This window comes from Pyrus communis, unplaced genomic scaffold (genome assembly GCF_963583255.1).
Source record: "Pyrus communis unplaced genomic scaffold, drPyrComm1.1 SCAFFOLD_24, whole genome shotgun sequence".
NCBI lineage: Eukaryota > Viridiplantae > Streptophyta > Magnoliopsida > Rosales > Rosaceae > Pyrus > Pyrus communis.
Window position 1 is genome coordinate 51,344 of NW_026908891.1, and position 64,657 is coordinate 116,000.

Genomic DNA, 64,657 nt, shown 5'->3' on the forward strand with positions numbered 1-64,657 from the left:
TAAGTGATAAGTGTATGGTTATGATAAGTGTATGATATGATAAGTGAATGATATGATAAGTGAATGATATGATAAATGAATGATATGATAAGTGAATGATAAGATAAGTGAATGATATGATAAGTGAATGATAAGTGGTGAATGATATGTAATGATATGTGGGAGTGTGGTTGAAATGAAGGAGTGGAATGTTGGAATGTTATGCACGGCTAAGGATATAGGAAAGGTTTAAATGTCCTAAAACTAAAGGGAACAAGGTTCCAACACTTTGGTCTTCAATTAGGTCTTCAATTTCGTCCAACACTTTGGCTCCAAGCATAAGCTATCCATCCTTAGCCCAAAAGTGCTCCAAAAGTCTCCAAAATGCATCTTTTTTCTCCTTTAGCCCTTTGGACCTACAAACACACGAAAATAGCTTAAAGTACTAAAATAACTAAAGAAACATAACGTAAATGCACGAGAACAAGCCATTTAAGTCGCATGAATATGCTCCTATCAACCATTCGACTTAGGTGGTCAGCCACCACGTTCTCCACACCCTTCTTATCCCGAATCTCAATGTCAAACTCTTGTAGAAGCAACATCCATCAAATTAGTCTAGGCTTGGCCTCCTTTTTTGTGAGCAAATACTTGAGAGCTGCATGATCAGTAAAAATAATAACTTTAGTACCAAGTAAGTAGGATCGGAACTTATCTAATGCAAATACCACATCAAGTAATTCTTTTTCAGTGGTTGAGTAATAATTGAGCATCATTTAGTGTCCTAGATGCATAATAAATAACATGAGGTTGTTTGTTCTTTCGCTGTCCCAAAACAGCACCAATTGCATAGTCCGAAGCATCGCACATCAACTCGAATGGAAGGCTCCAATCCGGAGGTGTGATAATGGGAGCCGAAGTGAGAGCCTCCTTGAGGTGGTTGAATGCTTTCTCACACGCCTCGTTGAACTCGAAAACCACCTCCGTTTGAAGCAATCGGCATAGTGGCTGCGCAATCTTGGAGAAATCCTTTATGAAGCGCCTATAAAAGCCTGCATGACCAAGAAACGAACAAACCTCTCTAACCGAAGTTGGAGAGGGTAAGTGACGAACAAGGTCTACCTTAGATTTATCTACTTCAATGCCTTTTTCAGATATGATATGACCTAAAACAATACCTTGTTTAACCATAAAGTGGCATTTCTCCCAATTTAACACAAGGTTAGTTTCAATGCATCGTTTTAAAATCAAACTAAGATTATTCAAACAACCATCAAATGAATTACCAAAAACGCTGAAATCATCCATAAAAACCTCAATAATTTTCTCAACATAATCTGAAAATATGCTCATCATGCATCTTTGAAATGTGGCAGGTGCATTACATAAACCAAATGGCATGCGACGATAAGCAAATGTACCAAAGGGGCATGTAAAAGTGGTCTTTTCTTGATCATTCGGGGCAATAACAATTTGATTATAACCAGAATATCCATCAAGAAAACAATAAAATGAATGACCCGCTAACCTCTGAAGCATTTGATCTAGGAACGGCAATGGAAAGTGGTCCTTCCTCGTGGTGGCGTTTATCTTCCTATAATCAATGCATACGCGCCAACCGGTTTGGATTCGAGTGGGCACAAGCTCATTCTCCGCATTCTCCACAACTGTCACTCTAGATTTCTTGGGAACACATTGGATAGGTGAGACCCAACGGCTATCGGAGATAGGGTAAATCACTCCACAATCAAGGAGTTTGATTATCTCCTTCTTCACTACTTCCATCATCGGAGGGTTGAGACGGCGTTGAGCCTCTCTAGTTGGTTTGGCCCCATCCTCAAGAAATATGTGATGCATACATATGACGGGACTAATACATTTGATATCAGCCAAAGTCCAACCTAGGGCAGATTTGAACTCCTTCAAAACACGCACTAGTTTCTCTTCTTCTTGTGCCGTGAGTGATGAAGAAATAATGGCCGGTAAGGTCTCCTCTTCCCCCAAGAAAATGTACTTCAAATGGCTTGGTAATGGCTTGAGATCAAGGAGAGGTGCCTGAACTATGGATGGAAGCAACTTATTAGTTGAAATGGGAATTGACTCAAAGTTAGAAAACTTACCCTCGTGCCTAGGCAGTGACTCCAGGGCGGCAACCAACTCAAGGCATTCCACATTAGGAGGCACGTCATGCAATGGAGTGTGTGTGTCGTGGGTTATCAAAAGCTCCCTTCCCTTGGTTTTGACTTCCATGCTTCGTGTAATGACATTTTCTAGTGCATCGGCGTTCAAATCTTCAAAGTATCCCTGCACCAATGAGTGATAGGAGCATATTCATGCGACTTAAATGGCTTGTTCTCGTGCATTTACGTTATGTTTCTTTAGTTATTTTAGTCCTTTATGCTTCTTTTGTGTGTTTTCAGGTTCTAAGGGCAAAGTATGCAAAAGGATGCCTTTTGGAGCAAATTAGAGATTGGAATGGATATCATATGCTTAAAGCCAAGTAGATGGACGAAATTGAAGACCAAACCATTCACTTATCACTTATCATAACCATTCACTTATCACTTATCTTAACCATTCACTTATCACTTATCATAACCATTCACTTATCACTTATCATAACCATACACTTATCATTTCAATCCTTAGCCGTGCATTTCCCCTTTGCATTTACATGCATTCACTTCATTATTGCAGCCATCTCCCATTCTTTAATCCATTGCAGCCACATGCACTTTGCCTTTCATCATTGTACCAATTTCAGCCACATGCACACAAACAAAGTTCCTTGCCGTGCACATGCATTCCCACATGCATTTTCACCCTCATGCACATTCACCCTAATCACCATTCCAACACAACCTGCCATCATTCCAGAAAATCACCATCATTGCCGTGCATCCCATTCCACTTTCCAGCCATTCCACATGCCATTGTCATTCCACTTCATTTCACCTTGCATTTCCAGATTATTCCTTCATCATTGCACCACAAATCAGCCACACATTCACCCACATGCACCCTTTAATCATTCAACCATAAAAGCACATGCTTTCACATTCATTTCAGCCACCAAACATCCACATGCATTCATCCTAGCTGTTTTGCACATGCATTCACTTAACCTAGCTGTCATGTTCCCTTTCCCATCCAAACCTAGCTGTCATGTTCCCTCTCCCATCCATTCATCTCCCTATAAAAACCATACACACTTCACACAACATTCATTCACACTCTTCTATACACATTTCAGTCACAAACACCAACCATTCCCTTGTGCCGTGCCTTCCCTTCCAATCCAAACACCATCCACAAACCCCTAAAGCCCTAAACATCTCCTTAGACCTTGTGCTACAACAACGAGGAAGAGAAGAGTGCCTAAACGTTCATATAATTCAAGTTTGAGTTGTTGGAATGTTTGGGTGTTTCTTTGATTTCAATGTTTAAATTCAATTCTCTTTGTTTTGTACGTATGAGGAATGGAAGAGAAAAGTGCCTAAACGTTCATACAATTCAAGTTTGAGTTGTTGGAATGTTTAGGTGTTTCTTTGATTTCAAAGTCATGAGGAACTAAACCCCCCTTTGGCTAGGGGGATTCGAAATATATGTTTATGCTTTCATTATAATTTGATTACTTCTAATTGCGTTTCATAAGTTGTGAATTCAATTTGTTTAACTATTTGATAGATAACTTATTTATGTATGTTTATTGAGAATGCGCGCTTAATTTTCATGCATGAATATGACGCTAGAATATAAGTGAGTTTCACCTAATCGTTACAAACTTATATTCACAAGTAGTGGAGGTTGCTTATAAACAATCGCGTTAAATGAATTCTTGGCAAGAGTTTCATGCAGTTCATAGTAACGAATGCTTCTTCAATGCTTATGGTTTTCAAAGAACGTAATGATTCTTGCTTTTATCTCTATTATGCAGTTCATATAGGGAACTTGTGGGGAATGTTTTGGGTTGTCGTATGCAATCATCCAATTCAATAACGTTAGGAAAATCTGAGGGTTAAGTGCAATTCACGGTTAACTTGGGGTGTTGAGAATTAATGGTTTATTGAAATGCAATTGGAAATCGTTTTATTATGCAAGTGTAACATATGTGGAGATGAACCCCTTAGCTAGCCTTCATTCCATTCAATTCTATCACACATTCACATTTACATTTGCCTTTAATTTACAATCTGTACATTTAGTTTAAATTCGTCAAAACCTAAATCCCCCTGTACATTTCTAAGTGTTTTGATTCAATTTATTTCCCAAATTCGTCCAAATTCACCAAAGTGCTCAAAACTGCCCAGAAAGTGTTTTTAAGGCAGTTTTGAGTGTTTTGGGTGATGTTTGAGTCTTTTGGTTTGTTTTAGTGTTTTAAAGTTTAGTTTTGCATTCTTTGAGTATAGTATAGAGTTTTATATTGTGTTTTTACGTTTTTAAGTCAAATCCAAGTGATTAACAATCCCTCCTAATCCCCGGTCCAGAACGATCCCTACTTATACTTATACTACAATTGTCAAAAAGAGGGTTTAATTTGTGTGCGTTTAATTCTCGCATCAAATTTTGGCGCCATTGCCGGGGGTTAGCAAATTTGCTAATCTCTTGGATTGTTCGTTTCTATTATGTATTTTAGTTTTAGTTTTTTATTTGTGTTTTGTTTGTTGATTTTAAGTACTAGAGAAGCACAACATGGCACTTGATAATGCTTCTCTATTGTCGCAGCTCATGGAAAGGTCCCAAATGCGAAGCGTTGATATATTTAATCTTCAATCAAGAAATAACGCGTTGATATATTTAATCTTCAATTAGGTCCCAAATGCATGCGACTTAAATGGCTTGTTCTCGTGCATTTACGTTATGTTTCTTTAGTTATTTTAGTACTTTAAGCTATTTTCGTGTGTTTGTAGGTCCAAAGGGCTAAAGGAGCAAAAAGATGCATTTTGGAGACTTTTGGAGCACTTTTGGGCTAAGGATGGATAGCTTATGCTTGGAGCCAAAGTGTTGGACGAAATTGAAGACCTAATTGAAGACCAAAGTGTTGGAACCTTGTTCCCTTTAGTTTTAGGACATTTAAACCTTTCCTTTATCCTTAGCCGTGCATAACATTCCAACATTCCACTCCTTCATTTCAGCCACACTCCCATTTATCATCACCACATATCATCACCACATATCACTTATCACATATCACTCCCATTTATCATCACCACATATAATCACCACATATCACTTATCACATATCATTCACCACTTATCATTCAACCAACTTTGCACATGCATTCATCATAACCATGCCGTGCATCCCCTTTACATTTCAGCCATTCCACATGCACTCATTGTCATTCCAACCTTTAATCCACATGCATTCCCATCCATTTCATCATTGCATTTGCAGAAAATCCACTTCCTTTGCACATGCATTCATCATCATCACTCTAGTTTTAATTCACATGCAAAACCACCAACACATGCACCCATCACCAAACACTTACCTTTGCCGTGACTCTTCACTCCCATTTCCAGCTTTTCCTTTGCATTCCCCCTTTAATCAACACATGCATCCACTCACTAAGAAATCATTCATTCCACATGCACCCAGAAATCACTCAATGCCGTGAGTTCCCATTGCATTTCCAAGCTTTGCACATGCATTCACTCACCACAAACAAGTCACATGCATTCATCAACATATCTAGCTGTCATTCACATGCATTTCATTCATCATTTCCACCCCCACATGTCCCTTTAATCATTCAAACATACACTCCCATCCACCACTCATGCCGTGCACATTCATACACTTTCACATACATCTTGGCAGCTTTCACATGCACACACATGCATTTCCAGCTCATCCACACTCAATGCCGGGCACAACCCATACCATTCCAGCACCAACAACACTCAAAACCGTGCACATTCACTCACCATACCATTCCAGCATTTGCACATGCAACCTAGCTGTCATGTTCCCCCTATTTCACCTATAAATACTCATTCACACACTCTACCAATTCATTCATTCACAACAGAAATTGGTCCCTTGGGGCCGTGTCCTTCACAAAGTCCATCCATTCCATTCATAAAATCATCCATTTGCAGAAATGTAGACCATAAACCACCCTTGCCGTGACTTTCCCTTACAATCCAAACACCATCCTTCCATCTCCACAACTCCTCTTCCATTCCTCCACCACTCCCGAAACCATTCACACCATCAAACTATCCCTAGACCTTGTGCTACAACGAAGAGGAAGATAAGAGGGCCTAAACGTTCATACAATTCAAGTTTGAGTTGTTGGAATGTTTAGGTGTTTCTTTGATTTCAATGTTTAATTTCAATACTCTTTGTTTTGTACGAATGAGGAATGGAAGAGAAGAGTGCCTAAACGTTCATACAATTCAAGTTTGAGTTGTTGGAATGTTTAGGTGTTTCTTTGATTCTCTTTATTTTGTACATATGAGGTACTAAACCCCCCTTGGCTTAGGGGGGATTTGAAATAAATGTTTATGCTTGCATTTTGATTTGATTACTTCTAATTACGTTTCATAATTTGTGGATTCAATTTGTTTAACCGTTTGATTGATAACTTATTTATGTATGTTTATTGAGAGTGCACGCTTAATTTTCATGCATGAATATGACGCTAGAATATAAGTGAGTTTCACCTAATCGTTATGAACTTATATTCACAAGTAGTGGAGGTTGCTTATAAACAATCGCGTTAAACGAATTCTTGGCATAAGTTTCATGCGTATTCCATAGTAACGAATGCCTCGTCAACACTTATAGTTTTCATAATGCTTAATGATCTTTGATTGTATCTTTATTGTGCTGTTCACGTAAAGGACTTTTGGAGAATGTTGTGAATTGCGTTGCGCTAACCCATCCAATTCATTAACTTAAGGAAAACTTGACGGTTAATTTAAGCGGACCTAATTAACCCGGGGTGATGAGTTTCATAATTTATTGAAATGCAATTGGAAATCTTTTTATTATGTAAGTGTAACATGTGTGGAGAAGAACCCCTTAGCTATTCTATCATCCATTCATTCCATTTCGTCAATTTCGTTTTTATAATCTGTTTTAATTAGAATCTATCCATTTAGTTTATTTTCGTCCAAACCTCAATCCCCATTTATTTTAAAGTGTTAGATTAGTTAGAAATACTTTTAATTTGTGTTTATAAGTGTTTTGATTCAATTTGTTAAACAAATTCGTCCAATTTTGTGTTTGTGCTCAAATCTGCCCAGAAAGTGGTTTTTAGGCGGATTTGAGTGTTTTGGGTGATGTTTGAGTCTTTTGGTTTGTTTTAGTGTTTTAAAGTTTAGTTTTGCATTCTTTGAGTCTAGTTTAGTGTTTTATATTGTGTTTTTACGTTTTTAAGTCAAATCCAAGTGATTAACAATCCCTCCTAATCCCCGGTCCAGAACGATCCCTACTTATACATATACTACAATTTGACGAAAAGAGGGTTTAATTTGTGTGCTATTATATATCACATCACCTGCTTAAGACTTTCCACCTCTGCCATCAACGATTCAACCTGACGGGAGCGAGCAAGTAGGCGTTGGCCCATGTTGGACACAGAGCCTGCACACTGAACACTGAGAGCGAGGGACTCTTGAACGGCCAACTCATCGGACCGTCCTGAAAGCAACCTACTATCCTTAGGAGTGAGGAGGTTCCTAGCTACTATCGTAGCTGTTGTTGCATCCGTCATCATGGAGTCTTCACCTGAAAGAGGACCATTAGAAGATAAAAAAGAAGGGCGCCATACATTACCTTGACGGGGCGCAACCGGATCGCTGCTGAGACTCAAATCTAAGCAAAGGTTCGATGGGTTAGTCATTTTTCAAAGGTGTTCAAAGAGAAGGGGTGGATGGAGTTAAATTTCAAAGGGCCGGAGACGATTTTCAAGAATGGGCAATCTTCAGAGTGTGTATGTTGGTGGTGATCGATACCTCTATAAAAAGCCAAGGCGCCACGACCACCGATTCAAAGAGCCGGATTTTCCTGCGTAAGTTAGGCGACGATTTCTCGGCTTTTCAGAAGACGCGTTCAACTTTGTCAAAAGATTTCTTCTTTTCAGAAAACACGTGGAGGCCATCATCGCAACTACACATCTTTAGCCAACAAGCGCAAAGTTCGGCGACGCTTTCTCTGCTTTTCAGAAAACGCATGCAGCTTTGTCAAAAGGAGCCGCATCCGCACTACTACGTGTCGTTCAGAAAGCGAAGGGGCGCCTGCTCAGAAATCGAAGAGGCGCCTGCTCAGAAATCAAAGAGGCGTCGTTCAGATATCGAAGAGACGTTTGTCGACAAGGGTAAAAGAACAGTACCACTACTTGCTTTTGAGAAATCCCTAAATATGTCGACCTTCATCTTTTGTGGCAAGGCAGATGATGCGGGATTTATACGCACACAAATTAAACCTTCTTTTTGTCAAATTGTAGTATATTTATAAGTAGGGATCGTTCTGGACCGGGGATTAGGAGGGATTGTTAATCACTTGGATTTGACTAAAAAAACGTAAAAACACAATATAAAACACTATACTAGACTCAAAGAATGCAAAACTAAACTTTAAAACACTAAAACAAACCAAAAGATTCAAAACAAGTTCAAAAGACCCAAAACTGCCTAAAAACACTAACTAGGCAGTTTCTGACCTTAAACCCAATTTTGGACGAAATTAAGTTGTAACTTGACTCAAAACACTTTAAAACATAAACTAAAATGATTTCTAACTAAATTGAACAATAAAGTAAAGGGGGATTGGTTTTGAAAACTTGAAATAAAAATAGAAACTTGGAAACAAAACAGATTGTAAAGATGAATGTGATGATATTGAATGGATTGAAGCTAGCTAGAGGGTTCATCTCCATACATGTTACACTTACATAATAAAAAGATTTCCAATTGCATTTCAATAAATTATGAAACTCATCACCCCGGGTTAATTAGGTCCGCTTAAATTAATCGTCAAGTTTTCCTTAAGTTAATGAATTGGATGGGTTAGCGCAACGCAATTCACTACATTCTCCAAAAGTCCTTTACGTGAACAGCACAATAAAGATACAATCAAAGATCATTAAGCATTATGAAAACTATAAGTGTTGACGAGGCATTCGTTACTATGATGAGCATGAAACTCGTGCCAAGAATTCATTTAACGCGATTGTTTATAAGCAACCTCCACTACTTGTGAATATAAGTTCATAACGATTAGGTGAAACTCACTTATATTCTAGCGTCATATTCATGCATGAAAATTAAGCGTGCACTCTCAATAAACATACATAAATAAGTTATCAATCAAACGGTTAAACAAATTGAATCCACAACTTATGAAACGCAATTAGAAGTAATCAAATCAAAATGCAAGCATAAACATTTATTTCAAATCCCCCCCTAGCCAAGGGGGGTTTAGTTCCTCATGGTACAAAACAAAGAGAATCAAAGAAACACCTAAACATTCCAACAACTCAAACTTGAATTGTATGAACGTTTAGGCCCTCTTCTCTTCCATTCCTCATTCGTACAAAACAAAGAGTATTGAAATTAAACATTGAAATCAAAGAAACACCTAAACATTCCAACAACTCAAACTTGAATTGTATGAACGTTTAGGCACTCTTCTCTTCCTCTTCGTTGTAGCACAAGGTCTAAGGATAGTTTGATGGTGTGAATGGTTTAGGGAGTGGTGGAGGAATGGAAGAGGAGTGGTGGAAATGGAAGGATGGTGTTTGGATTGTAAGGGAGGGCACGGCACAAAGGAGTTTGATGTCTACATTCTGAAATGGAAGAAGTTTGTGACTGAAATGTGTATGAATGAGTGTGAATGAGAATGAATGCAATGGATGCTTATTTATAGGTGAAATGGGGGGAACATGACAGCTAGGAACTTGGTGGAAATCTGAAATGGTGATGGGAGATGCATGTGGCTGTTTTATGCATGTGATTAAAGGGTGGGAGTGCATGTGCTTTGACAGCTAGGATGAATTAATTAAAGGGAGTGCATGTGGCTTGTCTGCAAGGTGTGAAGGATTATAATTGCATGTGCAATGTTTTGGGAGAAAATGGGAGTGCATGTCAATGATGGTGTTTGGTGCTGAAAATGAATGTGTTTGCATGTGAATTAAAGCTAGGGTGAATGATGATGAATGCATGTGGATTAAAGAGTGAATGGTGGCTGCAAAGTGAATGAATAATGAAATGGGAAAGCATGTGCAAGGTTTTGGTGTGAATGATTGAATGTGCATGTGGCTGCAATGGATTAGGAATCCTTCAATTTCGTCCATTCCTTTTGCTCCAAACATAAGCTATCCATTCCAAGTCCAATTTTGCTCCAAAATGCTCCAAAATGCATCTTTTTGCTTCCTTAGCCATATGAACCTAAAAACACACGAAAATGGCTTAAACTACTAAAACAACTATGAATTACAATATAAATGCACGAAAACAAGCTAAGTAAGTCGCCTAAATATACTCCTATCAGCAGACCTGAAGAAAATGCCCAACTCTCCCTCACCTCTGAGGGCGCACTCCCAGCAAAGCCTTTCGAAATACTCAATTTTTTCTTCTTCCCCAAAGATGATACCAGATGCCTGGAGTACAGATGACCCAGGAGGAAACAGTAGATTGAAGCATGTGGAGACAAGCACAACAAATACATGTGCTGATTCTTTCACCGCTTCTTCAAAGGCAAAGGTATCTCATATCATCAAGGTCAAAAGCAAAAGTATCTCATATCATGCTCTTTCCCTGTCTTTTTCTTTGTCCTTGTTCTTACTCGCATGGCAAAGTGAAAGAAGCAATCAGCCGGCACTTGGAGTCAGTCTTTGGATCTGGAGCCGACTACCTGGAATCTATTCCTGGATCTGGAGCCGACTGCCTGGAATCTTCAACGGTTGATACACTTCCAGAGAAGGGACCACTTCTGCAAAGATTGAACAAAGAAACAGATAAAAGGGGTAAGCTCAGACCTTCGGGGGAGACCAAAAGAATTCCTGCTGCCCAGTTCAAGAGTAGCACAAAGGAAAATCAACGAGTGGAGGAGACCAAAAGAATCCTCCAACCCAGTTCAAGAGTAGCCTATGGAAAATCAACGATGGGAGGAAACCAGTTCAAGATTAAGCCTGTGGAATCACCAAGATCAACCCATGCATTCAACCAAGGAGAAGATGGAATTTACACTCCATAACCAGATTTGCGTCCCTAAACTCTTCTCTTTGTTAGTTACATTCTGCCATGTTTAGTATGTTTAAATGCTTTTTGTGTGTTTACTTATGTTTTGTGTGAATCTATGCTTAAAACATTGAGGACAATGTTTGATTTAAGTGTGGGGCGGTAACTAAGTATATTTGATGCAAATTCGTGGGATTTTATCACCCATAACTTAAAATGTTGTTCCTTGCTGTTTTAAGGTGTTTTTAAGTTGTTTTAGAGTGTTTTAGTATGTTTTGTTTTTATAACTCCGAAAATCACATAAAAATTTGAAAAACATGTTTTGAAAAGCCTAAAAAGAGTGTTTTGAGTCGTTTTTGTGTGTTTGTGTCTTAGGGTACCTTCCAACACAATGATAAGGATTTGGTTTGTAATTGCATTACTGTTAAAAAGAGTTATAAACATATAGAAAAGTTTGATTTACTCTTGGTATATGCTTGGTTATGGTTATAATGTATGACTTCGCATGCAATCATAAAAGAAAAATTCGTTTTTGTAACATGCTTGAAGGAAGGAACTCAAACAAACGCTACAACCCTGTGAGACTCGAGCCATTACCTTCTTTGGAGAGTTATATTCTGTGATTCTTTGTTTTCTAAAGTTGTTGCATGATCTCATTATTCCTTGCTTGGTTGCTACTTAGAATGCAATTGTATCATGATAGAACTAAATGCTAGAACTTATATCCGTTTCATTCAAAGCATGACATTGAATTGCACAACATATATCAAGATGAAGTTGTGTAGTTGCCACCATAGCCAAATAGCCTTACTTCCCATATTTCGTATTTGTTGTAAGTTTTAACCCCGTTGAGCCTTGTTTAGCCTTTATTCTTTGTTAACCCACATTATCCTCACCTAGCCTAGTGTAGGACAGTCCACACCCTTGTTCTTAAAAGATAGTGAGCATGACTTAAATGAATTCCTTTTGAGTTACATTATGCAAGAAAATGGGTGTGGGGGAAGGAATGTTTGTTCTTAAGTTTATATGTATGTTTTGAGATTCAAAAGAAAAAAAAAAGGAAAAACATATGAAAAAGAAAAACAGAAAAGAAAGGAAAAAGAGCTTGTTCCCCCTTGTTGTTCAAAAGTTGAGTTTTCATTCAAAAGTGAATTCTAAGTTAATTCAAATGCTTTGCTCGCTATTTCTTTAAGAACCTTTGTTTTCCATATCCCTTCTTTGTTAGCCAAACACCTTTAGCCCCGTTTCAACCCTTATGCTTCTATCTTGATCGTTATGTGTTCAATAATGTGGAGTTTGGAATTGATATGAGCCTATGGAATCACTGGTTCTCATTCTAAGTAGTAGCATTCCATTCATGAGATCATATTCATGTCATTATCGTAAATCCAGAAAATGCTTTCCTTGTTATAACATATGCGAGTGTTCGTCTACATGTTTACATCAATCTTCTCACATATACCTAGTGTAGGGAGTGTAGTCAGAAAATCTGTGTGAAAAACGAGAGTACATCTAGTAAGGAATTGAGGGAATTCTCTAAGGCATGTTACTACATTCAAATCATGGTTTTAAATGCTTAATTGTGAACTAGTATGTGGTGACTATGAGTAAGAATGTACTTAAGTGTAAAGATGGCTAAAATCTGTGGGAATAATGATTTTTAACATGTCATGTGCATTGGAAATCCCTAAGACGATTGTTGGAAGGTGTAGGTTGTGTTTTGTTCGTTTTGTTTTGTTTTTGGTTTCTTTTGTTTTGTTTTGCTCGAGGACTAGCAAAAGCTAAGTGTGGGGGAATTTGATAGGAGCATATTCATGCGACTTAAATGGCTTGTTCTCGTGCATTTACGTTATGTTTCTTTAGTTCTTTTAGTCCTTTATGCTTCTTTTGTGTGTTTTCAGGTTCTAAGGGAAAAGTATGCAAAAGGATGCCTTTTGGAGCCTTTTGGAGCAAATTAGAGATTGGAATGGATATCATATGCTTAAAGCCAAGTAGATGGACGAAATTGAAGACCAAACCATTCACTTATCACTTATCATAACCATTCACTTATCACTTATCTTAACCATTCACTTATCACTTATCATAACCATTCACTTATCACTTATCATTTCAATCCTTAGCTGTGCATTTCCCCTTTGCATTTACATGCATTCACTTCATTATTGCAGCCATCTCCCATTCTTTAATCCATTGCAGCCACATGCACTTTGCCTTTCATCATTGTACCAATTTCAGCCACATGCACACAAACAAAGTTCCTTGCCGTGCACATGCATTCCCACATGCATTTTCACCCTCATGCACATTCACCCTAATCACCATTCCAACACAACCTGCCATCATTCCAGAAAATCACCATCATTGTTGTGCATCCCATTCCACTTTCCAGCCATTGTCATTCCACTTCATTTCACCTTGCATTTCCAGATTATTCCTTCATCATTGCACCACAAATCAGCCACACATTCACCCACATGCACCCTTTAATCATTCAACCATAAAAGCACATGCTTTCACATTCATTTCAGCCACCAAACATCCACATGCATTCATCCTAGCTGTTTTGCACATGCATTCACTTAACCTAGCTGTCATGTTCCCTTTCCCATCCAAACCTAGCTGTCATGTTCCCTCTCCCATCCATTCATCTCCCTATAAAAACCATACACACTTCACACAACATTCATTCACACTCTTCCATACACATTTCAGTCACAAACACCAACCATTCCCTTGTGCCGTGCCTTCCCTTCCAATCCAAACACCATCCACAAACCCCTAAAGCCCTAAACATCTCTTTAGACCTTGTGCTACAACAACGAGGAAGAGAAGAGTGCCTAAACGTTCATATAATTCAAGTTTGAGTTGTTGGAATGTTTGGGTGTTTCTTTGATTTCAATGTTTAAATTCAATTCTCTTTGTTTTGTACGTATGAGGAATGGAAGAGAAGAGTGCCTAAACGTTCATACAATTCAAGTTTGAGTTGTTGGAATGTTTAGGTGTTTCTTTGATTTCAAAGTCATGAGGAACTAAACCCCCCTTTGGCTAGGGGGGATTCGAAATATATGTTTATGCTTTCATTATAATTTGATTACTTCTAATTGCGTTTCATAAGTTGTTGATAGGAGCATATTTAGGCGACTTACTTAGCTTGTTTTCGTGCATTTATATTGTTAATTCATAGTTGTTTTAGTAGTTTAAGCCATTTTCGTGTGTTTTTAGGTTCATATGGCTAAGGAAGCAAAAAGATGCATTTTGGAGCATTTTGGAGCAAAATTGGACTTGGAATGGATAGCTTATGTTTGGAGCAAAAGGAATGGACGAAATTGAAGGATTCCTAATCCATTGCAGCCACATGCACTCCCATTCTTTAATCCATTGCAGCCACATGCACCCATAATCATTCACACCTAGCAGCCACATGCATTCGCTCTTCATAAATCAGCCACATGCACATTCAATCATTCACACCAAAACCTTGCACATGCTTTCCCATTTCATTATTCATTCACTTTGCAACCCACATGCACCCTAGATTCTAATCAGCCACTCCACATTGATGCGAGATTTATACGCACACAAATTAACCCTCTTTTCGTCAAATTGTAGTATATGTATAAGTAGGGATCGTTCTAGACCGGGGATTAGGAGGGATTGTTAACCACTTGGATTTGACTCAAAAACGTAAAAACAAAGTTAAAAACGTTCACAAAGACTCAAAGGACTCAAAACAAGTTCAAAAGACTCAAAACTGCCTAAAAACACTAACTAGGCAGTTTCTGACCTTAAATCCAATGTTGGACGAATTTAAGATTATGGCTTGATTCAAACGTAAAATAACAATATAAAACACTATACTAGACTCAAAGAATGCAAAACTAAACTTTAAAACACTAAAACAAACCAAAAGATTCAAAACAACACAAACACACTCAAATCTGCCTAAAAACCACTTTCTGGGCAGATTTGAGCACAAACACAAATTTGGACGAATTTGTGTAACAAAATGACTCAAAACTCTTATAAACACAAACTAAGACACTTTCTAACTAAATTAGACAATAAAGTAAAGGGGGATTTTAATTTGACGAAAATTGAAATAACGAAACAAGTTTAATAAACTAGACATAATGTAAATATGAATGCGATGAAAATGAATGGATGAATGCTAGCTAGAAGGTTCTTCTCCACACATGTTACACTTGCATAATAAAATGATTTCCAATTGCATTTCAATAAACCATTAATTCTCAACACCCCAAGTTAACCGTGATGCACTAATTAACCTTCAAATCTTCCTAACGTTATTGAATTGGATGGGTTAGCGCATACAACAATTCAAAACATTCCCCACAAGTCCTCAACATGAATGCATAGAAGAGGTACAAGCAAGAATCATTACGCTCTATGAAAATTATAAGTGTTGACGAGGCATTCGTTACTATGATTGCATGAAACTTATGCCAAGAATTCGTTTAACGCGATTGTTTATAAGCAACCTCCACTACTTGTGAATATAAGTTCGTAACTATTAGGTGAAACTCACTTATATTCTAGCGTCATATTCATGCATGAAAATTAAGCGTGCACTCTCAATAAACATACATAAATAAGTTATCAATCAAACGGTTAAACAAATTGAATCACAACTTATGAAACGCAATTAGAAGTAATCAAATCAAAATGTAAGCATAAACATATATTTCGAATTTCCTCATAACTTTGAAATCAAAGAAACACCTAAACATTCCAACAACTCAAACTTGAATTGTATGAACGTTTAGGCACTCTTCTCTTCCATTCCTCATACGTACAAAACAAAGAGTATTGAAATTAAACATTGAAATCAAAGAAACACCTAAACATTCCAACAACTCAAACTTGAATTGTATGAACGTTTAGGCACTCTTCTCTTCCTCTTCGTTGTAGCACAAGGTCTAAGGATAGTTTGATGGTGTGAATGGTTTGGGTAGTGGTGGAGGAATGGAAGGATGGTGTTTGGATTTGTAGGGGAGACTCACGGCACAAAGGGGGTGGTTTGATGGTCTACATTTCTGCAATGGATGAGTTTATGGAAGAGTGTTTGGAATGGGTGAATTTCTGGCACAAAGGCCTTATTTCTGTGGTGAATGGATCCCCCCTTTGTGGCTGTAATGGATGCATATTTATAGGTGGAAATGCATGTGGGATGATAGGTTTGAATGATTATTGGTGCATGTGACTGAAATAGCATGTGAAAAGGCTGGAAATGCATGTGTTTTGGACGGCACAAGGATGGGTTGAGTGTGTGGCTGCATGGTTAAATGATTAAGAGTGAATGCATGTGCAAATGCATGTGGAATGTGGCTGCAATGAAGGAGTTTTTCTGGGTGCATGTGGGTTGGAAATGATGAAAGAATAAAGGGTGCATGTGCTAGGGAATGTGCTGAAAATGCATGTGATGAAATAATTAGAGAGTGAGGGGATGCACGGCATGGGTTGTTGATTTTCTGGAATTGTATTAAAGGATGCATGTGTTGATTAAAGGGGGAATGACAATCTGAAATGGGATAGGAAATGCATGTGGATTAAAAGGGACATGTGGGGGTGGAAATGATGAATGAAATGCATGTGAATGACAGCTAGATATGTTGATGAATGCATGTGACTTGTTTGTGGTGAGTGAATGCATGTGCAAAGCTGGAAATGCAATGGGAACTCACGGCAATGGGTGTTTGGGGTTGGAAATGCATGTGTTTGCATGTGATTTCTGCTTGTGTGAAGTGTGTGTGAATGCATGTGGATTAAAGATTGAATGGTGGCTGCAATGATGAAGACATGTGGCTGAAATGAAAGGTGGAAATGGGAAGGAATGTGCACGGCAATGATGGTGAATATGAATGCATGTGGCTGATTTAAAGAATAGGTATGCATGTGAATTAAAGGTGTTGTGTTAGGTGATGGGTGCATGTTAAGTGATAAGTGATAAGTGATGATGATAAGTGATAAGTGATAAGTGATGATGATAAGTGATAAGTGATAAGTGATATGATATGTGGTGATGATAAGTGATAAGTGGTTATGATAAGTGAGATGATATGTGGTTATGATAAGTGATAAGTGGTGATGATAAGTAATGGGAGCATGTGAGGGAATGAATAATGAATGCATGTGTATGGTTTTGGGAGAAAGGTGGAGATGCACGGCATAAGGGAATTGGAAAGGTTTAAATGTCCTAAAACTAAAGGGAACAAGGTTCCAACACTTTGGTCTTCAATTAGGTCTTCAATTTCGTCCAACACTTTGGCGCCAAGCATAAGCTATCCATCCTTAGCCCAAAAGTGCTCCAAAAGTCTCCAAAATGCATCTTTTTGCTCCTTTAGCCCTTTGGACCTACAAACACACGAAAATAGCTTAAAGGACTAAAATAACTAAAGAAACATAACGTAAATGCACGAGAACAAGCCATTTAAGTCGATGAATATGCTCCTATCAAATACCCCCACACTTATCTTTTGCTAGTCCTCGAGCAAAACAAAACAACAAAAGAACACGAAACTAGACAAAACGAACAAAACACAACCTACACCTTCCAACAATCGTCTCACAGATTTCCAATGCACATGACAAGTTAAAAATCATTATTCCCACATATTTTAGCCATCTTTACACTTAAGTACATTCTTAATCATAGTCACCACATACTAGTTCACAATTAAGCATTCAAAACACATTTCGAATGTAGTAACATGCCTTAGAGAATTTCCTCAATTCCTTACTAGAATGCACTCTATTTTCACACAGATTTTCTGACTACACACCCTACACTAGTTATATGTGAGAGATTGATGTAAACATGAAAGACTAGCATCTCACATATGTTATAACAAAGAAAGCATTTTCTGGATTTACGATAATGACAAGAATATGATCTCATGAATGGAATGCTACTACTTAGAATGAGAACCAGTGATTCCATAAGCTCATATCAATTCCAAACTCCACATATTGAATACATAACATCAAGATAGAAGTTGAGGGTTGTAACGGGGCTAAGGGTAATGTTTTAACAAAGAAAGGTAAAGTAAAACAAAGGTTCTTAAATTAATAGGAAGCGGAGTAATGAAATTGACACTTAAACTCACTTTTAATGGCAGAAATCAACTTTTTAAACACAAGGGAAGATTCATGCAACAACTAGGGTCAAATTCACTCTTTTGGACCCTTCCTTCAATAACCAATGCTTGTGAGATCATTCTCACTTATGTTTCAACTCTTTTTGTTTTTTTTTTTTTTTCTTTCTTTTCAACAATTTTTTTCTTTATTTCATTCTTTGGCCGTGCCCTATTATCTTCCCCCACACTTATTTTCTGCAGTATATTGATCAAAAGGAGTTCATTCTAAGTCATGCTTCACTATCCTTTAAGAACAAGGGGTTAACAAAGAAAATAAGCTTGAAAAGGCTAAAAACGGGTAATCCTACAATACATGTGAAAAGGGATAGGCTTTTTGGCTTTGGCTTGACTAACAACTTCATCTTATTGTATGTTATGCAATCAATATCATGCTTTGAATGAAACGGATATAAGTTCTAGCATTTAGTTCTATCATGATACAATTGCATTCTAAGTAGTAACCAAGCAAGGAATAATGAGATCATGCAACAACTTTAGAAAACAAAGAATCACAGAAAATAACTCTCCAAAGAAAGTAATGGCTCGAATCTCACAGGGATGTAGCGTTTGTTTGAGTTCCTTCCTTCAAGCATGTTACAAAAACGAATTTTTCTTTTATGATTGCATGTGAAGTCATACATTATAACCATAACCAAGCATATACCAAGAGTAAATCAAACTTTTCTCTATGTTTATAACTCTTTTTAACCGTCATGCAATTACAAACCAAATCCTTATCATTGTGTTGGAAGGTACCCTAAGACACAAACACACAAAAACGATTCAAAACACTCTTTTTAGGCTTTTTAAAACATGTTTTTCAAAATTTTATGTGATTTTCGGAGTTATAAAAACAAAACATACTGAAACACTCTAAAACAACTTAAAAACACCTTAAAACAGCAAGGAACAACATTTGAAGTAATGGGTGATAAAATCCCACGAATTTGCATTAAATATACTTAGTTACCCCCCCACACTTAAATCAAACATTGTCCTCAATGTTTTAAGCATAGATTCACACAAAACATAAGTAAACACACAAAAAGCAACTAAACATACTAAACATGGCAGAATGTAATTAACAAAGAGAAGAGTTTAGGAACGTAAATCTGGTTATGGAGTGTAAATTCCCTCTTCTCCTTGGTGATTGCATTGAGGCTTTGATCTTTGTGATTCCACAGGGGTTCTCTTGAACTGGGCTGCATGATTCTTTTGGTCTCCTCCACTTGTTGATTTGCCTTTGTGCTACTGGGCTGGAGGATTCTTTTGGTCTTCCCCGAAGGTCTGAGCTTACCCCTTTGGTCTGTTTCTTTGTTCAATCTTTCCAATTCGTATTGAAAAGGGTTGGAGGAAAACTCAGCCTATGTTTGTCTCCACATGCTTCAATGTATCATTTTCACTTGCCTTACTCGCTCCCCTTTGCAGAAGTGGTCCCTTCTCCGGAAGTGTATCAACCGTTGAAGATGACTACTCGAGAGCAACGCTAGGTAAGCAATCAGGAATAGATTCCAGGCAGTTGGCTCCAGATCGGAAGACTGACTCCAAGTGCCGGCTGATTGCTTCTTTTACTTTGCCATGCGAGTAAGAAAAAGGACAAAGAAAAAGACAGGGAAAGAGCATGATATGAGATACTTTTGCTTTTGACCTTGATGATATGAGATACCTTTGCTTTTGAAGAAGCGGTGAATGAATCAGCACGCTTCAATCTGCCGTTTCCTCCTGGGTCATCTGTACTCCAGGCATCCGGTATCATCTTTGGGGAAGAAGAAAAAATTGAGAATTTCAAAAGGCTTTGCTGGGACTGCGCCCTCAGAGGTGAGGGAGAGTTGGGCATTTTCTTCAGGTTTGCCTTGCCATAAAAGACGAAGGTCGACATATATAGAGATAATATCAAGTGGTGGTACTGTTCTTTTACCCTTGTTGACAAATGTCTCTTCGATATCTGAACGACGCCTCTTCGATTTCTGAGCAGGCGCCCCTTCGATTTCTGAACGACGCCCCTTTTCTTTCTGAACGACACGTAGTAGTGCGGATGCGGCTCCTTTTGACAAAGCTACACGCGTTTTCTGAAAAGCAGAGAAAGCGTCGCCGAACTTTGCGCTTGTCGGCTAAAGATGTGTAGTTGCGATGATGGCCTCCACGTGTTGTCTGAAAAGAAGAAATCTTTTCACAAAGTTGAACGCGTCTTCTGAAAAGCCGAGAAAGCGTCGCCTAAATTACGCCGGAAATTCCGGCTTTTTGAATCGGTGGACGCGTCGCCTTGGATTTTAATAGAGCTATCGATCACCACAACAAACACACTCTGAAGAATTTCCATTCTTGAAAATCGACTCCGGCCCTTTGAGAATTAACTCCATCCACCCCATCTCTTTGAACACTTTTGAAAAATGGCAAACCCATCGAGCCTTAGCTTAGAATTGAGTCTTAGCAGTGATACGGGCGCGCCGCGTCAAGGTAACGTATGGCGCCCTTCTTTCTTATCTTCTAACGGTCCTCTCACAGGTGAAGACTCCGTGATGCAGGACGCCACAACAGCTACAATAGTAGCTAGGAACCTCCTCACTCCAAAAGATAGTAGACTGCTGTCAGGACGGTCCGATGAGTTGGCCGTTCAAGAGTCCCTCGCACTTAGTGTTCAGTGTGCGAGTTCTGTGTCCAACATGGGCCAACGCCTGCTTGCCCGCTCCCGTCAGGTGGAATCATTGATGGCAGAGGTGGAAAGTCTTAAGCAGGAGATCAAACTGCTTAAGCATGAGAATAGAAGTTTGCACGTGCTTGCCAACAACTATTCGACGGGCATGAAGAGGAAGCTTGATGAACTGCAAGAGTCTGAAGGTCGGATTCAAAGTGACCGTCAAAGGTTTTCGTCTTTCCTCCAGAGGCACCTTTTTCCTGGATGATCCAGCGTTTGGCCAAGTATTGAGGCCTCGAATTCTCTATCTTCGATGCCTCCAGCTCCGATGCCTTCCGCTCCTATATCTTCTGCACCGATGCCTTCCGTCCCGATGCCTTCCGCTTCAAGAGTTTTGCCACGTAGTGGGTCTTTAAGTAAACAACCTTTGTGAAGCCTCCATCGTTCTGCCATGTTTTTTTTTTTTTTTTTTTCAACATGCTTTGTTTTATTCAGTGCATTGGGTTGCCTCCCAAGTAGCGCTTTCTTTTACGTCTTGCAGCCGGACGAAGAACCCAATCACTCCAGGATATGTTCACGAATCGGATGAGAACTCCGAGTCATAAACTTGTACCTAGAACAAGAAACAAAACAAGATTAAGAAACTGGAATAAAATAAAAACAAACGAAAATAAAACAATCCAAGGGATTAGCAAATATTCTAATCCCCGGCAACGGCGCCAAAATTTGATGCGAGATTTATACGCACACAAATTAAACCCTCTTTTCGTCAAATTGTAGTATATGTATAAGTAGGGATCGTTCTAGACCGGGGATTAGGAGGGATTGTTAACCACTTGGATTTGACTCAAAAACGTAAAAACAAAGTTAAAAACGTTCACAAAGACTCAAAGGACTCAAAACAAGTTCAAAAGACTCAAAACTGCCTAAAAACACTAACTAGGCAGTTTCTGACCTTAAATCCAATGTTGGACGAATTTAAGATTATGGCTTGATTCAAACGTAAAATAACAATATAAAACACTATACTAGACTCAAAGAATGCAAAACTAAACTTTAAAACACTAAAACAAACCAAAAGATTCAAAACAACACAAACACACTCAAATCTGCCTAAAAACCACTTTCTGGGCAGATTTGAGCACAAACACAAATTTGGACGAATTTGTGTAACAAAATGACTCAAAACTCTTATAAACACAAACTAAGACACTTTCTCACTAAATTAGACAATAAAGTAAAGGGGGATTTTAATTTGACGAAAATTGAAATAACGAAACAAGTTTAATAAACTAGACATAATGTAAATATGAATGCGATGAAAATGAATGGATGAATGCTAGCTAGAAGGTTCTTCTCCACACATGTTACACTTGCATAATAAAATGATTTCCAATTGCATTTCAATAAACCATTAATTCTCAACACCCCAAGTTAACCGTGATGCACTAATTAACCTTCAAATCTTCCTAACGTTATTGAATTGGATGGGTTAGCGCATACAACAATTCAAAACATTCCCCACAAGTCCTCAACATGAATGCATAGAAGAGGTACAAGCAAGAATCATTACGCTCTATGAAAATTATAAGTGTTGACGAGGCATTCGTTACTATGATTGCATGAAACTTATGCCAAGAATTCGTTTAACGCGATTGTTTATAAGCAACCTCCACTACTTGTGAATATAAGTTCGTAACTATTAGGTGAAACTCACTTATATTCTAGCGTCATATTCATGCATGAAAATTAAGCGTGCACTCTCAATAAACATACATAAATAAGTTATCAATCAAACGGTTAAACAAATTGAATCACAACTTATGAAACGCAATTAGAAGTAATCAAATCAAAATGTAAGCATAAACATATATTTCGAATTTCCTCATAACTTTGAAATCAAAGAAACACCTAAACATTCCAACAACTCAAACTTGAATTGTATGAACGTTTAGGCACTCTTCTCTTCCATTCCTCATACGTACAAAACAAAGAGTATTGAAATTAAACATTGAAATCAAAGAAACACCTAAACATTCCAACAACTCAAACTTGAATTGTATGAACGTTTAGGCACTCTTCTCTTCCTCTTCGTTGTAGCACAAGGTCTAAGGATAGTTTGATGGTGTGAATGGTTTGGGTAGTGGTGGAGGAATGGAAGGATGGTGTTTGGATTTGTAGGGGAGACTCACGGCACAAAGGGGGTGGTTTGATGGTCTACATTTCTGCAATGGATGAGTTTATGGAAGAGTGTTTGGAATGGGTGAATTTCTGGCACAAAGGCCTTATTTCTGTGGTGAATGGATCCCCCCTTTGTGGCTGTAATGGATGCATATTTATAGGTGGAAATGCATGTGGGATGATAGGTTTGAATGATTATTGGTGCATGTGACTGAAATAGCATGTGAAAAGGCTGGAAATGCATGTGTTTTGGACGGCACAAGGATGGGTTGAGTGTGTGGCTGCATGGTTAAATGATTAAGAGTGAATGCATGTGCAAATGCATGTGGAATGTGGCTGCAATGAAGGAGTTTTTCTGGGTGCATGTGGGTTGGAAATGATGAAAGAATAAAGGGTGCATGTGCTAGGGAATGTGCTGAAAATGCATGTGATGAAATAATTAGAGAGTGAGGGGATGCACGGCATGGGTTGTTGATTTTCTGGAATTGTATTAAAGGATGCATGTGTTGATTAAAGGGGGAATGACAATCTGAAATGGGATAGGAAATGCATGTGGATTAAAAGGGACATGTGGGGGTGGAAATGATGAATGAAATGCATGTGAATGACAGCTAGATATGTTGATGAATGCATGTGACTTGTTTGTGGTGAGTGAATGCATGTGCAAAGCTGGAAATGCAATGGGAACTCACGGCAATGGGTGTTTGGGGTTGGAAATGCATGTGTTTGCATGTGATTTCTGCTTGTGTGAAGTGTGTGTGAATGCATGTGGATTAAAGATTGAATGGTGGCTGCAATGATGAAGACATGTGGCTGAAATGAAAGGTGGAAATGGGAAGGAATGTGCACGGCAATGATGGTGAATATGAATGCATGTGGCTGATTTAAAGAATAGGTATGCATGTGAATTAAAGGTGTTGTGTTAGGTGATGGGTGCATGTTAAGTGATAAGTGATAAGTGATGATGATAATTGATAAGTGATAAGTGATGATGATAAGTGATATGATATGTGGTGATGATAAGTGATAAGTGGTTATGATAAGTGATATGATATGTGGTTATGATAAGTGATAAGTGGTGATGATAAGTAATGGGAGCATGTGAGGGAATGAATAATGAATGCATGTGTATGGTTTTGGGAGAAAGGTGGAGATGCACGGCATAAGGGAATTGGAAAGGTTTAAATGTCCTAAAACTAAAGGGAACAAGGTTCCAACACTTTGGTCTTCAATTAGGTCTTCAATTTCGTCCAACACTTTGGCGCCAAGCATAAGCTATCCATCCTTAGCCCAAAAGTGCTCCAAAAGTCTCCAAAATGCATCTTTTTGCTCCTTTAGCCCTTTGGACCTACAAACACACGAAAATAGCTTAAAGGACTAAAATAACTAAAGAAACATAACGTAAATGCACGAGAACAAGCCATTTAAGTCGATGAATATGCTCCTATCACACATGCATTCATCATCATAACCTAGCTGTCATTGCACATGCATTCACCCTTTAATCCATTGCAGCCACATGCACTCCCATTTTCTCCCAAAACATTGCACATGCATTTTCAGCTTTCCACCAAGTTCCTAGCTGTCATATTCCCTCTTCTTCACCTATAAATAAGCATCCATTGCAGCCACAATTCATTCACACTTCCAATATTCAGAAATTCACCAAAGAGAGCCTTTGTGCCGTGCAAAACAGCACCTATTCCCTACCAATCCAAACACCATTACTTCCTTCCACATTCCACAAAACCTATCATTCTACATCATCCATAATCCCCAAAATTCACCTTAGACCTTGTGCTACAACAAAGAGGAAGAGAAGCGGGCCTAAACGTTCATACAATTCAAGTTTGAGTTGTTGGAATGTTTAGGTGTTTCTTTTCCTTTGAATTCAATGTTTAATTTCAATTCTCTTTGTTTTGTACGTATGAGGAACTAAACCCCCCTTGGCTAGGGGGGAATTCGAAATATATGTTTATGCTTGCATTATAATTTGATTACTTCTAATTGCGTTTCATAAGTTGTGAATTCAATTTGTTTAACTATTTGATAGATAACTTATTTATGTATGTTTATTGAGAATGTGCGCTTAATTTTCATGCATGAATATGACGCTAGAATATAAGTGAGTTTCACCTAATCGTTACAAACTTATATTCACAAGTAGTGGAGGTTGCTTATAAACAATCGCGTTAAATGAATTCTTGGCAAGAGTTTCATGCAGTTCATAGTAACGAATGCTTCGTCAATGCTTATGGTTTTCAAAGAACGTAATGATTCTTGCTTGTATCTCTATTATGCAGTTCATATAGGGAACTTGTGGGGAATGTTTTGGGTTGTCGTATGCAATCATCCAATTCAATAACGTTAGGAAAATCTGAGGGTTAATTAGTGCAATTCTCGGTTAACTTGGGGTGTTGAGAATTAATGGTTTATTGAAAAGCAATTGGAAATCGTTTTATTATGCAAGTATAACATGTATGGAGATAAACCCCTTAGCTAGCCTTCCCATCCATTCAATTCCATCACGTTCATATTTACATTCTGCCCTTAAATTACAATCTGTGCATTTAGTTTAATTTCGTCCAAAACTCAATCCCCCTTTACTTTATTGTCCAATTTAGTTAGAAATACATTTAGTTTGTGTTTATAAGTGTTTTGATTCAATTTATTACACAAATTCGTCCAAATTCACCAAAGTGCTCAAAACTGCCCAGAAAGTGTTTTTAAGGCAGTTTTGAGTGTTTTGGGTGATGTTTGAGTCTTTTGGTTTGTTTTAGTGTTTTAAAGTTTAGTTTTGCATTCTTTGAGTCTAGTATAGTGTTTTATATTGTGTTTTTACGTTTTTGAGTCAAATCCAAGTGATTAACAATCCCTCCTAATCCCCGGTCCAGAACGATCCTGATGCGAGAATTATACGCACACAAATTAAACCCTCTTTTTATCAATTGTAGTGAAGAATGTAAGTAGGGATCGTTCTGGACCGGGGATTAGGAGGGATTGTTAATCACTTGGAAACTGACTCAAATACGTAAAAACAGGTTTAAAACACTATACTAGACTCAAAGAATGCAAAACTAAACTTTAAAACACCAAAACAAACCAAAAGACTCAAAACAGCACCAAAACACTCAAAACTGCCTTAAAAACACAATCTGGGCAGTTTTGAACACTAGACACAACTTTGGACGAAAATTGGTTTTACTTTGACCTAAGACACTTAAAAACACAAACTAAAGTGATTTCTAACTACTATGACTCAACAAAGTAAAGGGGGATTGGTTTTGGACGAATTTAAAAACAAAACAAACTTTTTAAATTAGAACAGATTGTAAAACGAATTTGATGGAATTGAATGGATGGGAAGCTAGCTAAGGGGTTCATCTCCACACATGTTATACTTGCATATAAAACGATTTCCAATTGCTTTTCAATAACCCATGAATTCTGAACGCCCCAAGTTAATTAGGTTCGCTTAAATTAACCTTCAGATTTTCCTAACGTTATTGAATTGGATGATTGCATACGACAACCCAAAACATTCCCCACCAGTCCCCTACATGATTGCATAATAGAGATACAAGCAAGAATCATTAAGTTCTATGAAAACCATAAGCATTGACGAAGCACTTGTTACTATGATTGCATGAAACTTATGCCAAGAATTTACTTAACACGATTGAGATCATCAACCTTTACTACTTGTGAATATAATTCCATAACGATTAGGTGAAATTTCCTTATATCCTAGCATCCAATTTATGCATGATAATTAAGCGTGCACTCTCAACCAACACACACAAATCAATGTAATTCACATAGATAAGTAAATTGAATTCACAACTTATGAAACGCAATTAGAAGTAATCAAATCATATAGCAAGTATAAACATGTATTTCGAATCCCCCCCTAGCCAAGGGGGGGGGTTTAGTTCCTCATACGTACAAGACAAAGAGAAATAAATTTAAACATTGAAATCAAAGGAGAGGAAACACCTAAATATTCCAGCCACTCGAACTTGAATTGCATGAACTTCCACGCCCTCTTCTCCTCCTCTTTGTTGCGGCACAAGGTCTAAGGACAGGTTTTGGGTGGTATTTGTATGGAGGAATGGATGTGTGATGGTAGGGTAGTGTTTAGGAGGGATGGGATAGTGCGGCAAAGCTTAAAACTAAGGAGAAAGGTGTTTGGTGGCTGCGGCAAGGGTGTGGAGAGGGTTGGACGAATTTCTGGAATGAATGAATGTGTATGAGAGGTGGTGGTCTGATCTAGGGGTTAATATGAGTATATATAGGCACTTAAAACCCTAGGGTAATCAGATATGGACTTGAATAACCCAAATCCACAAGGAAATAGGCTTAGAAATCAGAAATAAAAAGGGATAATGCTTCCTAGGTGCGGCAGGTAAGGAGATAAGGTGATAAGGCTTCTAGAATGCCTTGCAAGGCAAGGGAAATCAGCACTCTAGAAGGATTTGGGGCGCCACTTTTGTAGGAGATAAGATAAGGTTCCTAGAATCATGTTTTAAGGGCCAAATTTGTAGGGAAAAAGAGATAAGGGTGCGGCACTAAAGGATAGGGCAGATTAGGGCTTCTAGAAACCCTCCAATGCAAGGAAAACTCATGGCAAGGATGGATAAGGGTTCTAGAACAAGGATAAGGTTTCTAGAACAAGGATAAGGTTTCCTAAATGGATAAGGACTCCTCATTGCACATGGAAACTTTGCCTATTAGGATTAGGAAACCTTGTCTTTGTCATTCCTTCTTCATCTTGGACTCCTTTTCCTTCTTGGATTTGGAAAACTTCTTTGTTGCTTCACTTGAGACCATTTGGATTTTGACTTTCCTTCATCAAGTAGGAAACCTTATTTGAGTAGGAATCTTCATTCTTCTAGGAATCCTAATTCAACTAGGAAACCCATCTTAACTAGGAATCCTAATTCAACTAGGAAACCCATCTTCCATTTAGGGACTTTCCTACTTCAACTAGGAAACCTTGCCCAAGTAGGAATCATCATCTTCAAGTCTTCAATTTCGTCCATCCTCTTGGCTCCAAGCATATGATGTCCATTCCAAGCTCTAATTTGCTCCAAAAGGCTCCAAAATGCATCCTTTTGCATACTTTGCCCTTAAAACCTGAAAACACATAGAACTAGCTTAAAAGACTACTTTACTAAGGAAAAACACTATAAATGCACAAAAACAAGCTAAACTAAGGTGCGTAAATATGCTCCTATCAGATCCCTACTTACATACTTACTACAATTGATAAAAAGAGGGTTTAATTTGTGTGCGTTTAAATCTCGCATCAGTTGTGAATTCAATTTGTTTAACTATTTGATAGATAACTTATTTATGTATGTTTATTGAGAATGCGCGCTTAATTTTCATGCATGAATATGACGCTAGAATATAAGTGAGTTTCACCTAATCGTTACAAACTTATATTCACAAGTAGTGGAGGTTGCTTATAAACAATCGCGTTAAATGAATTCTTGGCAAGAGTTTCATGCAGTCCATAGTAACGAATGCTTCGTCAATGCTTATGGTTTTCAAAGAACGTAATGATTCTTGCTTGTATCTCTATTATGCAGTTCATATAGGGAACTTGTGGGGAATGTTTTGGGTTGTCGTATGCAATCATCCAATTCAATAACGTTAGGAAAATCTGAGGGTTAATTAGTTCAATTCACGGTTAACTTGGGGTGTTGAGAATTAATGGTTTATTGAAATGCAATTGGAAATCGTTTTATTATGCAAGTGTAACATATGTGGAGATGAACCCCTTAGCTAGCCTTTATTCCATTCAATTCTATCACACATTCACATTTACATTTGCCTTTAATTTACAATCTGTACATTTAGTTTAAATTCGTCAAAACCTAAATCCCCCTTTACTTTATTGTCCAATTTAGTTAGAAAGTGTCTTAGTTTATGTTTCTAAGTGTTTTGATTCAATTTATTTCCCAAATTCGTCCAAATTCACCAAAGTGCTCAAAACTGCCCAGAAAGTGTTTTTAAGGCAGTTTTGTGTGTTTTGGGTGATGTTTGAGTCTTTTGGTTTGTTTTAGTGTTTTAAAGTTTAGTTTTGCATTCTTTGAGTATAGTATAGAGTTTTATATTGTGTTTTTACGTTTTTAAGTCAAATCCATGTGATTAACAATCCCTCCTAATCCCCGGTCCAGAACGATCCCTACTTATACTTATACTACAATTGTCAAAAAGAGGGTTTAATTTGTGTGCGTTTAATTCTCGCATCAATGAGTCAACTATATCAATGGAGAAACATGAATGATCCTCACTAGGATACTTAATAGAATCAGAAAGACTAAAATTAACAACTTCCCCATCAAATTCCATGGACAAAGTTCCATTAAACACATCGATTTTTGTCCGAGCCGTCTTCATGAATGGCCGTCCAAGGAGGATTGGCAACGTAGGGGCATGGTCAGATTCATCCATCTCGAGCACATAGAAGTCCGCCGGAAAGATTAAATGATTTACCTGCACTAACACATCTTCCAAAACTCCCTTTGGATAGGCGTTAGATCTATCGGCCAATTGTATGATTACACCATCATTTTTCAATACTCCTAGGTTCATAGATGCATAAATTGAATATGGCATAACATTTATAGAAGCACCTAGGTCTAGCATGGCAGATTCAAAACGAGTATTACCTATCACACAAAGAATTGTAAAACTACCCGGATCTTTGCATTTGGGGGGTAGTTTGCGTTGCAAGATGGCGGAGACATTTTCACCTACCTTTACCACCTCCTTGGTCGACATCCTCTTCCTAGTGGTGCAAAGCTCCTTTAAGAACTTGGCGTACCTCGGGACTTGCTTGATTGCATCCAAAAAGGGTATGTTTACTTGAACTTTCCGAAATGTTTCAAGTATGTCCTTCTCGGCTTCTTCTTTCTTCGTTTGCATAAACCTACTAGGAAAAGGCACATTTGGAGGTAAAACATTAGTAGGAACCGAATTTGACACATTCTTACCCTTTTTGGCCGAATTAGACACTTTGAAGTCACTTGAAGCTTGCGGCAAAGGTGTTTCCACCTTTGCCGTGGGCTGGCCTATGTCCTCCTCTTCAATTCTCAGCTTTTCGTCCTCGTTAAGACCTGATGGTGATGGTGTAGGACCTGCCCCGACTTCTTTTCCGCTTCTCAAGAGTATGGCCTTTGCACTTTCGAAGCCTCCCTTGGGGTTTGGAATGGTAGAACTAGGAAGTTGGCCTTGCTCACGAAACTTCCCTACAAAATCTGCAATCTGCCCAATTTGTTTCTCCAATTGCTCCACCCTCTTGTCTTGGTTTTGCATGGCTTTGGCTTGATTTTCTTGCCCCTGAGACAAATTAGTTAGTAACTTAAGAAGTGTATCGTTATCTAGGGACGTACCTGAACTTGTTTGGGCAGATTGTGGAGGTGCTTGTGTGGGTGCGTATGGCTTGTTGTAGAAGCCCGGGGGTTGTTGCCTAAAGCCTCCTTGTTGTGGTGGTTGTTGGGGCTCCCTCCATTTGAAGTTTGGGTGGTCTCTCCAACCGGGATTGTAGGTGTTGGAATACGGATCGTTCCTTGGTTGGTTTTGGCCTTGAAATCCAATTGCATTTGCGCTTTCCCATCCATCATTTTCAATGAGTTGCGGGCACTTCTCTGAAGCATGTCCTTGGATAGAACACACTCCGCATACAATTGGTCCTTGCATCCTCATTCCCTCGGCCATCTGAGACACAATGGAAGTAAGATTAGCTAATTGTGAATGAATGTCGGGTGTGGAACTTACCTCATGAACTTGCTGCCGTGGGGGTCCTCTTTGGCCTACTCCTTCGTATTGTTGAGCGTTCAACGCTCGGTTAGCAATCAAAACCTTGGCCGCCATGGGTGTCTTGTCCACCAATGCTCCACCCGCCGAGGCATCGAGCATTTGACGTTCGATTGGTAGGAGCCCCTCGTAGAAGTATTGTAGAAGTAATTCCTCCTTCATCTGATGCTGTGGACAAGAAGTAACAAGGGATTTAAAACATTCATAATACGTAGGAAAAGACTCACCTTCTTCTTGTTGGATTCCACTTATCCTTTTACGTAAAAGGATGATTCGAGAAGTTGGGAAAAACTTCTCCAGAAATGCCCTCTTCATACTCTCCCATGATGTGACGGTTCCGGGAGCTAACTCGTACAACCAATCTTTGGCTTTGTCCATTAAAGAGAATGGAAAAGCCTTCATCTTCAGAATACTTCCATCGACGTTGACGGGAGTCATGCTTGAACACACCACCTGGAATTCCTTCAGATGCTTGTTCGGATCCTCCATGGACAACCCATGGTATTTCGGAATATGGTGGAGCAAACTTGACTTCAACTCGAACTCTTCGGTCTTCCCTTGGGCAGGCGGGGGATATTGGATACACAAAGGTCCGATTGTCCATGGCCATGCCTTGTGGTTCTTCAAAAATCCTTGCCGTGGGTTCTCCTTCCTCTTCTAGAACTTGTTCTTCAAGGTCAGGTTCCGGGCTTTGTGGATTTGATTCTTGTTGCTTTCTCTTTCGTCTCAAAGTCCTCTCAAAATCGCTGTCAAAGTCCAAGATATGCTCACGAATCGATTGAGAACTCCGAGTCATACACTAGTACCTAAAACAAGAAAAACAAAACAAGGTCAGAATCTTTATCAAACTAAAAATAAACAGAAAATAACAATCCAAGGGATTAGCAAAATATATAAGCACACAAATTAAAACCCTCTTTTGACAATTGTAGTATATGAATAAGTAGGGATCGTTCTAGACGGGGGATTAGGAGGGATTGCTAAATCAATTGAAAACTGACTCAAAAACGTAAAACAAAAGTTAAAACACTCAACTAGACTCAAAGAATGCAAAACTAAACAATAAAACACTAAAACAAACCAAAAGACTCAAAACAGCCCCAAAACACTCAAAACTGCCTTAACAACACAATCTGGGCAGTTTTGAGCACTTACACTATTTTGGACGAATTTGGGTAATAACTTGAATCAAAACACTTAGAAACACAAACTAAGACACTTTCTAACTAAATTGGACACTAAAGTAAAGGGGGATTTAGTTTTTGACGAAATTAAATAAAATGCACATATTGTAATTAAAACAGATTGTAAAGATGAATTTGATGAAAATATGGATGGAATGCTAGCTAGAAGGTTCTTCTCCACACATGTCACACTTGCATACAAGATGATTTTCAGTTGGTCTTTCGATGAATTATGAAACTCAACACCCCGGGTTAATTAGGTCCGCTTAAATTAACCTTCAAGTTCTCCTTAAGTTAATGAATTGGATGGGACAGCGCATACACAATTCAAAACATTCTCCAAAAGTCCTTTACGTGAAAAGCACAATAAAGATACAATCAAAGATCATTAAGAAACATGAAAACTATAAGTGTTGACGAGGCATTCGTTACTATGATGAGCATGAAACTAGTGCCAAGAATTCATTTAACGCGATTGTTTATAAGCAACCTCCACTACTTGTGAATATAAGTTTGTAACTATTAGGTGAAACTCACTTATATTCTAGCATCATATTCATGCATGAAAACTAAGCGTGCACTCTCAATAAACATACACAAATAAGTTATCAATCAAGCAGTTAAACAAATTGAATCCACAACTCATGAAATTCCAACCAAAGGTAATCAATTTATATTGCAAGCATAAACATGGTTTTGAATCACCCCCTAGCTAACTAGGGATTTAGCCTCTCATGTTCACAGAAAGAGAAACAAAATTGAAATTAAACATAAAGAACAAAAGATTGATTACATCTAAAATGCCAAAGGAATCCACTTGAATTTCTGCACGTTTCAAGTTCCTCTTTCTCCTTTCTTCTTGATGCGGCAGAGAAGGTTTATGGTGAGTTTGGATGATTTTCTTGTTTAGGGATGGGTTTATGGGGAGATGGTGGTGCAGCAAGGTGGTGGGATGATGTATGGAGGTGTGGATGGTGGCTGGAATGGTGGGGGAAGGCTGCGGATTGAAGGGATTTAGGTGATGGTGGCTGCGGCAAAAGGGAGAGAGTGGAAGGGTGGCTGCGGCAACAAGGTTTTGTGGCTGAATTCTGGAAGAGTGAATGAAAGAGAGAAGAGAGCTAGGGTGCGGCTTAGGGCTTAGTTTATATAGGGTTTCAGAAAATAAACCCTAGCTTATTTTTATTAACTAAAATAAAATCAAAGGCTTCTAGAAAAAGGAAATAAAATCAGAAATTAAAGAGGGAATTGATTAATAGGTGCGGCTAGGGTTTATTTGGAAGGGAAATAGGTTTAAATTTCAGAAATAAAAGGGAGAGTGGCTGCAAGGAAAAAGGGTTAGGGTTTAGGTGCATAAAAGGGGACAAAAATGCCCCCCCTTGCACGGCAAGGGAAGGGGAGAAGGGAAAGGCCACGGCTAAGGCTTTAAAGTGGGCTAGGGCCTTTGTTTTGTGTCCTAAAGTGCATACAAGGCCTTCAAAGTGGCTAGAAAATACAGACATTTCAGATTAGGAAAGGTTACCAAAACGAGAAACCTAGGGTTAACTTTCCTACTTCAAGTAGGAATCCTTGTTGGAGTAGGAATCCTCGTTTGAGTAGGAATTCATCGTTTCTTCAAGTCTTCAACTCATTCATTCCTCTTTTGCTCCAAAAGACTCCAATTTGCATCTTCTTGCACACTTTGGCCTTATAATCTGAAAATACACAAAAGTGACTTTAAACACTAAAATAACTAAGGAAACACAACATAAATGCACGAGAACAAGCTAATTAAGTCGCATGAATATGCTCCTATCAAATTTCAATGTCAAACTCTTGGAGAAGAAGCATCCATCGAATTAGCCTTGGTTTGGCCTCCTTTTTGGTGAATAAGTACCTTAGAGCTGCATGGTCAGAATATACAATTAGTTTAGTGCCAAGTAAATATGAACGAAACTTATCTAAAACAAACACAACGGCAAGAAGTTCTTTTTTCAGTGGTAGAGTAGTTTAATTGAGCATCATTTAGGGTCCGGGAAGCATAATATATGACGTGTGGTTGCTTGTTCTTCCTTTGGCCCAAAACAACCCCTATTGCATAATCGAATGCATCACACATTAGCTCAAAAGGCAATGTCCAATCTGGTGGAATGATAATGGCTGCCGTGGTAAGCATGTCTTTGAGATGCTTGAATGCCGTCTCACACTCCTCGTTGAACTCAAAAGCCACTTCTTTTTGTAGGAGACGGCATAGGGGTTGTGCACTCTTGGAGAAATCCTTGATAAATCACCTATAGAATCCTGCATGGCCAAGAAAAGAACGAACCTCTCTAACCGAAGTAGGAGAGGGTAAGTAACGTACAAGATCTATTTTAGACTTATCAACTTCAATTCCTTTTTCAGAGATGATATGACCCAAAACTATGCCTTGTTTAACCATAAAATGATATTTTTCCCAATTCAAAACAAGGTTAGTTTCCATGCATCTTTTCAAGATTAAAGTAAGATTATGCAAACAATCATCAAATGAGTCTCCAAACACACTAAAATCGTCCATAAACACTTCAATTATTTTCTCAACATAATCCGAGAATATACTTACCATGCATCGTTGGAAAGTGGCCGGTGCATTGCATAAACCAAATGGCATACGACGATATGCAAAAGTACCAAATGGACAAGTAAAGGTGGTCTTTTCTTGATCATCTGGCGCTATGACTATTTGATTATAACCCGAATAACCATCAAGAAAGTAATAAAAGGAATGACCGGCTAACCTTTCAAGCATTTGATCGATGAATGGCAAAGGAAAGTGATCTTTCCTTGTTGTGGCATTTAGCTTCCTATAGTCAATGCACACTCTCCAATCGGTTTGAATGCGTGTAGGCACAAGTTCATTCTCTTCATTCTTCACCACCGTGACTCCGGTGAAACCCAACAGCTATTAAATAAGACTCAAAAACACTAAACTAGACTCTATAGACTCAAAACTAACTTTGGACACTTAAAACAGCAACCAATAATAAAAAAGACTCAATTTTAGACTCAATAAGTGATTTGGACGAAAATAGGACTTGACTTGACTCAAAGGACTAAAAGAAAACAGGTTTTGACTCAAATATGAAGACTTGGCGATTGTTTTTGACGAATTTTAAACTTAAAACAAAAACTTTATAGAAAACACTTTTGAAAAACGAATTTAAGTAAAATAAATGGGTAAAAGGTTAGTTAGAGGGTCCTTCTCCATACATGATATATGCATACAAACCAATGTCCAATTATTATTCCTTTAGACTATGAATGACAATGCCCCAAATTAGTTGCATCGCACAACTAACCCTCAAGTTTTCCTTATTTCATTGAATTAGATGGAATACGCATCTAAACCAAATTATCTTTTTCAAGTTTTTTATATTAGATACATATCAAAAGTCATTAAGTTTTGTGAAAACTATAAGCATTGACAAGGCATTCATCACTATGAAACACATGAGACTCATACCAAGGATTTACTTAACGCGATTGTGACTAGCAACCTCCACTACTTGTGAATATAAGTGAATAACTATTATATGAAACCCCCTTATATTCTAGCATCAAATTCATGCATGCAAATTAAGTGTCAAAACAAGTTCAAAAGACTCAAAACTGCCTAAAAACACTAACTAGGCAGTTTCTGACCTTAAACCCAATTTTGGACGAATTTAAGATGTAACTTGACTCAAGACTCTTAAAAACACAAACTAAATGTATTTCTAACTAATCTAACACTTTAAAATAAATGGGGGAATGGTTTTGGATGAATTTAAACTAAATGCGCAGATTCTAATTAAAACAGATTATAAAAACGAAATTGATAAAATAGAATGATGAAAAACTAGTTAGAGGGTTCCTTATCCACACATGAACATAAGCACATAATTTGACTCCCAATTATGACTTCAACAAACGATGAATGAAAATGCTCCAAGTTAATTAGGTACGCTTAAATTAACCTTCAGATTTCCCTAGATTCATTGGATTGAATGGGATACGCATTACAACCAAATTATTCCTAATCAAAGTCCCTAACATGGAATACGCATGATAGAGACATTCAACAAAGATCATTAAGTTCAACGGAAATCATAAACATCGACTAGGCATTCATAACTATGGAATACACATGTTAATCCAGCCTAGGGTTTACTAAACACAATCGTGACTAGCGATTTTTACTACTCATGAATATAAGTTCATAACGATTAGGTGAAATTCCCTTAAATCCTAGCATCAAGTTTAGGCATGCAAATTAAGTGTCGACCCTCAACCCACATACATAAACAAGTTCTTAATCAAAACAGAAAAGTAACCCACATCTAAAGTTCATGAATTCATAACTGGAGTAAATCAAATCATAACCAACATATGTCCATGGCTTCAAATTCGCCTCTAACTAAAAAGAAATTAGTTCCACATGTTTAACATAATTGAACAACAAGTTAAATTAAACATGAAAACAGAAACAAGAAAAGAAAGAACAAATTGATGGAATTGAATGGATGGAAAGTTAGCTATGGGGTTCATCTCCACATATGTTATACTTGCATAATAAAACGATTTCCAATTGCATTTCAATAAATTATGAAACTCATCACCCCGGGTCAATTAGGTCCGCTTAAATTAACCGTCAAGTTTTCCTTAAGTTAATGAATTGGATGGGTTAGCGCAACGCAATTCACTACATTCTCCAAAAGTCCTTTACGTGAACAGCACAATAAAGATACAATCAAAGATCATTAAGCATTATGAAAACTATAAGTGTTGACGAGGCATTCGTTACTATGATGAGCATGAAACTCGTGCCAAGAATTCATTTAACGCGATTGTTTATAAGCAACCTCCACTACTTGTGAATATAAGTTCATAACGATTAGGTGAAACTCACTTATATTCTAGCGTCATATTCATGCATGAAAATTAAGCGCACATTCTTAATAAACATACATAAATAAGTTATCAATCAAACGGTTAAACAAATTGAATCAACAACTTATGAAACGCAATTAGAAGTAATCAAATCAAAATGCAAGCATAAACATTTATTTCAAATCCCCCCCTAGCCAAGGGGGGTTTAGTACCTCATACGTACAAAATAAAGAGAATCAAAGAAACACCTAAACATTCCAACAACTCAAACTTGAATTGTATGAACGTTTAGGCACTCTTCTCTTCCATTCCTCATTCGTACAAAACAAAGAGTATTGAATTTAAACATTGAAATCAAAGAAGCACCTAAACATTCCAACAACTCAAACTTGAATTGTATGAACGTTTAGGCACTCTTCTCTTCCTCTTCGTTGTAGCACAAGGTCTAAGGATAGTTTGATGGTGTGAATGGTTTGGGGAGTGGTGGATGAATGGAAGAGGAGTGGTGGAAATGGAAGGATGGTGTTTGGATTGTAAGGGAGACTCACGGCCAAAGGGAAGTGTTTGGTGTCTACATTTCTGCAATGGATGAGTTTCTGAAATGGAAGTGTGTATGAGAATGGATGCAATGGATGCTTATTTATAGGTGAAATGAGGGGAACATGACAGCTAGGAGGGAATGTGGCTGCATGTTTGAATGATTAAAGGATGCATGTGGGTTGGAAATGCATGTGCAATGAATATGTGGCTGCATGTGCAAGGGGACAATCTGGAAATGAAGGTGAAATGAAGTGGAATGACAATGGCATGTGGAATGGCTGGAAAGTGTATGAAACTCACGGCAATGATGGTGATTTTCTAGTGGTGAATGGTAATGCAATGTGTTTGCATGTGAATTAAAGTTATGTGAATGATTAGGGTGAATGTGCATGTGCTTTGACAGCTAGGATGAATTAATTAATGGGAGTGCATGTGGCTTGGTTGGAATGAATGGAATGCAATCTGAAATGGGAGATGGAATGGGATGCACGGCAATGATGGTGTTTGTGTGAATGATGGCAGATTGTGTGGATGATTTGTTTGTTGTTTAAAGATGCATGTGGATGAAATATACAATGGGAAAGTATGTGATTGACAACTGGGATGAATGGTGGCTGCAATGATGAATACATGTGGCTGAAATGAAAAGGGAAATGCAAAGGAAAAGCTGGAAATGGGAGTGAAGAGTCACGGCAAAGGTAAGTGTTTGGTGATGGGTGCATGTGGATGATTTGGGAGAAAGGTGGATGAATGTGCATGTGCAAGGTTGTTGTTGTGATAAGTGATAAGTGTATGATATGATAAGTGAATGATATGATAAGTGAATGATATGATAAGTGAATGATATGATAAGTGGTGATGATAAGTAATGATATGTGGGAGTGTGGCTGAAATGAAGGAGTGGAATGTTGGAATGTTATGCACGGCTAAGGATATAGGAAAGGTTTAAATGTCCTAAAACTAAAGGGAACAAGGTTTCAACACTTTGGTCTTCAATGAGGTCTTCAATTTCGTCCAACACTTTGGCTCCAAGCATAAGCTATCCATCCTTAGCCCAAAAGTGCTCCAAAAGTCTCCAAAATGCATCTTTTTGCTCCTTTAGCCCTTTGGACCTACAAACACGGAAAATAGCTTAAAGTAATAAAATAACTAAAGAAACATAATGTAAATGCACGAGAACAAGCCATTTAAGTCGCATGAATATGCTCCTATCAATAAGCAAATCACATTTATGCCTTAAGAAATAATAACCGGACGTAATCAATTCATATAAAACATATTATCATGGCTTCGAATTCACCTCCAACTAAAAAGAAATTAGTTCCTCATGTTCGCAAAACAAAGATAATTAAATTTAAACATTGAACTAAGACAAAGGATAGAATGCACCTAGAAACTCTCCACACTCCAATGGCAGATTTCTGATGCGAAAATTAACTTAACACACAAATTAACCCTCTTTTGACAATTGTAGCATATAAATAAGTAGGGATCGTTCTTACACCGGGGATTAGGAGGGCTTGCTAAACACTCTAAACTGACTCAAATAACTAAAATTAACCTTTCAAACACTTAAACTCACGTAAAAAGACTCAACTACGTTCACAAGACTCAAAATAGGCTAAAAACACTCAAAACTGCCTTAAAAACACAATCTGGGCGGTTTTGAGCCTAAACACAAATTTGGACGAAAATTGATTCTAACTTGACTCAAAACTCTTAAAAGCACAATCTAAAACATATTTGGACCAATTAGACACTCTAAGACAATTGGGGATTTGGTTTTGGACGAAAATCAAACAAACAAAACGAATATGTAAAATAGGCAGATTTAGGCGAATTTGATAAAATTAAGTGGATGGTGAGATGGCTAGGAGGTTTTTCTCCACACATGGCATACTTGCATACAAAATAATCTCAAGTTGCTTATTCGATGAATTTATGAACCTCAACACCCCAAGTTAATTAGGTACGCTTAAATTAACTCTCAGATTTCCCTTAGGTCATTGAATTGAATGGAATTAGCGCATTGCAATCAAATTATTCCTTAAAAGTTCTCTATATGAAAGCGCATAATAGAAAGACAATCAAAGATCATTAGGTTCTATGGAAATCATAGGTGTTGACGAGGCATTCGTAACTATGAAAGCGCATGATACTTATGCCAAGAGTTTACTTAACATAATTGCGACCAACAATCTTAACTACTCATGGATATAAGTTCCCAACGATTAGGTGAAGTTCCCTCATACCCTAGCATCATGTTTATGCATGCAAATCAAGCGTGCACTCTCAATTCATATACATAAACTAGTTTTAATTAAAATAGATAAGTAAATTGAATTCATCATTCATGAAATCACAACTGAAAGTAATCAAATCATCATGCAAATATAACCATGGTTTCGAAATTCCCCCCTAGCCAAAGGGGGGATTAGTTCCTCATGCTTGCATAACAAAAAGTATTGAATTTAAACATTGAAATCATAAGAAAGAATACACCTAAATGCTCAGCAATCCAAGATGAATTCGATGCACAGATTGGCTCCTCTTCCTCCTCCTTGCTGCGGCACAAAGTTTGGGTGATGGAATTGGTGGTTTTGGGTGGTGTTTTCTTGTTTGGAGGGATGGAGGATGGTTGATTATGGTGGGGAAGGTGCGGCAGAGTTGTATGGATGTGTAGGGAGATGTGTGGATGTGTAGAATGGAGAATGGAGGTGCGGCACAAGGGTTTCTGAATAGCATAAGGGGGTGGTACGAATTTGTGGCTGAAAATATGTTTATATAGTCCTAGGGTTTATTAGATTAGGGTTTACTTATGATAGGAGCATATTTAGGCGACTTACTTAGCTTGTTTTCGTGCATTTATATTGTTAATTCATAGTTGTTTTTGGCGTTTAAGCCATTTTCGTGTGTTTTTAGGTTCATGTGGCTAAGGAAGCAAAAAGATGCATTTTGGAGCATTTTGGAGCAAAATTGGACTTGGAAGGGATAACTTATACTTGGAGCAAAAGGAATGGACGAAATTGAAGAGTTGATGTCACAAGGATTCCTACTTGAAGTAGCCACACACCTTCCACATTTCAACCACATGCACTTGTTCCTCCATCATTGCACCAACAACAACCTTGCCATGCACTCCCTTTAATTAATTCAATCTAGCTGTCATTCACATGCATTTCATTCATCATTTCTACCCCCACATGTCCCTTTAATCATTCAAACATGCACTCCCTTTAATCACATGCATAAATCAGCCACATGCATCTCCCATCACCATATCAGATTTCCATCATATTCACATGCATTCCATCCTTTAAAACATTGCACATGCACTCCCTTTAATTAATTAAGCCACATGCACTCCCATCCATTTCATCATTGCAGCCAACACATGCTTTCACATGCATTTTCAGATTGTCCCCTTGCACATGCAGCCACATATTCATTGCACATGCAATTCCAACCCACATGCATCCTTTAATCATTCAAACATGCAGCCACATTCCCTCCTAGCTGTCATGTTCCCCCCATTTCACCTATAAATAAGCATCCATTGCATTCATTCTCATTCATTCTTCCACATTTCAGAAAATCATCCATTCACACCAAGAAACATCCCCTTGGCCGTGAGTTTCCCTACAAATCCAAACACCACTCCTCTTCCATTTCCATCACTCCCCAAACCATTCACACCATCAAACTATCCTTAGACCTTGTGCTACAATAAAGAGGAAGAGAAGAGGGCCTAAACGTTCATACAATTCAAGTTTGAGTTGTTGGAATGTTTAGGTGTTTCTTTGATTTCAATGTTTAAATTCAATTCTCTTTGTTTTGTATGTTTGAGGAATGGAAGAAAAGAGTGCTTAAACGTTCATACAATTCAAGTTTGAGTTGTTGGAATGTTTAGGTGTTTCTTTGATTTCAATGTTATGAAGAACTAAACCCCCCTTAGCTAGGGGGTGATTCGAAATATATGTTTATACTTGCATTTTGATTTGATTACTTCTAATTACGTTTCATAAGTTGTGAATTCAATTTGTTTAACTGTTTTATTGATAACCTATTTATGTATGTTTATTGAGAGTGCACGCTTAATTTTCATGCATGAATATGTGATAGGAGCATATTCATGCGACTTAAATGGCTTGTTCTCGTGCATTTACGTTATGTTTCTTTAGTTATTTTAGTCCTTTAAGCTATTTTCGTGTGTTTGTAGGTCCAAAGGGCTAAAGGAGCAAAAAGATGCATTTTGGAGACTTTTGGAGCACTTTTGGGCTAAGGATGGATAGCTTATGCTTGGCGCCAAAGTGTTGGACGAAATTGAAGACCTAATTGAAGACCAAAGTGTTGGAACCTTGTTCCCTTTAGTTTTAGGACATTTAAACCTTTCCAATTTCCTTAGCCGTGCATAACATTCCAACATTCCACTCCTTCATTTCAGCCACACTCCCACATATCATTACTTATCATCACTACTTATCACTTATCATAACCACATATCATATCACTTATCACTTATCACTTATCACTTATCATCATCACTTATCATAATCACTTATCACTTAACATGCACCCATCACCTAACACAAAACCTTGCAGCCACATGCATTCCCCTTTTGCACATGCTTTCCCATTTCATTATTCATTCACCTTAATCATTCCCTCACATGTTTTCCCAACCCATTGCAGCACATGCACATTCACCCTTCATTATTTCCATCCACATGCATTTATCATCATTCACCCTAGCTTTAAGTCACATGCAAACACATTCATTTCAGCCACATGCATCTCCCATCTCATTTCCAGATTGTCCCCTTGCACATGCAGCCACTTATTCAAAGCACATGCATTTCCACCCTTTAATCACATGCATAAATCAGCCACATGCATCTCCCATCACCATTCCAGATTTCCACCACCCTCCTAGCTGTCATGTTCCCCCCATTTCACCTATAAATAACCCTTCATTGCAGCCACAAAAGGGGGGATCCATTCACCACAGAAATAAGGCCTTTGTGCCAGAAATTCATCCATTCCATAAACACTTCCATTCCATTGTACATACCACCAACACTTCCCCCTTTGTGCCGTGAGTTTCCCTTACAATCCAAACACCATCCTTCCATTTTCACCACTCCCCAAACCGTTCACACCATCAAACTATCCTTAGACCTTGTGCTACAACGAAGAGGAAGAGAAGAGTGCCTAAACGTTCATACAATTCAAGTTTGAGTTGTTGGAATGTTTAGGTGTTTCTTTGATTTCAATGTTAATTTCAATACTCTTTGTTTTGTACGTATGAGGAATGGAAGAGAAGAGTGCCTAAACGTTCATACAATTCAAGTTTGAGTTGTTGGAATGTTTAGGTGTGTCTTTGTGTTGAGCATTAGACCCCAACATCTCATAAATGTTATATGACTCTTGAGCATTCTTTTTCTTCAATGCTCCACCTGCTGCATTATCAACAGTTGATTGACAAGTTTGGGTTAGTCCATCATAGAAAATTTGCATTTGTAAGTGAAAAGGTAACCCATGGTGTGGACATTGTATCAAGAGGCCTTTAAAACGCTCCCAACACTCATTGAAAGGTTCTCCATCATCTTGTTTGAAGTTGAAGATTTGTCCCCTTAATGTGGCTGTCTTTTGAGTGGAAAAGAACTTCTCCAAGAACTTCTTAGCCACGGCATCCCATGTGGTGAGGGAACCTGGTGTTAGAGTCATCAACCAACTCTTGGCCTTATCTTTCAAGGTGTAAGGAAACACTCTCATCCTCAAATTCGCTTCACTCACTCCCTGCAAAGGTAAACCACTCACAACATTGTAAAATTCTTTAATATGAGCTAAAGGGTCTTCATTAGGTAAGCCATAAAATGAGGGAAACATATGAAAATGTGAAGATTTGAGATCATAGTTTCTAGCTTCTGTGGGCAGCAAGATGCATGAAGGTGAATTTGGTATGATTGGTTGAGCAAAGTCCTCCAAAGCTCGAAGTTCATCTTCGTTGCCCGCCATCTCTTCTTCTCTTTCCCAATTAAATTGCTCAGATTCTTTACTTGTTGAACTAGGTGAATTCCCTTCCTCTTCCTCACGGCTAAAGGATGAACTTGATGGCACAAAATTGTCCAAAGTGTGGCCCTTCAACCGTTCAATTCTTTGGCCTAACTCAACAAGTTTATTTGACATATACTACCTGAAATAAAATAACACAAGTGTGAATGAAAATCTACTAGCAAATAACAATGAAATGAACAAAAATAAACTTAAAAACGTTTGAAAGGACTCAAAGGACTCAAAACAAGCTAAAAACTCTCAAAACTGCCTAAAAACACAAACTGGGCAGTTTTGACACTAAACTCAACTTTGGATGAAAATTAGGTTTAGGCTTGACTCAAAATGCTTCAAAACACAAGATAAGACAGATTCTAAGCTTAAGACTCAACAAAATATGGGGAGAAATTGTATTTGGACGAAATGCAATTAAATGGACAGATATAACGAAAACAGATTGTAAAGCAAATTGATGTAAACCAATGGATAATGGAATGGCTAAGGGATTCTTTTCCACACATGAAATGTATGCAACTTAAATCAACTTCCAGTTATCAATTTGACAAGTTATGAACCTTGACACTAATCAAAATAGCAAGCAAGCAAACAAGCAATTACAAGGGACTGAAATCAGTCCCCGGCAACGGCGCCATTTTTGTTGATGTATAATTCCTTCCTAATGCTAGAATATATTTAGTATAATGGCACAAGCAAGGGTGTCGAATCCGCAGGGACTAATTGGACCTATGTAACTACTTGTTTTGCAAGAACTCTAAGAAATGAATCAAACTAAACAAACTAGGCAGATTTGGAAATGAATCAAACTAGTCTAAATAGACAGATTTGTTGTTGTAACTTGAAAGCATGAGAAAATGAAGTAAACACAAATAAATGAATCAACAACTAATGTAATGGGATAGTATCAATGGAAATGAAGCTAGGGATTCGGTTTCACCATTGCTCAACTAAGTCCATGTTTGTCAAGTTAGTTTGTACTCATTCATCTACCTATTTCTTGAGTTTGTTTCACTTGGATATGATCAACCATATGATGTGTGGATTTGATCAAATGTCTCTAATCATGAACCTAATTGTGATGTGCAACTTTGGTTCATAATCAAGATTATGTAATGTACAAGAAACTTTCATAAAACCAAAGGGAATAACTCGGCAGGATGTGTGCTAAACACTCCCTTCATTCATTCACATATCTACCAAGATTATGCATGATGTGTGTTCTAATCTTGGCTACACAACTTTGTGATTAATTCAAATGATGATCAAACATTAAAATCAACACACTAAGTCACCATTAAAACAGAAAATGAAACAAGAAATAGATGGACAAACTGAGCATTCTAACTTAATTACATGGCAAACTTTGCAAGGTTACATCGAATCCCTAGAGGAAGATTAGTTACACTTCATGTTTACAAAGGTTTAACATAAAAATAAATAACATGAGTGAACATAAGATTAAGAAGGAGAAACCCTTGAAGCAAAACTGATGTTGAAGTCCTTGAAGAGTTCCTTGGTGTTGCTTCTCCAAATGTGGTGCGGATGAAGGTAGAATGGCTTGGTTGAATGGTTTCTGCCCTTGGGACAGAAAATGGACAGTGAATGGAGTGAAATGGGAGAGGTTATGGGTGTGTAATGGACTGGTTGAAGAACAAGTTCTGTGAATGGTAGAGAAAATGGACAGTTTCTATGAAAGGCAAAGAATGCCGAATGCCAAAAAATGGAATGGAGAGGGAGAATGAGTGTGGATGATAATCAGAAGTGGTGCAAGAAAGGTGTGTGTAATAGAATAATTCCGAGAGAGAAAATGAGTGAGTCTCCCTTAGTGAATTTCTGAATGTGGCTCTCACATTCAGATTGGATCTCTATCTGCACAAGTGACATGGAATAGCATCAAATGAGCTGGAATTGAATGGGTTTCTGAGGTGTTGTTCTCACGGCATGGACAAGGTCTGCAAAGGTGTGGTTTGTTTAATCAAAATGCATGTGCCCTTGCAGCAACAAGTGAGTGGAATCTGCCAAGGTGAATTGTTTGTACAAATTCTGGAAAGGTGAAGAAAGCACACGGCATGGAATGATGGAATGAGTGAATTTCTGGAATAAAGGATGCAAGGAATGGACATGATCTGCAGGTATGTGGTTATTTAATCCAAGATACATGTGCAAAGTCTGCCACAAGGGAGTGGACAATCTGAACTGGTTATAATAATCTGGAAATGGGAATGGAAGTGCACGGGATGGACTTGAAGGAGTGCTGAAATGGCATGGAATGTTTAATTGAGATGCATGTGGATTTCTGCCTTGGAATCACATGGGAGTGCACGGTATGATGATGTTTGTTGGTGTAAATATGGCTGAAAGGTTTAGTTAATGGGAATGGGTGTGGAAGTGCACGGGATGGAATTGAATGAATTGGAAATGCATGTGAGTACTTGGCAAGGTATTTGAACATGCATGTGAATGTATGTTTTGGTGTTAGAACCACCCAATCTGACTTCACTCTTTTTGCCTTGTTTAGATTCACCCAATATGGCCGAATTGCACCACATTCCTTCATTTGCCCTCCAATTGATTTTAATACACACTTGGCTGCACACTAACACCAAACAATGTAAAATGCAACTAGTTTAATCCAAAAACAATACAAAAACGCCAAATAAGAAAGATATACATGCATGCAAAATATGACTTATCATGAATCAAGCCATAATCTTAAATTCGTCCAACATTGGGTTTATGGTCAGAAACTGCCTAGGTAGTGTTTTTAGGCAGTTTTGAGTCTTTTGAACTTGTTTTGAGTCCTTTGAGTCTTTGTGAATGTTTTTTTTTAACTTTGTTTTTATGTTTTTGAGTCAAATCCAAGTGATTAGCAATCCCTCCTAATCCCCGGTCCAGAACGATCCCTACTTATACATATACTACAATTTGACAAAAAGAGGGTTTAATTTGTGTGTGTATGTTGATGTATATTTCCTCCCTAATGCTAGAATATATTTAGTATAATGGCATAAGCAAGGGTGTCGAATCCACAGGGACTAATTGGACCTATGTAATTACTTGTTTTGCAAGAACTCTAAGAAATGAATCAAACTAAACAAACTAGGCAGATTTGGAAATGAATCAAACTAGTCTAAATAGACAGATTTGTTGGTGTAACTTGAAAGCATGAAAAAATGAAGTAAACACAAATAAATGAATCAACAACTAATGTAATGGGATAGTATCAATGGAAATGAAGCTAGGGATTCGGGTTCACCATTGCTTAACTAAGTCCATGTTTGTCAAGTTAGTTTGTACTCATTCATCTACCTATTTCTTGAGTTTGTTTCACTTGGATATGATCAACCATATGATGTGTGGATTTGATCAAATGTCTCTAATCATGAACCTAATTGTGATGTGCAACTTTGGTTCATAATCAAGATTATGTAATGCACAAGAAACTTTCATAAAACCAAAGGGAATAACTCGGCAGGATGTATGCTAAACCTTCCCTTCATTCATTCACATATCTACCAAGATTATGCATGATGTGTGTCTTAATCTTGGCTACACAACTTAGTGATTAATTCAAATGATGATCAAACATTAAAATCAACACACTAAATCACCATTAAATCAGAGAATGAAACAAGAAATAGATGGACAAATTGAGCATTCTAACTTAATTACATGGCAAACTTTGCAAGGTTACATCGAATCCCTAGAGGAGGATTAGTTACAATTCATGTTTACAAAAGATTTATCATAAAAATATAAAACATGAATGAGCATAGAATTAATAAGAATAAACCCTTGAAGCAAAACTGATTTTGAAGTCCTTGAGGAGTGGCCTTCGGGGTTGGTTCTCCAAGTATGGTGCAACTGAATTAGATCCACTTGGTATGTTTTCTGCAAAGGGGAGAGCAAATGGGCAGAGAATGGACAGAGAATCGGGTGAAATGGAGCCGCTATGGGTGAATAATAATGGAATGAATGCCAAGGACAGTTTCTGTGAAAAATGAGAGAATGTAGAATGCAATCGAAAATGGAGAGAATGTATGTGTGTAATGGAATGAAAAAGAAGAAAACTTGCGGGCCTTTCCTATGTCCAATGAGACTTGTTTTATCAAAAAGAATGTGTCTCCAACAATCAGATTGGATCTTGCATTTGTTTAACTCAGATGGCTGAGCATAAATCAGATGGAATGATGGGTTTCTGAGGTAGTGGACGCATGGCCTGGACAAGGTCTGCAAGCATGTGGTTTGTTTAATCAAAATGCATGTGCCCTTGCTGCAACAAGTGAGTGGAACCTGCAAAGGTGAATTGGAGCACCAGAAAATGTTTATACAAATCTGGAAATGGGAAGAACACACGGCATGGACAAAGGGATGAGTTGGATTTCTGAAATGATGGCTGCAAGGAGTTACTTGTTTAATCACAATGCATGTGAATTTCTGTAAAGATGAAGTGTAGAAATGTAATGGAGTGCACGGAATGGATGTTTGTGTTTGTTGGTGTCAAAATGGCTGAAATGAATTAAGTGATGGAAATGGGATTGTGAGGAATCTGATTTGGTGCTAGAATTGCATCAAATGATGGGATGATATGGGAACACACGGCCAAGGTTGTGACATGCATGTGAATGCATGTTTTGATGTTGGAACCACATAGGTGACTTCCATGCTTTTGCTTTGTTTAGAATCACCCAATATGGCTGAATTGCATCTCTTAACACTTCACATCTTTTCTGGAATGTTTTTACTTCATTTGCCTTCCCATTGATCCAAGTTCACCCTTGGCTGCACACTAACACCAAATAGTGTAAAATGCAACTAGTTTAATCCAAAACAATCACAAAGACACCAAATAAGGAAGATATAAATGCATGCAAAATGTGACTTATCAAATACCCCCAAACCTGGTTTTTGCTAGTCCTCGAGCAAACTTAAAACTAAAACACACAAAACACAAACATCTAACTAAACCACTTTCGCTGGCCAAACGATTGCACTGAGCATGTGCAACAAGCCTTTGAACCTCTAGGTGTCCCTAGTTGGAGGAGTTGTGTCTCCTGAGGGCTTACAGTGATGACACCCACAAACATTTACAAAATCTGCAAACAACTTGGTTAAAACATGCTTTAAACAAACTAATAAGAACCAATGAAGATTTTGTCATTCATTCAACTCAAAAGATTTCTACTTCAAAGAATCGTATCAATTGTAACGTATAAAGATATTTCTCCATGTCTTACAACTTCAAGGTCACCATACCCAAATGCTTCAGATAGAATTCGCCTCAACTCTACTCCTCACAGATTTCACTCAAAATTTTCACTCAGATCCTAAGGTTTAATCCCTCCACAACCATATATGAGTGAAATTATGTAAAGGGAATCAAAATTCTCACATATGAAATCTGGAATGGAAGCACAATTTCTGAGTAGATCTCATGAAATGAATCAAATGCTAAGAATTTAGATAACACACACACTTACCATCACCTCATGAATACATCCTCAATGATCAGCTAGGTCTTTTCTCAAGATTGTAATGTAAGGCTTAGGTTATAGGTTACGAAAGAAGTGATATGAAATACTAGAGCTTGGGGCATACCAAAGTGTTCTTGAGGATCATGCTCTTCACTTGCATTTGTTTTCTTTCTTCTTTGTTTTTGGCATCCAGGCCCTAAGTCTTATAATGAGGGGATTTGGAACTTGTATCCACTTTAATTCTCTTCTCTTCTTTTTTTTTTATAACTTTTTTTTTTTTTTTTTTAGAAACATCTTCAACATAGGTGCCCTCGGTACATGCCACAATCTTGTTCTAAGCTCAATTTACCTTTAGTCTTCATTACCTTGGTATTCCCCAAACTATAAGGTATGGCTTGTAATGGGCTAGAATGGGTAGAGTATAGTGTGGGTGATGAAAGAATTAGGCTAAAGTGTTTGGCTGCAACAAGGGTGAATGTAGCACACAAATGGGTAGGATTTAAGCCTTTTAGTAGTTAAAACATGCATAGCCTAACATCATCTCATTGAGTTCATTCATGAATGATACTAAACACATGGTATCTGCAAAGAGAGTAATTCTTAGTATCCAATCAAGATAGAAGTAATGAGATCATTTAAAGTGAAATTGAAAGAAAAAGATAGAAGTAGAAACAATTTAAACCCTCTCAAAGACGCAATTAAGCTCAAAATAACTCACTAGGGTAGTCTCCACAATTCTTCTTCCAGAATTTGAGTATGGTAACTCTATCATCATAATTTCAAGAGTTATAGCTTTATACATGACAACAAGATGCAACCCTTTTTCATAGCAACCCAATCGTTTGCTTTCAAACATAGTCCTCATATACATTCGTATTAGCATGCAAAAACACCCTTAACCAAAACTAACACTTAGAACAAACACAAAAAACAAACCTTCCATCCCACACCCCCAAACCTATCCTAAACATTGTCCTCGATGTTTAAAATTGTATGCAATGTAAGTAGGCAAAGAATATGGAATGGTAACAACAAAAACACAACATAAAGAAAGAACACAAACCACACTAGGTTGCCTCCTAGTAAGCGCTTTATTTAATGTCTAGGCAAGACATGGTAGCTTGCTCATGGTGTTGTAAATTCAAGAACATCCACGACTTGATACACTTGCTCTTCATCCCCTTTATCCAAGTATGGTTTCAAACGCTGCCCATTGACTTTAAAAGAGGTGCCATTCTTAATGTTCTCTATCTCCACAACTCCGTGGGGAAATGTTTGTAATACTTTGAATGGTCCCACCCACCTAGACTTCAATTTTCCTGGAAAAAGTCTCAAACGTGAGTCAAACAAAAGTACTTTCATACCTTGGTGAAACTCTTTCCTTAGGATGGCCTTGTCATGATAGAGCTTAGTCCGTTCCTTGTAGATTTTGGCATTCTCATATGCTTCATTTCTAAGCTCTTCCAACTCATTAAGTTGGAGCTTCCTTGCTATTCCAGCATCCTTGTAATCAAAGTTGAACTTCTTGATGGCCCAATATGCACGGTGTTCAAGCTCCATTGGCAAATGACAAGCTTTCCCAAACACAAGGCGATAAGGACTCATGCCAATGGGGGTCTTGTATGCTGTTCTATATGCCCATAGTGCATCATTCAACCTCAATGACCAATCCTTCCTTGTAGGGCTCACGGTCTTCATCAAGATGTTCTTGATCTCCCTATTGCTAATCTCCACTTGTCCTGAGGTTTGAGGATGGTACGGGGTTGCCACTTTGTGGTTGATATTGTACTTCTTCATCAAGGATTCAAAGGGTTTGTTGCAGAAATGGCTGCCACCATCACTAATAATAGCTCTTGGGGTTCCAAACCTACAAAAAATCACATCTTTAAGAAAATTCAACACAACCTTATGATCATTAGTTCTTGTAGCAATGGCTTCAACCCATTTGGATACGTAATCCACTGCCACTAATATGTATAAATAGCCAAAGGAGGATGGAAATGGTCCCATGAAGTCAATTCCCCAAACATCAAAGAGCTCCACTACCAAAATGTTGTTCAATGGCATTTCATTTCTTCGACTAATGTTCCCCATCTTCTGGCACCTATCACACTTAGAGCAAAAATCAAACGCATCCTTGAATAAAGTAGGCCAAAAGAAACCAGATTGTAAAACCTTTAGAGATGTCTTTTTGGCACCAAAATGTCCTCCACACGCCAATGTATGGCTAAATGTTAGAATGCTTTGTTGCTCACTCTCTGGGACACATCTCCTAATGATTTGATCAGGGCAGTATTTAAACAAATATGGTTCGTCCCAAACGTAGTGCTTCACCATGGCAAGGAACTTCTTTCTTTCCTGAAAAGAAAGGTCATTTCTCATTATACCACAGGCAAGATAATTCACAAAGTCCGCATACCATGGTTCTTTTTCTTGAACAACAAAGAGTTGTTCATCTAGAAATGATTCATTTAGGGGCAAAGGTTGTCCCACTCCATGGTTTTCATTAAGCCTGGACAAATGGTCAGCCACAACATTATCACTGCCCTTCTTATCTCGAATTTCCAAGTCAAACTCTTGTAGTAAGAGTATCCATCTAATCAAGCGTGGTTTAGCATCCTTCTTTGTCATCAAATACCTAATGGCTGCATGATCAGAAAACACAATAACTTTAGATCCCACAAGATATGACCTAAACTTTTCTAAGGCAAAAACAACAGCAAGCAACTCCTTTTCAGTTGTGGAATAGTTAAGTTGAGCATCATGCAGAGTCCGGCTTGCATAGTAGATCACATGTGGAAGCTTGTTCACCCTTTGCCCTAAAACTGCACCAACAGCATAGTCAGAGGCATCACACATTAATTCAAAAGGTAACGACCAATCTGGTGCCATAATAATAGGGGCCGAGGTTAGTTCATTTTTCAAAGTATTGAATGCATCCATACAAGCCTTATCAAAATGAAATACAACATCTTTAGCTAACAGATTGCATAATGGACGGGTGATCATTGAAAAGTTCTTAATGAAACGACGATAAAAACCCGCATGGCCCAAAAAACTTCTTACTCCCTTCACAGTGGTGGGGGCTACCATATTGGTGATGACGTCAATTTTGGATTTGTCTACCTCCATTCCTTTGCTAGAGATTACATGCCCCAATACAATTCCTTGTTTCACCATAAATTGGCACTTTTCCCAATTGAGAACCAAATTTGTTTCCTGACATCTTTGAAGTACTAACGATAGATGGTTAAGACATTCATCAAAAGAGGAACCAAACACTGAGAAATCATCCATAAATACCTCAATGAACCGTTCTACCATGTCAGAAAAGATGGCCAACATGCATCTTTGGAATGTTGCTGGAGCATTGCAAAGTCCAAAAGGCATTCTCCTGTATGCAAATGTGCCAAAGGGGCAAGTAAAGGTTGTTTTCTCTTGATCCTCCGGAGCGATTGCAATTTGATTGTAACCTGAGTATCCATCCAGAAAACAATAATGTGAGTAACCTGCCAATCTCTCAAGCATTTGATCTATGAAAGGCATAGGAAAGTAATCTTTTCTAGTGCTAGAATTCAACTTCCTGTAATCGGTGCAAACACGCCAACTGGCCGTGGGCTTTGTGGGCACAAGCTCATTGTTTTCATTCCTCATCACAGTGATTCCCACCTTCTTAGGAACCACTTGAATAGCACTCACCCATTTGCTATCAGAAATGGGATATATGATCCCCACATCTAACAATTTCAACACCTCATTCCTAACAACTTCCTTCATGTGTGGGTTAAGTCTTCTTTGTGGCTCACGGGTTGCTTTTGCCCCTTCCTCCAAAAGAATCCTATGCATGCACATGGTAGGGCTTATTCCCTTGATATCTGCAATAGACCAACCAAAAACCAATTTGAACTCTTTTAACACCCTAATTAGTTTATCTTCTTCATTTGGGGTGAGGTCAGAGGCTATGATAACTGGAAGAGTTTCAAATTCAGCTAGATATGCATATTTTAGATGTGGTGGAAGTGGTTTAAGTTCAAGTTTTGGTGCCTTAACAGTGGAAGGAGTTAGATGTGACATTGATGATTCTAAAGGCTCTAAAAGAGGTGAAACATTCAAAGGATACAATGCTAATGCTTCCAAGGCAGCTACTTCTTCCATGAGTGCCTCTTCTTCATCAAACTCATCTTGAGATTGACTCAAAACAGTTTGTAATGGGTCATTCGATTGTGCCTGCAAGAACTTAGAGAATACAAGTGAATCAAGCACATCAATGGCATAACAATCAAGAGATGAAGAAGGATGAGCAAGAGATTCAAACACTTTGAATTGAACTGTCTCTCCTAACACTGTCATTGTGAGGAGTCCATTTTGCACATCAATGATGGTCTTGGCCGTGGCCATGAAGGGTCTCCCAAGCAATATAGGCAACTCACGATCATGTATAGGAGCTTCTTCCATGTCCAACACTACAAAATCTGCAGGCAATATTAGTTTATCAACTTGAACTAGGATATCTTCTACTATACCTCTTGGATATTTAACTGATCTGTCTGCAAGTTTTAATGAAATGGTGGTGGCTTTCAAATCTCCCAAACCTAGTTGAAGGTACACTGAATAAGGCATTAAGTTGATGCTAGCACCCAAATCAAGCATTGCCTTTTCTACTTTCTTGTCCCCTATGGTGATGTTGATAGAGAAACTGCCTAGATCCTTGAGCTTTGGTGGAAGTTTTCTTTGCAAAACTGCACTCACATTCTCAGACACCACTACCTTCTCATGTGGTCCATACTTCCTTTTGTAGCTGTTTAACTCCTTGAAGAACTTCCCATATGCCGGCATGTTCCTAATGACATCAAGTAAAGGTAAGTTAACATTCACTTTGCTTAGTATATCAAAAATTTCTTTGAATGACTTATCCTGCTTGCTCTTGGCAAGTCTTCCAGGGAATGGGATTGGAGGAGTGTATGGTTTCTCGGCCTTGTGAAGATTTGGTGCTTCTAGTGAGGAAGTGGCATGGCTTGGTTCCTCAATTGATTTCTCATTGTTTCCTTGAGTGACACCTGCATTCATATGATCATATTCATTAGTAACTTCATTGCCAACTCTATTATCAATAACCTTACCACTTCTAAGTGTAGTGATTGCTTTGGCTTGCTCTTGGTTCCTTTGGAGTATCACGGGTTGGCTTGGAAACTTCCCAACCTCTCTTTGGTTCAAGGCATCTGCAATCTGCCCCAATTGTGTCTCCATTTTGGTTAGGGCTGCTGAATGTTGTTGGAGAGTGCTATTTGTGGAATGTTGGAATTGCAAGGTGTTTTGGGCTAACAATTTAACTGTATCCTCAAGGGTAGTGGCAGGTTTTGATTGGAAATTTTGGATTGGATTGTTGTTCTTCCATGAAAAGTTGGGATGATCTCTCCAACTCGGGTTATATGTATTGGAATACATATCATTCCTTGGTCTTTGATTGTAAGAATTCATGAGGTTCACTTGCTCTTGAACATACTCGGGATAAGCCTCCCTAGATGGACATTGATGAGTAGGATGGTTTGGTAAGTTGCAAATGGCACACACTTCATTTGCTTTTGGCACCATGTTGAGCACGGATTCAAGCTTCCTTTCTAGGTTAGCTACCTGCAACAAAAGCTCATGATTAGAACTTGTTTCATAGACTCCAACTTTCTTACCCCTTAAGTCTTTGTGTTGAGCATTAGACCCCAACATCTCATAAATGTTATATGACTCTTGAGCATTCTTTTTCTTCAATGCTCCACCTGCTGCATTATCAACAGTTGATTGACAAGTTTGGGTTAGTCCATCATAGAAAATTTGCATTTGTAAGTGAAAAGGTAACCCATGGTGTGGACATTGTATCAAGAGGCCTTTAAAACGCTCCCAACACTCATTGAAAGGTTCTCCATCATCTTGTTTGAAGTTGAAGATTTGTCCCCTTAATGTGGCTGTCTTTTGAGTGGAAAAGAACTTCTCCAAGAACTTCTTAGCCACGGCATCCCATGTGGTGAGGGAACCTGGTGTTAGAGTCATCAACCAACTCTTGGCCTTATCTTTCAAGGTGTAAGGAAACACTCTCATCCTCAAATTCGCTTCACTCACTCCCTGCAAAGGTAAACCACTCACAACATTGTAAAATTCTTTAATATGAGCTAAAGGGTCTTCATTAGGTAAGCCATAAAATGAGGGAAACATATGAAAATGTGAAGATTTGAGATCATAGTTTCTAGCTTCTGTGGGCAGCAAGATGCATGAAGGTGAATTTGGTATGATTGGTTGAGCAAAGTCCTCCAAAGCTCGAAGTTCATCTTCGTTGCCCGCCATCTCTTCTTCTCTTTCCCAATTAAATTGCTCAGATTCTTTACTTGTTGAACTAGGTGAATTCCCTTCCTCTTCCTCACGGCTAAAGGATGAACTTGATGGCACAAAATTGTCCAAAGTGTGGCCCTTCAACCGTTCAATTCTTTGGCCTAACTCAACAAGTTTATTTGACATATACTACCTGAAATAAAATAACACAAGTGTGAATGAAAATCTACTAGCAAACAACAATGAAATGAACAAAAATAAACTTAAAAACGTTTGAAAGGACTCAAAGGACTCAAAACAAGCTAAAAACTCTCAAAACTGCCTAAAAACACAAACTGGGCAGTTTTGACACTAAACTCAACTTTGGACGAAAATTAGGTTTAGGCTTGACTCAAAATGCTTCAAAACACAAGATAATACAGATTCTAAGCCTAAAACTTAACAAAATATGGGGAGAAATTGTATTTGGACGAAATGCAATAAAATGGACAGATTATAACGAAAACAGATTGTAAAGCAAATTGATGTAAACCAATGGATAATGGAATGGCTAAGGGATTCTTTTCCACACATGAAATGTATGCAACTTAAATCAACTTCCAGTTATCAATTTGACAAGTTATGAACCTTGACACTAATTGATAGGAGCATATTTAGGCGACTTACTTTGCTTATTCTCGTACATTTACGTTGTGTTTCTTTAGTTATTTTAGTCCTTTATGCTTCTTTTGTGTGTTTTCAGGATAATAAGACGTGTTTGACGAAAGGATGCATTGTGGAGTGTTTTGGAGCACTATTGGGCTAAGGATGGATAGCTTATACTTGGAGCCCAAGTGTTGGATGAAATTGAAGGCCTTGTATGCACTTGAAGACACAAAACAATGGCCCTAACCCAATCACAAAACACCTTGCCATGGGCTTAACACAAACACCATTCCTTGCCATGCAAGGAGGAGCAATTTGGGTCCATTTCATGTACTTAAACTCTAGCCCAATCCACAATCACTTCAAAGCCATGCAAAACATTTCAACACCCTTTAATCATTCCCCTTTAAGTTATGATTTTATTTCCTAACCCTACATGCATTATTTATTAGCATCTTCACATGCATTCACACACACTTCACTCACCCATCCTCTCTAATCCGTGCATTTCTTTCCATTTTCTGCACCTTTCCTCCTTGCAATTCCACATGCATTCATCATTATAACCCACCTACATTCCACCTAATCCACATGCCTTCCCAACAATATAATTGAGTCAACACATGCACCCAAACAAAGCCAACCTAGCTAACCCTACATGCATTTCTTTATTCACTCTTCATCACATGCATTTTCACCACCATTCACACACACATGCATCCTGAAAACCTTGTGCCGTGTATCCCCTTCAACTTTCCAGCTTCCCACTCATTCAATTCAGCCACCATTCATTCTTTATTCCACATACACTCATCATCACACACCCTAGCTATCATTCATATGCATTCACATGCATCACAACCCCAAAACCATCAAGAAAACACCCTTGCCGTGGCCTTCACTCACACTTCCAGCTTTCCACCTTGCATTTTCCAGATTATTCCTTCATCATTGCATCCATTCCACATGCATTCTCCATCATTCCTCCACACAAACACCTTAAACAAATAGCCATATACACCTCCATTCCTCCTATAAATACCCTTGCATTCATTCACTCCCCATTCCATCTCTCCATTTCTCACATCACAACTAACACAAACACTTCCCCTTAGAATCCAAAACCGTGAGTCCCCCTTCCACTTCTCACTCCATTCCACACTTCCATCCCCCAAACCAATTATCCCTAGACCTTATGCTACAATAAAGAGGAAGAGAAGAGGGCCTAAACGTTCATACAATTCAAGTTTGAGTTGTTGGAATGTTTAGGCGTTTCTTTGATTTCAATGTTTAATTTCAATTCTCTTTGTTTTGTATGAGGAACTAAACCCCCCTAGCTAGGGGGGTGATTCGAAATATATGTTTATGCTTGCAATATGATTTGATTACTTTTAATTACGTTTCATAAGTTGTGAATTCAATTTGTTTAACTATTTGATTGATATCCTATTTATGTATGTTTATTGAGAATGAACGCTTAATTTTCATGCATGAATATGACGCTAGAATATAAGTGAGTTTCACATAATAGTTATGAACTTATATTCACAAGTAGTGGAGGTTGCTTATAACAATCGCGTTAAACAAATTCTTGGCATAAGTTTCATGCAATCATAGTAACGAATGCCTCGTCAACACTTATAGTTTTCATGTTGCTTAATGATTCTTGCTTGTATCTCTATTATGCAATTCATGTAGGGAACTTGTGAGGAATGCTTTGGATTGTCGTATGCAATCATCCAATTCATTAACTTAAGGAAAACTTGACGGTTAATTTAAGCGGACCTAATTAACCCGGGGCGTTGAGAATTCATGGTTTATTGAAAAGCAATTAGAAATCGTTTTGTATGCAAGTATAACATGTATAGAGATGAACCCCTTAGCTAGCTTCCCATCCATTCATTTCCGTCAAATCCATATTTACAATTTGTTTTGTTTCCAAGTATCCATTTTAGTTTAAATTCGTCCAAATCCAATTCCCCCCTATTTCGTTGAAGTCTTAGTCTTAATCTTTATTATTTTTAGTTTTGCTTTCTTCGAGCATTAAATAGTGTTTTATATTGTGTTTTTACGTTTTTAAGTCAAATCCAAGTGATTAACAATCCCTCCTAATCCCCGGTCCAGAACGATCCCTACTTATACACTTCACTACAATTGACAAAAAGAGGGTTTAATTTGTGTGCGTATAATTCTCGCATCAAATTTTGGCGCCGTTGCCGGGGATTAGCAACTTTGCTAATCCATTGGTTCTTTTCTTTTTTTTGGTTTAGTTGTTTTCGTTTTAGTTTCTAACTTAGTGTTGTTTTCTTTGTTTGTTGTTACTTTTGATATTTGATTTAGTTCTCTTTCTTTGATTTTAGGTACTAGAGAAGTAAGATATGGATTTTGCTAGCATTCAAGCTCAATTGGCAAATCTTACTTCTCAATTGTCGCCGTATGCCGAAAGGACCACAATGCAGAGTGTCCCTACATTTGGTGCTTCATATAGGCAAGGATTTCAAGCCAATCAATGTCCACAAAGAGATTGGAGGGATCATTCAAACTCTATATGGTGGGAAGATCAACAAGTTCAACGTGAAGCATATTGGCAACCATATGAGGAGTTCTATTCAAGACCTATGCAGCCACCACAACTTCATATGCAATATGCTCAATTAAATTCAAGTTCGCCAATAGATTATAATCAAATTCTTAATGAAATAAATTCTTTGGCGCAGGGGTCACAAAATCAAGCCAAGGAGGCTCAACAAGAAGCATATTGGCAACCATATGAGGAGTTCAATACAACACCTATGCAGCCACCACAACCTCCCCCACAACAATTCCAATCAAGTTCAAGTATGTCCATGGATAATGATAAAAATTTTCAATTACTAACCTCTTTGACGCAGGACGAACAAAATCAAGACAAGAAGTTGGGTAAATTGGACGAGCAATTTGGGCAGATTATGGAGTTCATGAAACAAATTCAAGAGCAAAGTGAACTCTCCAACTCAACTATTGAAAACTCGAAGGAAGATTTTGAAATCCATAATGCTATCACTTTGGGAAGTGCTATGGAGGTTGGAGCTGACCTAAAAATGTCCAAACATAGCCTAGAAGTGGATGAGGAGCTGCTAATTGAGGAGGAGGAAGAAGACATGCACACGGCAAGGGTAGAACAACCCTTGCCGCAGCCCCCTAAGCCCTCTAAACCACCCACCACAAGTAAGGACGTCCCAATTCCATGTTATTCTGATGTTATTCCACCCAATGTCCCTTTTTCTAGCAGGTTTTTGATTCCCAACCAAGAAGAGAGTAAAAAGGACATCGTGGAAGCCTTCCCAAAGGTGCAAAATGCTATTCCAATTCTTGGTGCAACACAGCAAGTTTTAGATGGTGTTGAATTCTTCAAAGGACTTTGTACACCAAGAAGAATGATTCAAGAGAAGGTAGTGGCTGGAGAAGATGTAGAAGGCATCAAAGAGGACATATTTGAAACCACAATTCCCAAGGAAGTTGGATTTTATGACACGGGACAAGTCATAACTTTCGAAGGGGTGTTTATTCTGGAGTTCATTTTGGAGCACACAGGTAAGCCGCCTCCCCGAATTTCAATTTTCTTTTATACTAACATGTGGTTAATGATTCAGGCACCCAATCTGGAATTTAAACTATTACCGGATCATTTCAAGTATCACCGCCCATTCAAAGATAAATTCCATGCCGTTTGATTTTATTTATGTAAATAAATAAAAAAAAAAAAAAAAAAAAAAAGATACTAAACATGGAGAAAGATGGAGCCTTCACAGAGGATGTTTACGTGAAGCCCCGCTACGAGGCGTCGAAGCAGAAGGAATAGAAGCGGAAGGCATAGGAGCGGAAGGCATAGAAGCAGGAGGCATAGAAGCGGAAGGCATCGGAGTGGAAGGCATCGGAGCTAGAGCATTCCAGGCCTCAATACTTGGCCAAACGCTGGATGACCCAGGAAAAAGGTGCCTCTGGAGATAAGACGCAAGCCTTTGACGGTCATTGTGAATTCGACCCTCAGATTCTTGCAGCTCATCAAGCTTCCTCTTCATGCCCGCCGAATAGTTATTTGCAAGCACATGCAAACTTCTATTCTCGTACTTAAGCTGTTTGATTTCCTGCTTAAGACTTTCCACCTCTGCCATCAATGATTCCACCTGACGGGAGCGGGCAAGCAGGCGTAGGCCCATGTTGGACACAGAGCTCGCACACTGAACACTAAGTGCGAGGGACTCTTGAACGGCCAACTCATCGGACCGTCCTGACAGCAGCCTACTATCTTTTGGAGTGAGGAGGTTCCTAGCTACTATTGTAGCTGTTGTGGCGTCCTGCATCACAGAGTCTTCACCTGAAAGAGGACCGTTAGAAGATAAAAAAGAAGGGCGCCATACATTACCTTGACGGGGCGCAACCGGATCGCTGCTGAGACTCAAATCTAAGCTAAGGTTCGATGAGTTTGCCATTTTCTTTCAAAAGTGTTCAAAGAGAAGGGGTGGATGGAGTTAAATTTCGAAGGGCCGGAGACGATTATCAAGAATGGGTGATCTTCAGAGTGTGTATGTTGGCGGTGATTGATAGCTCTATAAAAAGCCAAGGCAACGCGTCCACCGATTCAAAGAGCCGAATCTTCCGGCGTAATTTAGGCGACGTTTTCTCGGCTTTTCAGAAGACGCACGTGGAGGCCATCATCGCAACTACACCTCTTTAGCCGACAAGCGCAAAGTTCGGCGACGCTTTCTCTGCTTCTCAGAAAACGCGTGCAGCTTTGTTAAAAGGAGCCGCATCTGCAATACCACGTGTCATTCAGAAAGCGAAGGGGCGTCGTTCAGAAATCGAAGGGGCGCCTGCTCAGAAATCGAAGAGGCGTCTTCAAAGATCGAAGAGGCGCCACTATTTCAAAAAGCCGGATTTGCGGGATCAAAACGTCTGTCGACAAGGGTAAAAGGATGGTACCACCACTTGATATTATCTCTATATATGTCGACCTTCGTCTTTTATGGCAAGGCAAACCTGAAGAAAATGCCCAACTCTCCCTCACCTTTGAGGGCGCACTCCCAGCAAAGCCTTTTCAAATACTCAATCTTTTCTTCTTCCCCAAAGATGATACCAGATGCCTGGAGTACAGATGACCCAGGAGGAAACGGCGGATTGAAGTGTGTTGATTCATTCACCGCTTCTTCAAAAGCAAAGGTATCTCATATCATCAAGGTCAAAAGCAAAAGTATCTCATATCATGCTCTTTCCCTGTCTTTTTCTTTGTCCTTGTTCTTACTCGCATGGCAAAGTAAAAGAAGCAATCAGCCGGCACTTGGAGTCAGTCTTCCGATCTGGAGCCAACTGCCTGGAATCTATTCCTGATTGCTTACCTAGCGTTGCTCTCGAGTAGTCATCTTCAACGGAGCAAGTAAGGCAAGTGAAAATGATACATTGAAGCATGTGGAGACAAGCAACAACTGCATATGCTGAGCTATCCTCTAACCCTCTTCAATACGAATTGGAAAGATTGAACAAAGAAACAGATAAAAGGAGGAAGCTCAGACCAAGCTCAGACCTTCGGGGGAGACCCAAAAGAATCCTGCTGCCTAGTTCAAGAAGTAGCACAAAGGAAAATCAACGATGGGCGGCAACCAGTTCGAGTGTAAGCCTGTGGAATCATCAAGATCAAGCCTCAATGCAATTACCAAGGAGAAGATGGAATTTACACTCTATAACCAGATTTGCGTCTCTAAACTCTTCTCTTTGTTAATTACATTCTGCCATGTTTAGTATGTTTAAGTGCTTTTTGTGTATTTACTTATGCTTTGTGTGAATCTATGCTTAAAACATTGAGGACAATGTTTGATTTAAATGTGGGGGGGTAACTAAGTATGTTGATGCAAATTCGTTGAATTTTATCACCCATAACTTCAAGTGTTGTTCCTTGCTGTTTTAAATGTTTTTAAGGTGTTTTTAAATTGTTTTAGCGTGTTTTGTTTTATAACTCTGAAAATCACATAAAAATTTGAAAAAAACATTTTTTTTTGAAAAGCCTAAAAAGAGTGTTTTGAGTTGTTTTTGTGTCTTAGGGTACCTTCCAACAAAATGACATGGATTTGGTTTGTAATTGCATGACTGTTAAAGAGAGTTATAAACATGGATGAAAGTTTGATTTACTCTTGGTATATGCTTGGTTATGGTTATAATGTATGACTTCACATGCAATCATAAAAGAAAATTCGTTTTTGTAACATGCTTGAAGGAAGGAACTCAAATAACGCTACATCCCTGTGAGACTCGAGCCATTACCTTCTTTGGAGAGTTATATTCTGTGATTCTTTGTTTTCTAAAGTTGTTGCATGATCTCATTATTCCTTGCTTGGTTGCTACTTAGAATGCAATTGTATCATGATAGAACTAAATGCTAGAACTTATATCCGTTTCATTCAAAGCATGACATTGAATTGCATAACATATATCAAGATTAAGTTGTGTAGTTGCCACCATAGCCAAATAGCCTTACTTCCCATATTTCGTATATATTAGTTTTAACCCCGTTGAGCCTCGTTTAGCCTATTTTCTTTGCTAACCACATCACCCCTTACCGAGCCTAGTGTAGGACAGTCCACACCCTTGTTCTTAAATGATAGTGAGCATGACTTAAATGAATTCCTTTTGAGTACATTATGAAAGAAAATGAGTGTGGGGGAGAATGTTTTGTTCTTAAGCGTTTATGTATGTTTTGAGAGTCAAAAGAAAAGAAAAAAAATTGTGAAAAACATATGAAAAAGAAAAAAAAAACAGAAAAGAAAAGAAAGAAAGAAAGAAAAAAGAGCTTGTTCTCCCTTTTTGTTCAAAAGTTGAGTTTTCATTCAAAAGTGAATTCTAAGTTAATTCAAATTCTTTGCTCGCTATTTCTTTAAGAACCTTTGTTTTCCATATCCCTTCTTTGTTAGCCAAACACTTTTTAGCCCCGTTACACCCCTTTGACTTTTATCTTGATCGTTATGTGTTTAATAATGTGGAGTTTGGAATTGATATGAGCATATGGTGTCACTGGTTCTTGCATCTATGTAGTAGCATTCCATTCATGAGATCATACCTAAACATGCTTATTAACTCCAGAAATTGCTTCCTTTGAAATACATATATGTGAGTATTCATTTTTATGTTTACATCAATCTTCTCACATATACCTAGTGTAGGGTGTGTAGTCAGAAAATCTGCGTGAAAAACGAGAGTATATCTTGTAAGGATTTGAGCAAATTCTCTAAGGCATGTTACTACATTCGAAATGTGTTTTAAATGCTTAATTGTGAACTAGTATGTGGTGACTATGATTAAAAGTGTACTTAAGTGTAGAGATGGCTAAAATCTGTGGGAATAATGATTTTTAACTTGTTATGTGCATTGGAAATCCGGAGACGATTGTTGGAAGGTGTAGGTGGTGTTTTGTTCGTTTTGTCTAGTTTCGTGTTCTTTTGTTGTTTTGTTTTGCTCGAGGACTAGCAAAAGATAAGTGTGGGGGTATTTGATAGGAGCATATTTAGGCGACTTACTTTGCTTATTCTCGTACATTTACGTTGTGTTTCTTTAGTTATTTTAGTCCTTTATGCTTCTTTTGTGTGTTTTCAGGATAATAAGACGTGTTTGACGAAAGGATGCATTGTGGAGTGTTTTGGAGCACTATTGGGCTAAGGATGGATAGCTTATACTTGGAGCCCAAGTGTTGGATGAAATTGAAGGCCTTGTATGCACTTGAAGACACAAAACAATGGCCCTAACCCAATCACAAAACACCTTGCCATGGGCTTAACACAAACACCATTCCTTGCCATGCAAGGAGGAGCAATTTGGGTCCATTTCATGTACTTAAACTCTAGCCCAATCCACAATCACTTCAAAGCCATGCAAAACATTTCAACACCCTTTAATCATTCCCCTTTAAGTTATGATTTTATTTCCTAACCCTACATGCATTATTTATTAGCATCTTCACATGCATTCACACACACTTCACTCACCCATCCTCTCTAATCCGTGCATTTCTTTCCATTTTCTGCACCTTTCCTCCTTGCAATTCCACATGCATTCATCATTATAACCCACCTACATTCCACCTAATCCACATGCCTTCCCAACAATATAATTGAGTCAACACATGCACCCAAACAAAGCCAACCTAGCTAACCCTACATGCATTTCTTTATTCACTCTTCATCACATGCATTTTCACCACCATTCACACACACATGCATCCTGAAAACCTTGTGCCGTGTATCCCCTTCAACTTTCCAGCTTCCCACTCATTCAATTCAGCCACCATTCATTCTTTATTCCACATACACTCATCATCACACACCCTAGCTATCATTCATATGCATTCACATGCATCACAACCCCAAAACCATCAAGAAAACACCCTTGCCGTGGCCTTCACTCACACTTCCAGCTTTCCACCTTGCATTTTCCAGATTATTCCTTCATCATTGCATCCATTCCACATGCATTCTCCATCATTCCTCCACACAAACACCTTAAACAAATAGCCATATACACCTCCATTCCTCCTATAAATACCCT

At 38.3% G+C, this 64,657-nt stretch overlaps 2 non-coding genes and 1 pseudogene across 2 annotated transcripts; 2 read left to right on the forward strand and 1 right to left on the reverse strand.

The window, feature by feature from the left end:
• Positions 1-587: 587 nt before the first annotated feature.
• Positions 588-52,116, reverse strand: LOC137724292 (uncharacterized; annotated as a pseudogene).
• On the forward strand, positions 43,114-43,224 carry LOC137724293 (small nucleolar RNA R71). Its single transcript, XR_011067358.1, has one exon. It is a non-coding gene; the product is annotated as a small nucleolar RNA R71 (small nucleolar RNA).
• A 2,858-nt stretch (positions 52,117-54,974) lies between the features above and the next one.
• LOC137724294 (small nucleolar RNA R71) lies at positions 54,975-55,085 on the forward strand. Its single transcript, XR_011067359.1, has one exon. It is a non-coding gene; the product is annotated as a small nucleolar RNA R71 (small nucleolar RNA).
• The last annotated feature ends 9,572 nt before the right edge of the window (positions 55,086-64,657 follow it).